The 72,089-nt window shown below is 46.6% G+C and overlaps 1 protein-coding gene across 22 annotated transcripts; it reads right to left on the bottom strand.

Moving 5' to 3' along the window:
• Positions 1-13,623: 13,623 nt before the first annotated feature.
• Positions 13,624-36,693, bottom strand: LOC120680566 (DNA polymerase epsilon catalytic subunit A-like). Of its 22 annotated transcripts, XM_039962066.1 has the most exons (25): positions 36,401-36,688; positions 35,222-36,061; positions 33,552-33,668; positions 32,967-33,448; positions 32,070-32,719; positions 31,765-31,982; positions 31,143-31,229; positions 30,915-31,049; positions 29,640-29,762; positions 28,889-28,972; positions 28,572-28,736; positions 27,998-28,174; positions 27,766-27,876; positions 27,312-27,416; positions 24,086-24,204; positions 22,834-22,883; positions 22,561-22,652; positions 22,395-22,487; positions 21,584-21,663; positions 21,319-21,495; positions 20,661-20,739; positions 20,487-20,567; positions 14,856-14,901; positions 14,224-14,366; positions 13,624-14,004 (listed from the first exon to the last, which is right to left on the bottom strand). In XM_039962066.1, exons 5-25 carry the CDS (start codon positions 32,164-32,166, stop codon positions 13,954-13,956), a joined length of 2,313 nt encoding a protein of 770 aa, XP_039818000.1. In that variant the 5' UTR covers positions 32,167-32,719; positions 32,967-33,448; positions 33,552-33,668; positions 35,222-36,061; positions 36,401-36,688; the 3' UTR covers positions 13,624-13,953. The 22 variants fall into 22 exon arrangements, 11 of the variants coding, with proteins under 11 accessions (XP_039818000.1, XP_039817998.1, XP_039817995.1 ...); XR_005677715.1 differs by lacking the exons at positions 32,967-33,448; positions 33,552-33,668; positions 35,222-36,061; positions 36,401-36,688 and adding an exon at positions 16,898-17,016 and having other exon boundaries at positions 13,624-14,008; positions 14,856-15,711; positions 20,520-20,567; positions 32,070-32,205; positions 32,328-32,556; XR_005677722.1 differs by lacking the exons at positions 32,967-33,448; positions 33,552-33,668; positions 35,222-36,061; positions 36,401-36,688 and having other exon boundaries at positions 13,624-14,008; positions 14,856-15,711; positions 20,528-20,588; positions 32,070-32,205; positions 32,328-32,556.
• Positions 36,694-72,089: the final 35,396 nt, after the last annotated feature.

The following is a 72,089-nucleotide window of genomic DNA, read 5'->3' as shown; positions in this document are numbered from 1 at the left end:
CTCCAAGTGCTTACGCTCAGTGTTGAGCGCACTGTCAACCAGATGGTTGAAGTCATCGAAGCGGAGGTTGAGCAGCGCGTACTGGAGGTAGTCCTCAAGACCCTCCATGAAGTGCTCCTGCTTCTTGCGGTCATCCGCAACCTCGGCAGGGGCGTAGCGTGCCAGCTGAAGAAAGCGATCACGATACTCCGTGACCGACATAGTCCCCTGAATTCACAAAGACAGATAGATATCGGAAAATTAACTCAAGATTCATAAGGATAGAACAAGGGGGCTTTAGCTCAAAAGAAACCGCTGAATGATTATACTTAAGATTACCTGCTTCAGTGCAAGGAACTCCTTCTGCTTCATCTTCATAACGCCCGCGGGGACGTTGTGGCTACGGAAACGCTCCCTGAACTGGAGCCAAGTGAGAGACTCGCGGTCATGAACTGGGTGGGACTCCCACCAGTCCAAAGCTGCCCCTCGCAGCTGTCCTGCTGCGTACAAGACGCGCTCACGATCATCGCACTGGGCGATGTCCAGCTGACGCTCCACTGCACGGAGCCAGTCGTCAGCCTGAAGAGGGTCGGACGTGTGAGAGAACGTCGGCGGGTGACCCCTCAGGAACTCAGCACGCCTGTCGCGAGGCTGCGGCGGTGGAGGAGGCGGAGGCTGAGTGTGAGCGTGCTGAAGAGCCTGAACGGTGTTGTTCAGGGTAGCCATCATCTGCATCTGGAGCTGGAAGTACTGCTCCGGAGTCAAGGGCGGAGGCATCGGGATCCCGGTACCCTGGTTGTTCTGACCCTGCTGCTGGCCAGAACCGGAACCGGTGCTCCTGGTGTTCACCATCTGATTTGAACAAAAGATTTCACGAGTAAGGATATTGCAGGAATAAACTCAGATGGATATGATAACTCTTTGCGGAAAAAGACTCAGCCATGATAAAGTAGACAGGATAGAGTTGACTGTTTTACCCCCAACGATCTAACTCATTTTATTAATTAGTTAACTTTAACATCAGAGTGATTTTCTTTAAACAAATTTAAACTACTAAGCTATGCAATCAGTCAAAAATCCAAATCAAACATGTAGCATAATAACAAGCAGACAATTTTCACGACTTAGCCGAGTTTAACAATAGACTCGGCTAACACAATGCGTCGCAGAACGTGCTATCGTTTTATTATAAAAAGGTCACCTAGCTAACTCATGGTGGTCAGATGACTGATTCAGGCCAAAATCTACGAAAACTATTCTTCAGAGAGAGAAATCAAGGCAAGAAGGGTAAAAAGTCAAAGAAGTCAAGGGGTATAATAGTAAAATAGTTTCAGCAGACAAGGATTGGAGAGAAGAAGTCCTAAAACACGACCAGTTCTATCTAGGCTTCGTCCTATAGTCGATACGGCTCTGATACCACTCTGTAACACCCGGTTTATAAAAGAACATAAACCGAGCAATCATATACGTGCCAGGATCAAGTCACACGTATATACAACAGAATGAACAGTATATCATAGCACATATCACGAAAAAAGATATAATAAAGCGAATACGAATGTTATTTATTACATTAATGACAGAAATGTCTGATACAGCGGAAGCGAAGTACAAAATACGAATAAAGCTCTCCGAAGCTGAAGCAGGGCGCCACAGGGACGTCGACTGGGAGACGAAGCACCTAGAAGTCCTCGTAGTCCTGGTAGCGCTGGACGAACTCCCTCGTGTCGGCAGGAACTGAGCAGCAGTAGCGTAGCCAAGAGGAAAAAGTAGAGAAGAGGCAAGGCTGAGTACACAACTTGTACTCAACAAGTATAACACAAACTATGAGGCTCTAGGCTGGCTGACTCAACTGCATTAGCTTTTAAGTGTTGGCAAAATTTTATTTAAGCTATTTACTACGACTTGATGAATTACCATTAACCCAGTTACATAGTAATTAATCAAGTTTAGTCATGATACTACTGAGAACCAAAACCAAGACCAAGCCACCAAGGTAAACCCCGAGAAGCACCTCCCTCGTCGGAAGGAGATAACTTCACTAATCAAAAGGAGGATCTGGGCCGCTCATAACCGTGAGCACGGCTAGTATACCAGTTTTACACTCTGCAGAGGTTGCACATCTTTACCCACAAGTCGTGAGCTACGCCAGTTGTTCATCACACTTCCTTAGGTGAGATGGCCAGCGACTCACTACGAGGCCTTTAAAAAGAATCTCGTTGGTAAGGCGTAACCGCGAGAGTTAGGTCGGCGACGATGGGGCCCACCTCCGGGGGTACAAGCACAGGAGCGCAATCCAAGCACAGACCAAGCCGGAGGAGCAGGGACCATTGAAGCTTACTACTCTTGCCCCGCAGGTAAGTTACTCCAAACCAAAAAGATCTAGTTATTACGCCAAGTCTATCCCATTCTAGCCTTGTGGTAGCGCTGTTGTCCCAGGTTGTCGCTCTATGAACCGGTCCTTATGGAGAGTGGCCAACCAGGCAGTAAGCACCGTGCTGGCCCCCTAAACCATGTTTCTAAAAAAAAACATCTTTTAACGAGAAGTGAGCCACTCAAGCCACACAGAGTGCCACTCTCAGAATTAAGTTCAAGTAAAACATTAATCAATTTAATTAAAAAGGACCAGAGTGTGTTATAGCGCAGCAACCTAGCACAACTAACCAAAATGCAACCCAAAGGTATATATAAAGGATATAAAGTGGCTAGGAAATCCTTATAGGCATACAGTATTAAAATGCAGTATGAAATTGTATTTAAAAGTGATGGGTTGTTCATGTTATACTTGCCTTCCTCGTACTGCTCTGGCTGCTGCTCAAAGTGCTCGGAAGACGGCTGCTCCGGGTACTGGTACTGGGGCTCCTCAGATGGATCAACGTCTACTCACGAACACATGGCCAAAACAATGCACAAAATAAGCATACAAGCAAATACTAACAAAAACTAAAGAACAGTACATCAACACATAAAAACAGCGCACTAAACTACTCTAATATTGTTCTACGCGTTACAACGATCGCGTGGATATAAAGAACGCTAAAAACGGAGCTAAAACACATTTTCTGGGCTAAAAACAAGTTCGAGGGGCTTATTTGTAAGAAAACTGAAGTTTCAGGGGGTTTTCTACAAAAACCAGGGACTGAACCGTAATTATTGGGTAGCTCTATGGTCTAACTCGCAAAAACTACCTGTCTGGACTGCGGGTACAAAAACCAGGAAAGCCAGGGGCCTAAAAGCTAAAAACTGGGCCTGGTTAGAAATATTCTTGAGCAGGCTAGGACGGCGGGTTTATTTCAAGCAAGCTGGGGGGCTCTTTAGCAAAAGAGCGGGCCGAACCGTTATCTACAGATCACGACCGCAGGATTCAGATCTGGCGGTTTGAATTTGATCAACCTATGATCTAATCTGGAGCGTCGGTTTCGGATCGGACGGCCAGAGTGCCTCGCGGGCGACGGCGGCGGCGGAACGCCACCGGAGCTCGGTTTTCCGCGGCGGCGGCTCGCCGGAGACGCCCAATCCGGCGCTCCGGGGGTCAAAACCGAGTGGGCTTGGGTCGGGGAGGATCTACGCGTTATGCGTGATCCACCCGTGGCCTTTACTGGGCTCGGGGAGGTCTGTGGCGGAGGGCGCACCGGCGATGGCGGGTCAGCGCGGCGGAGGCTCGCCGGCGCGAGCGCGCTGGGCGACGCCAAGGGCCACAGGCTACGGCAAAAGGCGCAAAAGAAGGAGGGGTTTGGAGTGTAGCTCACCGAGGGCTTGGGCGGTCGGATTACGTAGCGCAGATGACCGGCGGCGAGCTCGGGCGGAGGCGCACGGACGGAGTTCGCGGTCCGGTCGCTGCAGCGATCTTCCGAGCCTCGGATCCTCTCCAATCGACGCACCAGGGTGCTGCGGCGGCGGAACAGGGTCAGGAAGGCTAGAGCATCACCGGAGGCAAGCTATTGCTCGGAGGCGGGCTTACCTGCGGCGGCGGATCTTGGCGAGGCGAGGCAGAGGGATGCGGCGGCGCTGGTGGTTCGGGCGTGGAGCTGTGGGCGAGATAGGGTGCAGAGGGGGGGGGGTCCGGCTTGGACGTTTAAAGAGGCCGGGCGGAGATCGCGGCGGGGCGCAGCGGGATAAGGATCCCGGCGTCCTCGCCGGTGATCTCGGGCTCTGTTTCGCGGCGGGGAGGAAGGAAAGAGGGAGAGGGAGCCGCTGACGGGTGGGGTCCAGGCGTCGGTGAAAGGGGGTCTGACGAGCGGGGCCCAGCTGCAGGCGGTGAGGGCGGGCGAGCGCTGGGCTGGCGCGCGCGTTGGGCCCGCGGGGAGGCCGGCTGGGCCAGCGGAGCGAACTGGGCCGAGGGGGTGTGGGCCGCGCGGGAAGGGAGAGGGGGAAGTGGGCTTGGGCTGGGGTTTGCTGGGCTGGGTTTGAGGGTTTGGGTTTTCCTTTCTATTTCTCTTACTTTTCTAAATCTAATTCAAACAAAGTTTGAATTCAAATTTGAATTTGAATTCAAACCACACTCAAATAAAAGTATGCACCAGCATGAATGCAACAAAAATTTAAACCTATGATAAATTTTAATTAATTAAGGAACAAAAATTAGATTAAATGCCAACTAAACACAATCAACCTTAGAAATTTAAATAAAGCCAATTAAATTTATTAATAAATACTGAAATTTAAAATTAGGGTGTTACAAGGAGCCAAAGCAGCCATGTCATGTATCGTTAGCGTCATCCGAGACCAATAGCACAAGCAAGGTAGCCTTGGTGGACTTGGCCATTGAGACCATTACCACGAGGCAACACCGATTGGCTATAATGCCATCGCATCACACCCAAAGGGTGGACGCAACGAAGGCAACTTGTAGCGAATGCAACTTTCCAAGGAACGGGTAGTAGCACGCAAGCACTTTTTAAGGGTTGGGCATGATTCCCACAAGACTGAAGGGACACAGGCGCCGAGAGTCAGCCGCACAAGGACGGGGGGGGCCACCCGGCAGTCACAGGTCCAAGACATCTCATGCGCCAGCTGATACATGACGGCCAAGCCATCCAAAGCATCAATCCGTGCAATGCACAACGAGTCTACTTGTGAGGAGGGCAGCCAACGGACCACTGAGCGCGATAACGAACAATATCCATCCCACAGTTAACCAGATTCGGTCGAATAATGACCAGCCTTAGCCAACCAGTGCAAATTTCTGAAGCTCGAGGACTGAGTTCAAAGGCATGCAAACCGAAGCATCGGAATCCTCAAGCCCGAACACAGGAAACGAGAGCAAGCCATTGCCGAGGCCAGTCTGCGAGTCCCCCTTGCCCGATCTTGAGAAATGAGTTCAAAGCCAACATGCCCAAACAGTCGGAATCCCCGAGCAACCGAAATCCATTCCGGCTTAGCCTTAGCAAGCCCCTAAACCACCTTGTCCGTTGGTGCAGTACTGCGAGGCCTGGGAAATGAGTTCAAAGTCACATGACCACACATCGGAATCCCCAAGCCCGGACACAGGAAACGAGAGCAAGCCATTGCCGAGACCAGTCTGCGAGCTCCCTTTGCCCGTTCTTGAGAAATGAGTTCAAAGCCACATGACCAAACGGTCGAAATCCCCAAAAGCACACGAAGCCCACACCACCCTCCCGAAGTCAGCCTGGCCGAAAACCACGAAGTGGCCGGCCGTCACCAACCGCACTGTGGTTTGGGGGGTATGGCTAGGAGCACCCGAAACACATGGTCGGACATTGTTTCCCAAGTACCCATTCACCGCATCGACTCCCCCTACTATACCCGGGGGCATCCACCCCACCCAAAAGTTCTGGGAATTTTTCAGCCTTCTGGGCGCACAGTTTTGGAGGTTTGCCTGGAAGGCCTGTGATAGGGCGAGATAACATGGCTGGGCTCAAAAACTGGGCTGTTTTCAGTTTCGGGTCACATGAGAGTTCGGAAACTCAGCCCCCGTCACCTCCGGAGGCTGATTTTGTTCGTTCTTGAGCCGTTTTGTCTATAATGAACCTGATTCCATGTTCTATGACCGTTTTGGTCCGGTCCCAATTTTTTGCCAAGGGGTCATACCGAATGGCCTTTTGGCCTATGTTTTCGCATCCCGTGCCCTATGGCACATGTTTCTTGACCGTTTCCATTCCGACATGAACCGTTTGCACCGGGTGGAACGTGGTTCCATGTGTGGGTGCCGTGTATAACCTGTTCCACCGAATTTGGGTGTTTTGGTCCGATCCCACATTTTTGCCAAGGGGTCAAACCGAATGGCTGTTCGGCCTATGTTTTCGCCTCCCGTGACCTATGGCACACATTTCTCGACCGTTTCCACTCCGACATGAACCGTTTGCACCGGGTTGAATGTGGTTCCATGTGTGGGTGCTGTGTATAACCTTTTCCACCAAATTTGGGTGTTTTGGTCCGATCCCAATTTTTTACCAAGGGGTCATACCGAATGGCCGTTCGGCCTATGTTTTCGCCTCCAGTGACCTATGGCACACGTTTCTCGACCGTTTCCATTATGACATGAACCGTTTGCACCGGGTTGAACATGGTTACATGTAGAACCTTTTCCACCAAATTCGGCCATTTCCCTTCCAGACAGCCATTGGCCCGTATTTGGCCTCCGGTGAGCTATAGCACACGATTGCGGGCAGAATTTCACCCGAGGTCATTTTCATCCCTCCATGATCCGCTTGCACCTCTATGAAGATGGTACATGTGGGTGTTGTTCCTATCACTCTCCTCAAGAAACATCTGTTTTCATTTGTGGGCACCTGGCACAAATTTTTTGGTCTTCTTTGCCGTATTCAACTGTTATCACGTCATCCGTTCCTTTTTTCAGCCATACTTGGATGCTTGATCTGGTCATTGGCGTGTCTGCTTATGGACATGGTCACTTGTGCATGCGTCATAATGGCCTTAAACATGGGTAACATTATTCATCCAAGGCACTTAGCTAGGTGAATCCTTGTGTTGTTTTTTGCCTTGTATTCCCCTCCTCCTTCACTCTGGCTTGCTCGTAATATCTTTGACCATCGTAGCGAGTCCGAGCCTGAAGATGTGAATGGGGGTGGAGGGGGGAGGGACGAATCCATGCGACGCGGTGCTGGATCTCAGTGGATCGTGGCAGCAAGGCCACTCTGCCACTTACAATACCCCATCGCGTATTTAAGTCGTCTGCAAAGGATTCAGCCCGCCGCCCGTGTGGAAGAGAGCTTCGAGGCGGCCTACCACGGCTCATCGGCCGGGCAGGCTGAGCCAATGGCACGGGCCCTTGGGGCGCAAACGCCCTAATGTGGGTCGGGGCAAGCGGCGGGCACAGGCGCCGGTTGCTGGCTTGAATTCTGACTTAGAGGCGTTCAGTCATAATGCGACACACGGTAGCTTCGCGCCACTAGCTTTTCAACCAAGCGCGATGACTTATTGTGTGAATCAACGGTTCCTCTCATACTAGGTTGAATTACTATCGCGGCACGATCATCAGTAGGGTAAAACTAACCTGTCTCACGACGGTCTAAACCCAGCTCACGTTCCCTATTGGTGGGTGAACAATCCAACGCTTGGTGAATTCTGCTTCACAATGATAGGAAGAGCCGACATCGAAGGATCAAAAAGCAACGTCACTATGAACGCTTGGCTACCACAAGCCAGTTATCCCTGTGGTAACTTTTCTGACACCTCTAGCTTCAAACTGCCAAGGTCTAAAGGATCGATAGGCCACGCTTTCACAGTTCGTATTAGTACTGGAAATCAGAATCAAATGAGCTTTAACCCTTTTGTTCCACACGAGATTTCTATTCTCGTTGAGCTCATCTTAGGACACTTGCGTTATCTTTTAACATATGTGCCACCCCAGCCAATCTCCCCACATGACAATGTCTTCCACCCGGACCCAGCAGAGCTAGGCCTTGGAGCCAAAAGGAGGGGCAATGCCCCGCTTCCGACCCACGAAATAAGTAAAACAAGTCATAGTAAACCAAAGTCTAGTTGAAGCCAAGGGGAAAATATGGAACTTTGCACATGAAATGACAAGGGCTTAAACTCTAAATTTCAAAGTTTCAATTAGGAAAAATACTTTAATTGGGCTTAAAATCAAAATTCAAACTATTGCTCAAATGAACTTTTGCCCAAAACAAAAGTTGTTGAGTTCAGCTAGACAAATAATTTTTATGTTCAGAGATTTTCAAGTTGTTATACAAAAATTTAAGAAATTTTTTGAAAAACAATGTGTATAGGGTAGTTCCCGTTTGAATTGAAGTTTGAATTTATAACATTCAAACGGAGCCTCAAATGAAAAAGTGTCTGAAACAAAAGTTGTAGGTTTTGAAATTTTGAACAACTTTGGTTTTCAAAATTTTTTGAGCTTCCACTGAAAATCTGGAGAAAAATCAAAGTCAAAGGCGCTAACCAAAATTTGACTTCCTCTCTCACTCTCTCTCCTCCCTCCCTTTTTCTCCTCATTGTGCACGCCGGCGCCAGAGCGAGCAGAGCTCGCCGGCCGTGTGGCCAGCGAGCCTTGCGCTCGCGCTTGAGCACGCCAGCATGTCCCCGACCGGCCGCACCCCGTCCCCTCACCGTCATGTCGCTCGCCCCACGCACCCAGCATTCCCACGCGCGGCCGGCGGCCTCGCCGCGCCACGGTCGGCCACTCCCGCCGGCGCCGCGCCTTCTCCTCCCCCGCGCTACCCGGGCCCCGCTCTCCTCTCCATTCATTCCGCCCAGTCTCGCTCTCACTCTCCCCCTGCACTCCACCTCCGCCCAGCGCCGTGCCGAGCCTTCCCTGAGCTCAGATCCCACGCCGTCGTGCCATCCTTGCACCTCCTTCTCCCGCTCAGCACACCCCGGCCCTCACTCCTGCACCTACTCACGCGTGTACACACGCCTGCACCTCCTTCTCCCGCTCAGCACACCCGCAGCCCACGCAGAGCCTCGCCAATGCCGGCGAGCTCGCGCCACCACCTCCCTAAACGCCGAGCTGAGCCCCACTGCAGAGCACCCTCCTCCGGCCAACCCAGAGCCCATCCAACCCTCTAAGTCAACTTCTCACCCCTCCCTGCAGCTCCACAGCCCAAGAAACTTCCCCTTTCCACCGGAATCGAACCTCCAGTGCCGGACTTACAAGCCGCCGCCGTGAACTCCCTGGTACGCTCGCTGAGCTCCCACGCCCGACCCTATTCACCTCGATCCAACCCTGCCACGAGCTTCACCTCACCGCACTGTAGCTTTCAGGCCCTGCCGTCCCCGCCGAACGTCGCCGGAGCACCGCGCCACCGTAGCGACCTCGCTGCCATCCCTGTTCGTCGTCGACCCGCCACTACAGGCCACCCTAGCTTGAGCCCCGACCACCACAAGGTAGCTCTCGAGGCCCTGATGCCGATAGGCTAGACCCCGCCGCCGGCGAGCCTTCCCTCGCCGGGAATCGGCCGGAACGTCGCCGCCCTGTTCTGTCCACGGCGAAGGACCCGATCGTGGGCCTTTTACTTTGTCCAAGGGGTCCTCTGCAAGATTCTAGGGGCCCCTTCGTAAAGTTTTCTTTAAGTTTTGTTTTAAAAATAGTGAACGTGAATATTCGATATAAAATCATAGAAAAATCAAAAAAATGCAAATCCAAATGTTTTGAGTTCCTAGAGTGTAGATCTACAACTTTTGTTACATAAAGTTTTTTATTTGATCACTGGATCTTGATCTAGATTAAATACAAGTTTAATGGGTGTTTAATTAGATCTCTAGTACTGTCCTTTGGCCGGCATCCATAATTGGCCAGTAGGTTACACATCTAAAGATGAGCACTCTGTAAAAGTTTGAGGCCCAGAATTGCTTCCTACCTATAGGTTTTGTTTAACTCTTATTTTATACCTAGTTTAATGGATCTATTTATATCTCTGTTAATACTGCGCTTATGTACTTGAAATTTTTTACTGAATATCTATTGTGATGCATGTACGCTACAGAAAAAGTTTGGTAATTTTTGGTTAAGCAAATCTGGTCCAACCTATTTATAGCTTGGACAAACACACAAAATCAAAATATATTGTTAACGATCTTAGAAAAATCCAAGTTAATTCCTGTGACCTCTAGTTAGTGTTAGAAACCTGTTAGAAATGTTTGGACCCCTACAACTAATCAGAACTACTTGTATATTTTAGTTTTGCCATATGCTTAAAGGAATTGTGTAATTTTTCATGCCCAATAGGAAAATCCTTTAATGCTGAAATTTTTACTGTAGTCTGGGTACATATTTTCACACATACAATAAAATTTTCGAGGCCAGTAATTAAGTCAAACTCTCATTATGATTTTAGTTTGGTTTAATAGGCTACAATTTATTTTATTTTTCATAATTATTATACTGCACCAAATGGGTTGAAATTTTTACAGTAAATCCATGTTTAAGTAGGGCACCTTGTGTTAAGTTTTCATGACCAGAAAAGATGTAGAAGTCAAGTTGCACATTTAACCAAATTAATACAATTAAATTCAATAATAACCTCTATAATTAATTAAAGAGTTAAAGAAAACAAACCCAGCTCATTTTTGTGAGTTAAATCAGATTTAATTATACCCTATAAATGATTGCCCAGTAAGAAAAAGAAATGAGGTAACTCACTCTCAACTAAGGGTACGCTTCGTAACACGATAGGGAAGGGATAAATGCTAAGACAACGAAATGACACATTCTTCTGCATTCATGTAGACTCGATGACACTCGCTGACGGCAACTATGAGCTAGTGCCGGCCAGCGAAGAGGAGAACCGCGATGTTCACGTTGCGTGGACCGAGGCTACCGAAGATACGGGCCAACGTCCAGAAGTTTTCGCTCGCGAACTCGGAGCATCACCTACTAATTTTAACTTTATGCAGATTACCATTATATATATATATCTTTCTTGTGCATTTATGTTATAGGTTTTGTTTGGAACCCTAGTTGCATAATTCTAGGTACCGATGAGGTGAATCTAGTATGTGTCAGCCGCTAGTTGCTATGCTAATATTCCGGTAGAAGTCAAGTGATTTCCTGTCACTCGTGAGCTTATAGGAGTTGTATGCCTACTACATGCTGCAATCATAAGGTCTGCGGGCGGGGCGATGTTATTTGTAGATGCCCCGTCGGTATAGAGAAAATGGTTAAGGCCGCAGTGTGTGATAGTGGTTGTTAAGCGTTTGAACGTACTAGCCACATACCGAGAAATATGGTAATCGGTAAGCTTAAGTACTTGATCCGCCCGGCAAGTGGACACGCTACCACCATCTCTGAACTGGGTTCACATGCGCGCACATACGGGTGCAGAGTCTTCGTACTCTGTAGTCGCGGATGGTGGCCCTGATCCACGACCCGGAAAGAATGGGAAAATATTGCACGTGTGACTCTGGGAGTAACCACGTGATGTGTGCGCTAGGTTTGCCTTGCAAGGTTAAGAAACTCGATTTGAATCGTCCGCTTCTCGCGGCTAATGGGACTGCTGAACACTTCTGTCACATAGAGTAAGAAGTGGAAGATAATGATGATGAAAATGTTGGATGATGGAAATAATTATTTGTATCACTATGAATGCTTAGATAGGTGCTCATCTAGACTGGTTAAGCTATACTTGAGTCTGAAAGCTAAAAGTTGAAAGTAGGGTTTCACTATTAGTCGCTTTTCGGCAAAACCAACCCCACTCGCCAAAAGCCTTGCATGTCTAGTTAAGAGGGCTAAATATACCCATAGTCGGGTAAGCCTTGCTGAGTATTAGTATACTCAGGCTTACTTGTGGCTCAATTTGTGTTTCCAGGGGATATGTTTAGTGAGCAGATTGCGGGTGTGACTTGACCGCGCAAGCTACCGCCCGGATGGACCGTGGAGTGGAACCCATCTCCGGCCGATGAAGAAGATACAGAGTGATGTCATATGCGGGCTTCATCATGACATTTGTATCATCGTTAGTCGTAGTTGTTTACTTTTCTGCTGCACTAAAACTACTTTAAATTTGAACCTGATCTGTAATATTTGAACTTGGAGAATCTGTCATGCACTCATCCTTGTGAAATGGTGTACTCTCTGGACTCGCCTTCGTGTGAGTTTTATGTTGCTTTATTCGGTCCTGAATTACGTGGTTTTATCAGGAGTTTACCCGACTGGACTGCCTGGTCAAATCAGGCAGTTCTGCCACAGTTGGTACCAGAGCTATAAAGCATATACCAGAGTAGACGGCAACCCTTTCCTAAGGGATTTCACCACACAAAGCTTTTCCGAAGTAGGTTGGTGCGTTAAGGAATGTGCTAGATCGTAAAGCCCTAGGGTGAGTACGTAATTATGGGTAGTACATAATAGGTGGCTGTTTAAGTATGGTTATTATTAACTGACTTCCACCATATTCATTCAGTACTTTAGATTTCTGTAACGACGCACCTACGCCAAGGTAAGACGGTAAGGATCCTCAGTCAACTAAGATAGCTTGACCTTCTCGTCGGTGATGCGAACCGAACACTGTCCTCAAGCAGTGGCTTACTTGAGGTGCTGCCAGTATAACCACCATCAGTTGGTTATACTGGGAGTAAAATTATGCTCAGTCAACTGAGGGAGTTTGACCTTTCCGTTGGTGATGCGAACCGAACGCTGTCCTCAAGCAGTGGCTTACTTGAGGTGCTGCCAATGTACCAACTATTAGTTGGTTATATTGGGAGTAAAGTTACCGTGAATACGATTAGCGTATGAGCGCTGTCCATGCAGTGTTGAACGCATGGATGCCGCTTCTACAGTGAGCGGTAATGTATGGGGACGCTTTCATAAGTGCTGGCATGAAAGGTTCAATGAATATATATATATATATATATATATATATATGCTGTCAATCTTCTACAAGTACACTAACCGCGCTTACGTAGACTTAAAATCGGCTAGAAATCAACTAGATATATATAGGGAGAGCCGTACATTTGTGCCATGCCACTGGCGCTGCGCTTATGATAGGAGAAAAGGTTCGGCAGGAAGGAGGGGAGATAGTTGCCGGCTTGCTGGGAATGGATTGGAATGGACAGCCTAAACCCTATTGATGGACTACCCTCTCAAATCCAGCCTACTAAAACTGATGTGACCTTAAGCTATCTCCAACCATTCCTCCCATCCAACTCCCTCTACATGTACTTTTTAATATATTTTATTATCTCCCCCTAAAAGATTCCTCCCCTATAAATCCTCCTCTCCAACCATTCCCCCTATCCACTCCCCCTATACTAACTACCATCCATTTTTTATTTATTTTCACTCAAATTCCAACAGAACATATTTGAACGGTACGCGAACCGTATTTGTACAATGAACAGTGCATTTGCGATTCGTCCAGAATCAGTGGACGAATATATGGTTTGGCCGAACTAATAAATTTTTTAAAAATCGTTATGCAAGTTTAAATTTTGTTATATAACTCGGTGGACAATACGTGAACGGTATGCGCACGATAAGAAATGCTCAATGAGAAAAGCTAAGTATGGAAGAGTATTTACATTCCCAGTTACCCATGTCATACCTCATTCCAGAATTGTAGCAAAAAACAAAATTTTCAGATACAAGAGATTCAACAAAGTTCCATAGAAATGATCGTACATAGTTACAGACATGATAGATATCAACCAACGCTGCTCACAGCAACATTATACCACGATATATCATATCAAACAAGATAAAAATAAATGAAAGAGAGCAATATTGAGATGGTTAAGATACAATCCCATAAACCCAACGTATGGACAACAGAGGCATTATGTTTGTCGGCTGAAAAACAAACACTACATCCAATTCCATCCTTGCATCACCGTGCATCAACACTAAAATGGTTACGAGTTCAGCATCTGTACAAAGAATAACAGTGTAACGTCTGACAAATGCAAAGAACAAAGCCAACGATTTCTGGAACAGACTCCTACGTGCAGTATCTAGCATTTTTCATCTACTTTTTTTGAGCTATTGTTTTCTGGTAGCGACGTATACACAGATATGGAGGTAGTATTCAGGGTTCCTCAAGTTGTTGGCGACCCAGAGAACGGGATGTCCATGTCCAGTTCAATGCCCTGCCTAACAATAGATTAAATTGATCAGAGCCAGCAGGGTATATGGGCATATCTTAACATGGCATCTGTTAATTGCTATGTAATTTTGACATGTAGGTTGAAGCTATGAAAGTTACGTAAGCATGGATTATCATATCAATTCCTGGTCGGTGTGGGAATTTTCAAGTGGGAATTTTCAATCACAAATTCCAGTAGAAAGTGCAGAGCAAAAGAGCATACATGGTTTGCCAGATCCAGGAGATTCTGGCTCATCAGAACTTGTTGACGTTGACGCTCTGTGGAGGCTGTTCGTACTAATCCATCCTCCTCAAATGGTCCAAGCCTAAGCCTGGTGGAGATATTCTTATACCTATCTAAGTTACCTAATAACAAATCACACAATAGCAGTGAAAATGTGGCACTAAAGGCATTCTGAGCATTTGACCATTCAGAGATGGTAACGATATTACTTAGAAATAGGGGGCAATATGGAAAAGAAATGGTAACGATATTACTTAATAATATCTCTATTTTTGCTTCATGCTTCTTCACAGGTAGCTACACACTTAGAATAATTGCAGCAATGCTACTATAGCCATTATTTCATATCAGAATTCAGAGACAATGAAACTCGTATAGTGTCTACACTTTATATCTGTGACACAATGTTAATTAAGTATGCTTTAATGAAATTGTATCATACAGTAATTCTCCAGAGCTTACCACTGGAAATGCTTAAGTTAGACAAAAAAAAAATGCAAAACTAAAATCAATAATTGCCGGTTGATTTAGCATACGTTGCCTACAAGATGAAATATGCGCTCACCATGGCAACATATAGAAAAAACATAGAAAAGAGGTGGGGTTCTTACCCTTAGCTAAAGTAAAGTCCATACAATTAGTCCCTCTGAACAATAACTGAACATACACAAATATGAATCAAATAAATTTCCAAGTGGGTTGAACTCATATCAGATAAAAAAACGGAAGGTTACGTTAACCTAAACAATACAGCAAACATGTTAACCTAAACAATACAGCAAACATGGGAACAATACTGTGCCTGCTAAAATAAACAGAAGAATTGTACATTTCCTAACTAAAAATAATATTAAAGCATCTATAAATAATACAACTGCTTCGTTTGAGTCAAGAAAAACTCAGATCAGCAGAAAAAATAAAAATAGCTAGATTATTATTTAAATGTTTGGGCTGACCATATTGAAATTGCTTACCAAATATTATTAAATTACTACATCAATACTACTCAAATACCTATTCAACATTGTTAAACTACTTCTTTACTGCACAAGAATGTGACATGACTGCTAAAAATACCCTAAAAAGGGGTAATGCCAATGTGCACTATTAGCTGCAGTTTTACAGGGGGTGTGCCATGGATAAAAAAGGGACGAGTAGGCTGGCTATATGATTTGTATAGAAAAAGAAAATAATGTTGTATAGTCTAACAACCATACATTAGTTTTGTGTACAAATCAGGAAGCTCACGCTTAAAATAAAGGTAGGACGATTTGAATTAAATTAATCCATGCACTCATGATTCGTTTGCTAGAGAGCCTACTATCCCTTCATATAGGAAAAAGGAGGAACATGTCTATGAAAGGAGCAACATATGGGATCAAGTAGGAAAGCTCCTGTTTCTCTATGAACAATAGTTCTAAAGAACTTGCTTTTAGATCTAGTAGGAATGCTGCTTCTTTACAACACCTGCACGCGGTAAAAAAATAAACTAGAGTCAAGGCATAATTCCATCAAAATGAACAATACATTGTGTTAACAAGCCTGTGTCAAGATTAATTTGGCCGTAATCTATGGTGAAAACAATTTACTCCATTGCTGCTAACTAACACAAGACTCGTGATCTCACAAAAAACACCCACCCACGCACACATGGCGCATAGCTCGATAGCCAAATTCACTAATCCCTGACTACGACAACCTCCCTCAATCTCTCTCATCGCAAAAGGAAATGAGACAACACTCCTGCTAAGCAATTTCCTGTAGAACAATGAAACCCTTGGGGACCAGATATGAATTACACAAGCGTTCATGGAAAAACCAATAGATCCCGAGAAAAAATACACCACACTAACCATCAATTACTCAAACAATCGACCAACACACGAGGTCTCTTTAGACAACTAGGTCGGATGAGGGATGGGGAATATGGGGGAAGAAAATCCTAACCTAATCTTGAGCGCGTGGCTGAGGCAGTTGACGGCATCGATGAAGTTGCCTGCTGCTGGAACTCGAAGGGCAGCCACAGTACTCCTAGAGCTGCGAGATTCTCACCAGGACCCCCCGCTTCCTGGGTCCGACTCGTGAGGCCTCTGCCACCAGTGGTCCCTATTGGGTGCAAGATTCTGCCGGAGTTGCCGCATCCTCCTCGATGTTCCCGCCCATGAAGAGAAGCGGTCGTCTCCCATCGCGCCGCCTCGCTTCACGACGCGAGGCTGGGTTGAGGGCACGGACAGATCCGTGCAGAGCTTCGCCTCCCACCGTCGCCGCCGCCACGACGAGCTCTGTTGGCGATGGCTACAGGTACTAGCCGCCTCGCCGGTAACACGCGATGGGCGCGCTCCTGGATCTACCACCGCGCTGCCGACCACCCACGCCCGCAACCTCACCGGAACGCCCGCCGCCCCCACCAACAAGATCTACCGCCACCTCCTCACCCACCTCGCTCCCCGGCTCCAGCTTCGTCGATCCGGGCACCCGCGGGGCCGCCAAACGGCCTGCTCTCCCGCCTCCGGTTTCGCTCCTAGCGCATGAAAGCCCCCGCCTGCAACGACAAGCACATCCAGGGACGCCGAGCTCCCCCCACATATGGGGAGATGAACGCGCTCACCGGACGTAGGGGGGACGAAACGGGGGGCGCCGTTGGAGCGCTTACGGGGACTACTGTAGCCTCCACATGGGGTGGGGGGTCGTTTTCGGGGAACCGTTGGAGAACGCCTAAATAAGCTATATACAACACACGGTGAGTGCTCCATTGGATTTGAGGTCGATGGACCTTACAAGGTGAGTATTTTGATGTTATTACTGTTTCCCTTATTTCTTCATGAAATTATACATTCTCTTTTACATAAATGTTAAGTTTTCTACGGTTTAAAAAAATATTAATGGCTGAAGAGTTAATGATATTTACATATAAAGAAGAGGAAAATAAGTTTTTTCCTTTAGTTATATTTAATTTCAAAAGAAGTATAGAAAATCAGGAATTTTGTGGTCTTTAGAGGTAAGGAAATCACCATTTGTTTAATGACGCTATCGCCTTCACCACACATTACCATTATTATTTTTTATAAAATATTTATAAACAAGTAATAGAGTTAATTCAACAAACTACAAATAACATGATTAATTCAACAAACTCCTAATTACACATAGCGGTATAATTTGTGTCACACAGTTGATTTTGATTTAAAAAAATACCAGACCACATTAGACTTTCGGACACGTTAAATGAGCTAATGGTCTGATGGCCAGCACCAGACTAAATGTGACGTAGATGGATTCCTCGTTTCCTGTCTGATTCTGGCAGGCTGATGGCGTGCGGCTCAATGGTGAAGGACAGTCAACCAAATGCGCCATGGAAGGCTGAAAAGTCTCTCAACCACGCACCATGGTGCATGCGTGTTCCTGCTCCGACGTGGCAGGGTAAAGTACGCCACTGTTGATACTAGCTGAACCAGATGTGCTCCGGTCAAGGCAAGAATTTTTATTCGTATCCCCGTCTCTTCTCTTTTTCTTTTGCGCGGTCTGAACCAGATGCTACATTATAACTCACCCACTCCTCTCGCTCTCACTCTCGCTCCCCTCGCTCTCACCTCCCCGCGCTCTCATTCCTGCTCCTACGTTCTCACTCTTCTACTCCTGTAGGCTCTCACTCTTTTACTCTTCTCCCTATTCACTTCTCTCGTTCTCACTTTTGTAGACTGAATAGCATTGCTCTCCCTTTTGCTTATTATCATTGCTCTAGTTATAGAACACCAAAAAAGGAAAGCGCAGGTGAGTTCAGTTAAATATTCTTCTTACCTTCCACTCTTATTTTTCTTAGGGAAAATCTAAATTTTTAATGATGTTAGCGTCTTTCTTTATGTAAATCTATAATTTGCATATAATCAATTGGGTCGGATCACGTTTTGTAGCCCACACCACGCAATCATGTCTGGAGGTCACGCTGTAGCGAAGCTTTATTTCAACTGCGGTCAATGTGGAGCAGCCCTATCTGATGGGGCTTTTTCAGTTACAATTTATTTACTTCGCCAATCATTTTTCTCTTAGCATTCTAGTTCTGTCTTTCTATTGACATCGTTTTTTTTTCATTTTTATTTTTTATCAGTGCGGCAAAACATTTTCTGTGGAAGAAAGGTGTCAACGTCTACTTTGTTGTACATGCGGACCATATCACGAGAATCACTTCAAACAAGATGTTTATCGAGCACGTAATCTCGATAATATTATTTCAACTGGTACGTTTGTTTGCACTTTTGAGGAATGTGCCCAAGATATACCTGCACCATAGTATAGTGATCATCAGAGGATGTGCCCGTACAAAAGACTTGCGTGTCTAATATGTAATCAATGATTCGCTTCGATATCACTGAGGTCACATCTTCTGAGACAACATCAGTTCAACAATTACCAGCTTAATTATGGTTATCTCAAACACTGGTCTTAATATCTCCAATGATAGAAGGTGTACTGATGCAGCAGCTGATGCACCAAGCCAGACAAAATAAAGGGTTGCGCCTGTAATGAAGAACACAAAGTCTTCCTCTCTACCGCTAAAAACACACCTTCTATCATTGGAGATATTAAGACCAGTGTTTGAGATAACCATAATTAAGCTGGTAATAGTTGAACTGATGTTGTCTCAGAAGATGTGACCTCAGTGATATCGAGGTGAATCATTGATTACATATTAGACACGCAAGTCTTTTGTACGGGCACATCCTCTGATGATCACTATACTATGGTGCAGGTATATCTTGGGCACATTCCTCAAAAGTGCAAACAAACGTACCAGTTGAAATAATATTATCGAGATTACGTGCTCGATAAACATCTTGTTTGAAGTAATTCTCATGATATGGTGCGCATGTACAACAAAGTAGACGTTGACAGCTTTCTTCCACAGAAAATGTTTTGCCGCACTGATAAAAAATAAAAATAAAAAAAACGATGTTAATAGAAAGACAGAACTAGAATGCTAAGAGAAAAATGATTGGCGAAGTAAAAAAAATTGTAACTGAAAAAGCCCCATCAGATAGGGCTGCTCCACATTGACCGCAGTTGATATAAAGCTTCGCTACAGCGTGACCTCCAGACATAATTGCGTGGTGTGGCCTACAAAACGTGATCCGTCCCAATTGATTATATGCAAATTATAGATGTACATAAAGAAAGACGCTAACACCATTAAAAATTTAGATTTTACTTAAGAAAAATAAGAATAGAAGGTAAGATGAATATTTAGCAGAACTCACCTGCGCTTTCCTAGTTTGGTGTTCTATAACTAGAGCAATGAGAATAAGTAAGAGGGAAAGCAATGCTATTCAGTCTACAAAAGTGAGAACGAGAGAAGTGAATAGAGAGAGGAGTAAAAGAGTGAGAGCATACATGAGAAGAGTGAGAACGTAGGAGCAGGAGTGAGAGCGCGGGGAGGTGAGAGCGAGGGGAGCGGGAGTGAGAGCGAGGGGAGCGGGTGAGTTATAATGCTGCATCTGGTTTAGACCGCGCAAAAAAAAAAGAAGAGACGAGGATACGAACAAAAATTCTAGCCCTGACCGGAGCACATCTGGTTCAGCTAGTATCAATAGTGGCGTACTTTACCCTGCCACGTCGGAGTAGGAACACGCATGCACCATGGTGCATGGTTGGGAGACTTTTCAGCCTTCCATGGCGCATCAGGTTGACTGTCCTTCACCATTGAGCCGCACGCCATCAGACTGCCAGAATCAGACAGGAAACGAGGAATCCATCTGCTGCAACGTCACATCTGGTCTGGTGATGGCCATCAGACCATTAGCTCATTTAACGTGTCCGAAAGTCTAATGTGGTCTAGTATATTTTTAAATCAAAATCAACTGTGTGACACAAATTATACCGCTATGTGTAATTAGGAGTTTGTTAAATTAATCATGTTACTTGTAGTTTGTTGAATTAACTCTATTACTTGTTTATAAATATTTTATAAAAAAAATAATGGTAATGTGTTGTGAAGTCGATAGCGCCGTTAAACAAATGGTGATTTCCTTACCTCTAAGGACCACAAAATTCCTAATTTTCTATACTTCTTTTGAAATTAAATATAACTAAAGGAAAAAACTTATTTTCCTCTTCTTTATATGTAAATATCATTAACTCTTTAGCCATTAATATTTTTTTAAACCGTAGAAAACTTAACATTTATGTAAAAGAGAATGTGTAACTTCATGAAGAAAGAAGGGAAACAGTAATAAAATCAAAATACTCACCTTGTAAGGTCCATCGACCTCAAATTCAATGGAACACTCACCATGTGTTGTATATAACTTATTTACTGGGTCTTTCAGCGTCTAGTAGAACAAAGAAACCAACTAATTAATGACATTATCATAGTTGATGAGAAGAATACAGAACTTGCAGAAGAAAAGACATGTATTTCTTACTTGATATTGATCATTAGTGTTATTTCTCGCAACATCAAGCATGACACAGGGATAAGATATTGTTAGCTTCTTCCCAGCCCTGAAATATCACCAATAAGTGTTAAATTGATAACGAGTAGTCAAAGTTGTGCCTTGGAGAAAATCTGCACAGTAAACAAAGGCAACTACTTTGGGAAAGAGGTCATAATAATTGTTCAGTTTTAAGATGCAACAAATTCTTCTTCTGGAATTATGCTGATGTTATGCTTAAATCGCTTCCTGATAACCTAATGCCTCAACTCACTGATCAAATTACAAAAGAAGCAGCGCTTGGTCAAAGGTTAGAAACCACAAGGATGAAAAGGCAATCAAGAAAGCACTACACTCTCTGTTCTCAAGGCGGTAAGGCGGACGCCTAGCAAGGTGGGGCGGTTGGACGCCTAGGCGAGCAAGGCGGGCGCCTAGGCGAGCAAGGCGCAAATCGGTGGACGGCGCGTGGACGCCTAGGCGACGCCTTGAGAACAGAGACTACACTCAACTTAGGCAATCCGCAATCATAGAAATATCTGGGACATACTATACAGTCTTGAATTAGCTACAGAAGCTATATAAAAGTTTCATAATATTATGATAAAACAGCTTGATTTAAAATTAATTTTGATTGCTCTACTTTACTCACTTTGTCTTAAAAGTAAAGTTCTCTGGACAAAAACCAGGCAAAACACACCAAATGCCATCTGTATCCAGTTCCAATGGCCTTCCAATTTTTTCTACAAGTAACCGAGCATTTTGGATAATCTTCGCACCAGTATATGTAACTACCCCAGCCATTTCCATAGAGTACCATCTTGCTCCCCTAAATCACAACAGATACATCATTATTACATAGCTAATATACTACAAGAAGACAAATGAAAACCATGTTATAATTAAATTTTACGTACTTGTGCATGACATATCCATAAAAAGAATTCAATATGGACTTGTGAGCAAGTTGCAAAGAATCATATAGAACAACCATGTCCTGCAAAAGACAAGTGGGAGAAGGAAAACAGATAAGATGCCTGAAACATAAACAAGGTCTTATGATGTATAGTGCATAATTGAACCTGCGCTTCCTGAATTTTCATAGAATTTCCACTGGATTTAGCTTCTACCAATTTTCCTTTCCATGTTTTGTTGAGACCTTTGTATTCATATCTTCTATCACGAAAGCTGGAATTATCAAATTAAGGAATATTTTAGAGCATGCCATCTAAATCATCAGTAGCAAAATAGAAAATGCTATGCATAGTCAGGGAGAGAGAGAACTGCAGTTTGCTACATGAAAACCTAGAATGTAGACAGACTGAATGTAGAGCTCCCCACCTAGCCAACTCGACCATAAAACCCAAGTGTTATAGTGGGAGGGGTGGGGGCTTTTATCCATAGTCCATCATTCCCCCTACGGCGTGCGAGCCCGGCATAGCCCGCAGCAGGTTCTAGTGCCCGGCGTAGCCCGCAGCAGGTCTCAGCACACGAAAGAAGTGCAGGGGAAATCGTGCAGCGGAAATGCGTGGCCAGGGGGGTTCGAACCCGGGACCTTGGCTCTGGTACCGTGTTAGAGCTCCCCACCTAACCAACCCGACCATAAAACCCAGGTGTTATAGTGGGAGGGGTAGGGGCTTTTATCCATAGTCCATCACTGAAAACCAATGTTATCTCTATGCTATCAAAATTAAAAAGGAATGTGAATATAGTAAGCATTGGACTGACCTTCGTACTGTCTACATAGAATGAATTTTCACGCATGCATATTCCAGCTTCTCTAACTTCTGTAATTGGTTTATCAACTACTCTTTTGTGTGCCTGCATTATGACATAAGGAAATTCACCTAAGGCTCACCAAAAGAGAATTTATCCATGAGTTTAAAAACAGTGCCTTTTGGCAATATTTCTTTAAACGATCCTTTAGTTTAAGTAAATGTTCAGGTTTTGAGAGGTCAAGAAAAGGCTTTGAAGATGCGATACCACCAGCCTGGTTATTAAAACGACGTTTAAACGTCGTGAAAATGACGTTTTCACGAGAAAACGTTCTTGTGAAATCGACGTTTAAACATTAAAACGTCCGTTTAAACGATAAAACGTCCATCGTTTCGTTAAAATCTACCATCTATTCGTTTCGTCGTTTTATCGTTTTAATAACCCTGACCACCAGATTGAATCAGCTCTGACTCAATTTGCCTCTTTATGTGATAATAGTCACTACAAAACATAATAGACATTGGGTGGGCGCTGTGCTTGCGGTGGCTCTGGTTACAGAAAACAGACTTGTCTAGACCGTGGGCTGGGCTCCCAGTCCAGGTCCCCTGGAAAGCTCACGCTCTATTTCAGGCTGCAGTCGACACTTTTGTGGGGGATGGGACCTCCACTAGATTTTGGATTGACCGGTGGCTACAAGGCAAGACCCTAGCTGAATGGGCTCCTAATCTTGTCAGTGTGATCCCTGCAAAGATTGCAAAGACGCGTACAGTGAGTCAGGCACTCTCTAACAGGAGATGGGTGGAAGATATCCAAGAAGCGTTAACTGTACAGGTTATTACGGAATACCTGCTTGTCTGGGATTTGGTCGATGGAATAATGCTTCAACCCGACATTCCGGACCAACATCGCTGGAAGCTCTCCTCCTCCAGCTCATACAGCTGCAAGTCGGCCTATAACTCCATGTTTACTGGGATCATCGGTTTTGCCCCTTGGAAGCGGGTTTGGAAAAGTTGGGCACCTCCGAACTGCAGGTTCTTTGTCTGGTTGGCCATTAACAAGTGCTGGACGTCCGATCGATTGGCGAAGCGAGGCTTACCCCACCAGTCGGCCTGCCCCTTCTGCGACCAGGCCGGAGAGACCATTAATCACATTTTGTCCGCTTGTGTGTTTTCCATGGAGGTGTGGACAGTAGTGTTAACTAAACTCCGACTGAATGCTGCACCTCCTATCCCCTCGAGCCGCTTCTGTTCTTAGTGGAAGAAGGCTGCTGTTTCTATCGACAAAGGGCTGAGAAAGGGCTTCAATTCCCTGGTAATTCTAGTCACTTGGGAGTTGTGGAAACACAGGAACACGTGTTTTTGATGGATGCCGACCTTAGGTGCAAAAAGTGCTAGCCCAGGTGGCCGCTGAGGGGTACATGTGGCGTTTAGCTGGAGCCTCCAGTCTGCAAGAGCTCCTTCTAAGGAGTGCGCAGGGCCCGTAAACGCTAGGTGGCTGTTTCTGTTTGGTTGTTTGTCTGTTGTTAGAGGGTTGAGTTAGCGTTGGTTTGTGTTGGGGGGTGCTGGCTCTTCCCCTTGTTTCCGTTGTTTTTTTTCTATCTTAATGAAATGACACGCAGCTCTCCTGCGTAGTTCGAAAAAAAATAATAGCATTAGATCAGAAAATTCATTAAATTTCAGATTACATAAATTTGTAGAACGTACTTCTTTTTTGCCATGTAGGTCTCTCCGCGCCAGACCCATTCAAGCTTTCTGAGGCAATTTTTGCCAGGACGATTGAAATCACATGCTCTGCAGTTCACATCTGTAACTATAGATGGTGGCTGCAATCAAGAAGCAGAAAAAAGTTCATTTGATTGACATAAGATGTCAATGCATAATATGATGGTACAACTTAGAAGATAGAAGAAATTAAATCGCCTCATGGAATAAATTAATTGATTCAAAGAGGCCTTAGTTGTCCCTATAGCAGTTATCAACTTCCATCAATACTTGCACTGTTACACATGCAATCTACTGAGTTGCCTGTTGAAATATGACCACATGCCCAGCATTTCCTGACAGCTTAAGCTTTGGGCAAATTGGTTTGTGTGCAAAACTCAGTACAATTATTGGAGATGAAGGTATTGAGTAAAAGGCGCACAGATGTTTGTTTTATCCAATATTAAAAAAATTTGGCACAAGGTTAACTAGGCAAGGCATGCACTTGCGGCCCTGGCACCCCTTGCGCTGAAGCAACCTTGTCAACTTGTCGTTGACAGCAGTGTGTAATATCTAGATTAGATTAGATACTAATGTTACGATTAAGAATGGAGGCTGAAATATAGGATGGATTAACCAGCCCCAAATGGGGACATATATAGTACATGAGCACCCAAACCCTAGACAATAGGAAAAGACTAAACTACCCTTGACTCATATACTCTTAACACCCCCTCTCAAATGCAACGTGAATGCAATGTCGTTGCATTTGGAGAGTTGATACTAAGCACTAGACTAAACATAAGCACTAGACTCAAACATAAACATGAAATTGATACATCCAAAGTCCGAAATCAAAGATGTCATCAAAGCGTGCAACTCTTGAACTTGTCGATGTAGAAAATGCTCCTCCACAAGAGGGTATTGCCTTCACAACCGTACTTCAGCAAATACCACAAGTCTTCACAAACCAGTACGTCGACTCTTCAAACATGAATCTTGCTTTAGAGACTTTGAACTTGACAAGAATAGTGAGATGTGTCAAACCAGCCAAAGATAGAAAGCACCACTGCAAGATGGCAAGTGGTGAGACAGGAATGTGATGACGACAAATAGACGGCCATTGATCATGACGTGGAGCAAAACGGCTCTGAAAGGGACCAAGAGGGCATTGCCGCACCACAATGATGATGACGAGATTAGCTAAATCGATGGGACTCAGCTAACCATAAAAAAAAGATTGATTGATCTAACAATGAATTTGTGGACTCGCACGGCATTGACGAACTGGATGTATGCAATTGGACTTGGATAGACACTAGCATTGGTGGGCACACTGGAATTGGGACGACGGAGATGCTAGCTGGAAATGAGACAAAAGACTCTAATATAGCAGATACTAGCAGGCAGCAGCAAGCAACAGCGATATGGCAGCAGCAGGACAAAATATGGAGATGAACTAGAAGCAATTGGCCAACACAAGAATACAAGGTGATACAAAACAGAGACGTGCAGCACAGAGCCGCACAAACACCCCCTATCCGCACTGCAAAAGCCCCAATGGGAGGCAAGGAAGAAGACCCAAGCGGCAGCAGCAGCACACAAGAGACAGCCAGCAAGTTCCTCAGTCATAGCAGGAAGATGCAGCACGCAAGAGACGGGCGGGCAGCCGCGACGGGCGGACGCAGCAGAGGACGTGCTGCTGCCACGGGCGGCAGAACATGGCCGCAACGAGCTGATTCGCGATGGGCGGGCGGCCAGCAGCGGCACCGCGAATCCACGTCGGGACGAGCCGCAACGGGGAGAGGAAAACGAGCTGCGACGTGGAGCTCCCCCTCTCGCGGACAGAGCGGACGAGCAGGGACGGCACGGACGGCCGGACGGACGCGCGGGCGGCGCGGACAGCTCCGCGACGGCGGCGCAGGAGGCCGCGACGGCCGACAAGCAGCAGCAGAGGAGGCCATGATAGGCCGCGACGGGCGGCTGCAACGCTAAGGGCCGCGCGCACGGCGACGGGCCGCGCAAGAACGGCCGCGACGGGCCGAGTGTACGGCGGACGGCGGCAGCAACGGGCTGCGCCGACCGCGAGGATGAAGACGGCCGGATCCGCCCGACGGGCTGACGACGATGCGGAGTAGAGGAGCGGACGGACGGCTCCGCGGGAAGATGTGCTGCTGCTGCTGCTATGCCACGGGGGAGGGCCGGCGACGACTGGGCACCCTCGATCTGCGGCCGGGAAAGCCAAATCAAGGCCCGGCGGCGCTCGATTTGCGCCCGGGGATGACGAATCGAGGTCCGGCGGCAGCCGGAGGTTGAGGATGGACGGCGACATCTCCGCGACAGGCAGACAGTAGCTGCTGCGACTCAACTACTAAAAAAATAGAGAAATGGGTTTGGGGCTGGAGGAAGATGCCGCCCCCAGGAGCAAGACGAAGCTCCCAGGGGCAGCGCAGCAGGATGACGAAGGGCGGCGGCGCCGGATCTACACAACCTGGAGCTCTGATTCCATGTTACGATTAAGAATGGAGGCTGAAATATAGGATGGATTAACCAGCCCCAAATGGGGATATATATAGTACATGAGCACCCAAACCCTAGACAATAGGAAAAGACTAAACTACCCTTGACTCATATACACTAACAGCTAAGAGTTAGTGCGTGATTTTTTTTACAGAAGTTAGTGCATGAAAATTAATAGTGCTTGATGAATTTTTGGCAATGCAGCAGTTTAAACACTCCCTCACTTCTTTGTATTGTCCATATAACCCAGAATGACGCCTCAGTAAAACAACACTCAATGGACCATGGACATGAAGCATACAATCCTTTCAAACAGCTAAATAGCCAGAAACTACGGCGAGGAAAGCTAGGTCATGTATCTCACCAGATCACGCTCCTTTTAACTTCTTATATGACCACATCTGATATAAATCACTCAGAGGATACCAGGGAACTCACCACAACAGGAATGAATGTGTTTAGATTAATGTCTGTGTCTGGTGGAACTTTAAATGTTCAGTAGCTGTTTTGATAATAATGTCACTTTATGTTAGTTTATGCGTAGTAAATAGGAGCATCTTTGTAATCGTTCCTTTGTATATGCTCTCGGCAACCTCAAAAACAAAAATCTATTGACCTACTGGTTCTACAAACTAGGTTATACTTACACAGAATCAGAACGCATACAAATATAACATTAGACATATTATACTAAAGTACAAGGGAATACCTGGAGTCTATTTGTTAAAATGATATTTGGATACATTGCAGCAACATCAAGATGATAAATAAGAGGGCGCTCTTCACGTATTGGGTGATCTCGCAATGAAACAAGCTGTGAATTTGACAAAACAAAAAAGGTCACACAAGCTTCATTCTTAAAAGATGCAAGATTTGATTAATGCAACTGATGCAACTACAACAGGGACATCCTTATATAACAAAATTAGAAAATAACAGCTATTCTTTGTATGTTGGCCAAGTACTCAAGTTACAAGGTTAAATAAATGTCTTAGTTAAATTGTCAAAACACAACAATTTGAAGCTGGAATATATTAGCCTCATTTTAGATAGATATTTTCATTTTGTTGGTCCATTATGGTATTATATTTCCTTTACTTTGACATTTGATAGGCTGGACTTAAGAGTGAAGATCAAACTGTCTTGCTGGAAGCATCTAATACCTTTTGCTTTATGGCATCCTTGACATCATAATTTGTGACAGAACCAATATCCAATTTTCCTTCTACAGAAATGGCATATTGCAGATCACGATCAAGATTTCCAATGAGTTGCTGAAAGAAGAATGTGGATCGTTAACATACTGGAGGTGCAACTAAAATTTCCCGTGTCAAATCCCATCAGTGCGCACAGATTCATACCCTAACCAACTCCAGAAAATGAATAATGAGTTACCTCATATGCTGATGGTTCAAGTTGGAACTTTGTGGGAAGATCAGATCTAAATACACCAGTTTCAAGACACTCAACATGACCACCAATATAGGTTTCACTTTCTAATAAACGGTTGTTGTAGAATTTTTCGAGATCAGCTTGGTGCTTGTTAGGACAAATGACATTACCCTTGAATGCCTGTACATTAAAACAAACTCAATTTAGCAAGCATCAGAATAATCAAAGGTAGACTGAAATAACTAGAGTATTCATAGTCGTGCACATTTGAAGTTCAAGCACTTCCCATGTGTCCAAATCCTAGCCAAACAATAGTAAAATCGCGCGCGCGTGCGTGTGTTTGAAAATAAGTATGTGTTCATAACCTTGCATCCTGTTAATTAACAAAAAAAAAGCTTTATGTAATACATAAAACCATCTAATGGCCCAACTTAAAGTAAAAGATAAAACCATCTAATGGCCCAACTTAAAGTAAAAGATACAAAAGCTCACGAAATATGAAAAACTTGAGCATGAAGAAAAGTAATGCTTGAAAACAAATATGTTACTGAATGGCAGCAAAGTTTCCTTAACACACCTGGACCATTAGCAGCATTTCACAAAGTGTCCCACTTCCTTTCCGCAATACCTCATCAGGTGACATAGGTATTATGGTTGCAAGAGAAAAGATGAAAGGATGGACATAAGTCATGTATAGGTAGTATGTCGCAACAGCATCTGATACGGAATAAGAAGCCATTGTCTGAAAAAGAAACAATGGAATGGAAAATTAACATAGGAAAATATTTGAAATTGATACGAGTGCAATCAATACAACTAAACAGAGTCACATAGCCATATTTGCACAAACTCCCTTTGTGACTGTAATTTCAGAATCAAGACAGACATACTTGCCTGTGGCTGCTCCATTGCAAAGCAAACCATATCTTCTGGATTAACCTCCAGAGGATCGTAACCTAGCTTGGCTTTTGTAACAGCCTGCAGGTGTGAAAATGTAAGAGAAACAAAAAAGTTAAAGAGGCAAAAAAGATTAGCATAAGCAACATAATATGCAGATAATGCAAAAAAAAAGAAAATATTTGGACTGTCTCGCAATCAGTTAAAGTCAGATGAGTAACCTTATAGTGCTAGTGAGTAGCAAATGTTAAAATTAGGCATATTAATTGTTTATTCAAATATTGCACACTCTACATCACTAAAATTTGTACTATTTTGTGATTTCAATCTATGTTTTCAACACGTCACCTAGGCGACAAGGCGGTGGCGGCTCGCCTTGCTTAAGGTGTCGCCTTAGTCCGCCTTAGCCCGCCTAGGCGATAAGGCGGTGGTGGGTTGCCTCGCCTCGCCTTACCGATTTAAAAACATTGATTTCAATAAGACACCTATTACTGAAACCAAGCACATGCATAGAAATGATTAGAGACAGTTAGTTTTTTGGTCCAGTCCTCGTCTAGTCTAGTTTTTTCTTCGAAAGACAAGTCAGTGTAGATGTATTTTTTTTGGGGAGTGGGGTGGGGTTACAGCCCCTTTTCATCTGTAACATTTTTTTTGGGGGGGGGGGGGGGGGGATAAAACCCCTCCCTTTTCTTCTTAATATAATGATGCGCAGTTCTCCTGCACGTTCGAGAAAAAAGTGATGTGTCACCTTTAGACCTTGGCGTCCTTGTGGAAGGTAACTGTCTCTCTTCACCCAAGCAAAACAGTCAAGATGGCAAGAAAACTTAGCCCGACACTCCCCCTGATTATTGTCACATTGGAAACCAATCTCCTGCAACAACAAAAAGAAAAAATGAACAAGAAATGAAACACTTATCGACTTAGGCGCTTCCAAGTTTTTCTAATCTGCTCTAGGCCACAAACAAATTGATAAAAGAAAATGTGTGCATGGTATCATAGAGAACGATACTAGAGTACCCAGTCTTATTTCCTTTTCCTTCAGCTGCAGATTGCTTTTTCTTACATCACATTGTTTTGCAATAACTGGTTGGAAGATATTTTGGACATCTTATAAAATAGTTGCCACAGCCCGAGATAATGGGCAACGCCCATTTTATTTCCTTTAAGTATCATCTTTGTCTACTTGATTCCTCCAAACTACTCTTTCTTCAGTCAAAGCCCCTAAACTTCTAAAGCCGGATCAATTCACCCCAACCCCATGATGCAAGATTTTGAAATGGTTATGGCACTGGGCTACCGCATAACCTGGTTTGGCCACCATGGCAACCCGCATCACCATTACTCTCATTGCACACGCATGTATATACCATCTGGCCAGAAAAGACCTATTAAACCAGCACCATATCATGGCATGATTCCACATGTGGTCTGCCCCCTCTCAACCTCCGCTACTATCTGTTGTACTCAATTTGGTCCCTGAACTCCTATGCATGGCATATCCTACCATCTTCCACCATGCCTGACACCATTACTGCCACTGTCATTGCATCCACCCCTTTTGCCATCAGCTCATCATCACACGGATGAGGGAGCTGTAAGACAAAGATGATGACGACGATGACGACGATGATATCATCCACATGTACTGCAAAATGGCAAAACTAGGTGCCACAGAAGCTATGCGACAATATCACTGACCACCGTTCAATCCATCAAAACTAGGTTAAGCAGATCAAATCATTCATTGAGATAAGCAGGCAAACGTGCTACTTCAAGGGAGTGTAGAAGGATAACTTTTTCTAACAAAAAGCCATAGCCACCACAACCAAGGATCAGGCAGCTGCTGACCTGTGCACTACATTTATTTTTAGGATAGTTCAATAAAATCTTTTCTTGCAACTTAGCTTAGAAGAAAAGCGGTTAACGAAACACAAAAAATTCTAAAAGCAATTCCACAAAACAAGATTATAATAATCCACACAATGCCAAACCAAGCCCAAATTAAAACAAAAAGAAATCGCACCTCATTCATTTTTATCCCATGGTGAGCAGCCCTCTTTTCTAAAACTGGCCAGTCAAAAAAGTCACCATTGTATGTGACATAAATGCCAGGTTTAACCTCTTGCATATGAGCAAACCATGCTTTAAGCAGATCCAACTATAAACATAAAAAACAAAGGGAGTTAGCAAAATAGCTAGGATGCATACAATTCATATTATGCTGAACAAAATAAGTGAAAGATGTCCATACCTCAGTTGGAACATTCTTAACTCTAAAATTCCCCTCAAATTCTGGTTTAGGTGTGTACTCCAAATCTTCAATGTCTTCCCCAATACACTACAAGGAGCAAATAAAAATAGTGATTTGTATAAACTTGATTGAGAAACATCTGCATCTTTGCAAATGCAATCAACAAAAGTGAATAAGCTAAAATAATGATTTCGTCAGATATATAAATATAATCTGCTTAAGCTGTGTATTTTTTCCATCAATTCCTGCATGTTACCACACCTGCCAATGCCATAATGAGCACAAGTTCTATCTGTAACAGATTTGGATTGTTGCATTTTTGCAGATGCTGATCTTGAAGTATGTATCCAGTGAACAGCACACAAGGTAACTGTTTTTAAAGCATTTTCTAACACACAAATCATATGTTTTTTAAAAAACTCCTTTTGCAAAAGAAATGAAAATATGTTAATCTGTAAGAAGTGAGACAATGGACGAACATCAGGATGGTGTTTAAGGTGATTAATGCTGCCCAAGGCGCAGTATGCCCAGGAAATAAAGAGAAGGATCTTTTAAGCCATAGATGGATATAATAAACCAGAAGGTGATAACAAGCGTTGGGCAAAGAATTGTAAGTCAAAACCTCTCTGTTGATTATCAGGTAACCTTGCCCATCAATCATGTATGAAATCATCATTACAGTGTCGTATTCAGCATCTGGAAACTTCAGGGGCAGCTTTGTGGTCTCAATATCAAACGCACATACATGCACTTCTGCACGCTGAAGAAGGTCTTCCCTTCTCTGAAGTAAAACATCAGAACCAGATACGCTAACATTATACCATTGTCCACATCTCACATCTGCGAACATTTTGATTTTGGAGTACCAAAGCGTCAGTGACAAATCAGCATGTGAGAAAATAAAGGATTTGCAGGTATAGTGCTCACCATTATCTATAGCAAAACGAACATGATACGGAACATCATATTCACGTAAATCAGCGGGAGGATATGCAACATAAACTGGATACCGAACCATGTTCATCCAGCAATGGATGTTTAATAAGGAAATATAAAACTGAACCTAATGTAAACAACAGTTGCAGTTATAGCAAGACAGGCATCAAATCAAATTCACACATTGAAGGTGAGAATTTCAACAAAAGCGATGAGTTCTGATCACTCATCACCGGTACACTGGCGCACCAGAGAAGGAATAGAGTGATGAAACCGGGACACCGGGTCCACTGACCCTTGTAGAGACAGGCCTTGTGCTTGGTTCAGCATAAGCAGGGTGAGTCTCGTAAGCAGCTGTATGATAGGTTGAACGAGGCAGAGGGTCCACAGCACGGATAACAAGTCTGTCAGAATGGTAGAGGTCCTCCAAAATATCAGCGCGAGTGGTGATCCCCACCCGGTCAGCACGAGAAGCAGTCTCCCCTGGAGGATACAGCTCCTCCACATGTGCACCACGGGCAGCAATTCCCCCAGTCCGGTAGAGATCCTCCAAGCGGTCTGCCCGAGCAGATATCTCACCTGGCAGTCTTGTGTGATCCCTAGGAATGATTGGATCCCTGGCGGTTATGTCAGCCACAGTCCTGTCAGCATATTTAAGAATTTCAATTAGTCAGAGCATATCATATGGTTCTAGAATTATAATAGACAGATGCAAGGTGTTGTGAAAACCATAACACCACGTAACCAAATTCTTTGAATTAGCATTTACAGCCAACACAATCACTGTACACGAATCACATGATATGGATGATAAATTGACAAAAACTGAGAACAATATGGTGCTTGTAAACTTGTAACTATAAGAGAACAAAAATGTTCATAACTTACCGCTCAGGTGCCAGATTCTCTACAGACCGATAGTATGAATCACTGGGTGGAACCAAAGTGTGATAATAAGCAGCTGGGACATGTCGAAGCTCTGGCACAGAAGGCGCATGGTGATGCTCTAAGGATAGCGGAACATGTCGAGGCTCTAGAGCAAGAGGAATGTGTCGAGGCTCAGCTGGTTGATAATATCTGTGGTTATCACCCCAACCACCAGCCAAAGAATGGCCAAGCTGAGACTCAACAGGAAGTGGAGCAAAGCATGGTTCCCTATATGGATCTTCAAGAGGAACATGTACAACCGCAGGGCGCCTTTCCTCATCAAACCGTGGTTGACGCACTTCTTCGATAGGCAATGAAGGCCGCCTTTCTTCATAATGATATGGCTGCCTTCGTTCTTCATAGTGGCGCCTTTCTCCACGGTGATTATTTGGAGCAGACTGAGGTACATTGACAGGCTTAAACAGCGCAAGTAGCCTATGGACCTGCATAGTATCACATATCCATAGTATTAAAAATATATTAGCATTTATGTATGAAAATTCCGGAACAGTAATAAAATTTGTAGCACGATTCCAAGACACTCACTTGTTTTGAAGTGAGCTCTGGGTCAAACTTGCTCCTTGCACTGTAATTTTCCTTAATAGCATGCTTGATACTACTCTCAGAGAGAGGCAGACAATCTTTTTCAATCTTAAACTTAACCTGCATTACACATATACCATAGTTTATAATACAAGAATAACAAATATTCAACACCTCCTACTATAGCATGTGTTCTTGTAAGGTTTATAATACTAGGTCAGGCCAAGTGCTAAGATTATTCGTCAACTTATGGGGAAGCAGAGTTTGGATTGAACTGAGAAAGCAGAGGCAACATCGTTCTCGAGAATTAATGTTTGACCACGGAAATTCTGAAAGGGAAAAATTGGAGATTCCGCTACAAATCATCCAAAATCCAAAAAGGTTTATAGGGTCATGTTCATGAAGTCAACTAAATATACCAATACAAATCAGAAAATTGCAGGAAAAAAAAAACACTAGCAAGTTGGGCGTATTTTCAAAAACTCACTAACGCCTCAATTCCTTACAATCTAGCAGTTGCATGTTTTATTCGTTACTGAATTTCCCCTAATAACCATTGACCAAACACGGTTGCATCTGCAGCCTTTGCCTCATTGCTTTGGCTTGCCAAGACAAGCTAGACAACAAGTTTTCCATGTCTGGTGCGAGCACCACCGAAATCCTCTTATCTTCTCCAAATCCAACCGCTTCACGGTTTGTGATTCTCCAATCATGTGGGCTCCGGTACAATTATTAAAACTAATGAGTAATGAGTATCTCTTACGCCTCCCAATACTACGAGGGATGAGCTGAGCTATGACGAACATCACATAATCAAAAGCAGTTAAGTTCACGATGAAGTTGTCAATGCCAAGTAGTTAATACAAACTCAATGAAGAATGAAGTGGGCTTGCTCATCTTGGGTTTAGTAATCCAAAAGCTGCCAAAATTGCCCAATGTATCATAAAGAGAGGGGGAGAGGGAGAGGGAGAGACTTCCATGACCTTTGATGAGGCAAAAAAAAAACACACAGCCTAAAACATCTCTAAAAACTACAAACTAAAGAGTATCGATCCAATGCAGAACAGTCCAGCGTAAAAGATACAGAAATTCACCAGTTGGAAACAGCGAAGAAACAATAGACTTAGCTCAGTTCTCAATACAACAATCAGACAGCATAAAGTGATGTACTAGGGATACTAAGTTGAAACTAAAAACGCAGGGAATTTTTCTCTACAGCCATATATTGCTATCAGGTTTGTAGGATAAACTTTTATTTGATAATGGCCAGCCTGAACCATAGTTAACCCCTGTCAACAGCAAAAAGCACACAACGAATTCTCTCTAGTGCATAGTGACAAACTATTTGTAACGGATACAAAAATTCATCTATTACATCTAAAAAACACTTGCTTTTCTAATAAAGGCGCACACCTATCATTACTACTATTTTCTAAAGCTTAACAGCACAGATTGGGAACTAAATTTACCAACATCTAAAATCCATAAATGCCATAGCTAGTATGACCAAACGGAACATATCTACTCATGTCCACTATTCTTAGCATACTGAAACCACAGGCCAACCCTATTCCCATGCATCCTTCTGAACTATCATAGACTGATCAACATGAAGCAGATCACTTGACTACATTCGCTGCAAACAAATCTACGAAATGGAAAAGCCGAATTACCTGTGCAGGGAACTTCCCATTAAATGCTTCTTGGACAAGGTTCATCCCTCCATTTGATGCTGCCTTGTACACACCATACAGAAGCTTCAAATCAAAATCATACAGGAACAGCTTTGCCCCTGGCCTGATCTTCTTGACCATTCCAATCTTCCCACTGGGTAGCCCGAACAAACGGTTCTTGTAGCACTCCTGCTTAGTCTTTGCATTGCACATGAATATAAACCCTGCACCCTTCTTGTCACCCCTTTCTTCTTTCTTGCCCACAGCAGCTTTCTTCCCTTTTCCGTTACTTCCTCCATCCTCCTCAACCTCCTTCCCCTTGCCATTCCTAGTCCTCATTTTTCTGCTCTTCATCCTTCCATCACCACTTCTATTATCAGCACCCACACCCTTGCCCTTGCTTGCGGCAGGTGCAGCCGCAGCATCAGCATCAGCATCAGCATCAGCGGGTTTTGGCTTTGGCTTTGCCGCCGAAGCTGATGCTTCTGCAGTGGCTAGCTTAGGCGTCTGTGTCACAGGTGATGCCTCAGCAGTAGTGGCTGACTCTGGCATTTGTGCCACAGGTTCAGCAACATGGGATGGCTGCGGTAAGACCGCCGATGCAGATGCATCGCCACCAGCAGTGACTGCGCCCACCGATGCGACTTGGTCAACGGTTGCAGCGGCAGCCGCTGCCTTCTCGCGGTTGGCCTTGACCTTACGCTTCTTAAACTTCGAGGTCTTAATCGACCCAGGGGTGGACGGATTCGCCTTTGATGGCCCGGCCGCCGCGCCGGCAGAGGCCGCAGTGGCCTTGGCAACGCCGTTGGGCTTCTTCACCATGGCCACGGCTCGGTGCAGCTTTGGGAAAGAAACGAGAAAGATTACCACAACAGCATAATCCGATCCGCCAAAATCGATAGACTATCTCCGAGAATAGGGCGCACGGGATAATTTATCGTACGGCTAAAACAAAATATCAGATTCGAGAAAAAAAATTGGGGGGAATCAATCGTACTCCTAAACAAGAGATTTGGGGGGGGCGGGGGGGGGGGGGGATCTACGGTTCTACCAGATTCGAGAGAAAATTTGGGGAGAATGAATCGTACGATCTGAACAAAAAAAATGATTATTTCTAGAGAAAATTTCGGGGTGGATTGAAACGGAACCTGCGGCGAGGAGGGGATTGCGGCGGCGTACCTGGAGGGACGGCGTTTGGCATCGGGAGGAGCGGATTGGAACTTGCAGCTGCGAGCCGGAGGCGACGGGATATATAAAGAAGAAATTTTTTTCCAGTTTTTCCCTGATCGGGATTGGACGGTCGTGATGAAGCCAGTAGATAAGACTGCAAGTTGGGGGAATCCGATTCCCAACCGAGTTTGTATGTGTCCATTACTGATTCTTTCCCCAAAACCGATCCATGTCTGAATTCGTGTTCTTTCGGCTAGGTCTTAAAACTTGTGAAGGAAAACTTCTTAACAGTGAAGGGGTTTTTCTCACATGATGGTTACACGAATTCTATCTAATTTCATAGATTACATGGTACTGCCACAATATAGACGGGTTAGGTGATGGTAACATACTAAAAGTGTTTAGTTTTTTTGGTGTAAAGTTTTTGAAGTATACGGACACACATTTAAAGTATTAACCGTAGACTAATAATAAAATAAATTACAGATTCTGCCTGTAAACTACGAGACAAATTCATTAAGTCTAATTAATCCGTCATTAGCAAATATTTATTGTAGCACCACGTTGTCAAATCATAGCGCAATTAGGCTCAAAAGATTCGTCTCGCAATTTACACGCGAACTGTGCAATTAATTTTTTTTCTTTTATCTATATTTAATACTCCATGCATGTGTCCAAATATTCGATGTGATTTTTTAGCCAGAAAATTTTAGGATCTAAACAAGACCTAACATATATAGTGTGATGAGAATGACACTAGCAACTGGTGATGGAGAACATTGATTCAGAAAAAGTGTGATTATACTAATTGTGTCAAAAAGTCTTTACCCAGTTCTGCAACTACTAGCACTTCAATAGACATCAATTCTAAGGCAGGAATGTTAGTTGTGAAATCCTTTTTGTTCTTTTTAAGGCAGCCAACGATGAAACTAGTTAACACAATGATAGGTGATGGCGAGATCTAGTAGGTGGATGGCCTTCGAGATAAAAAGAGTTGAATGGCATAAAAATCCATAATAGTTGAACTCATCGATACGGAGCAAGAAGACTAAGATAGAAAGAAGTTGTAATTTTGTCATAAAAAAGAAAGAAGATGTGAAATAAAATATATACATTGATCATTATATCTCAGACGAGGAAGACATACTTCGATGCTAGAAACAAAAGAGTAATAAAGATTATCAAATAATTGACGGCCTAGATGGTCTTGAACCCAAGTAGGGGTGGTTCTTAGCGGTTGAGGTTTTGATCTTCTCACCACTAAGTGTGCCGTCAACTAGATCCACTCCATCCTTCATGTCCCATGCCATTTTTGTGCTTTGGAAACCTCACCCCTCCTCTCAAGGCTCTGAAATAAGAAATGGAAAAGGGGCGCTGAATGAAAGAAGAGGCAAGAGAAAAATAATGAGATGATTTTTGTCATTAGGGTTAAGATTTGACACCGGTGAGCCTTATGGGTTGTGCCCAATTTACAAATTGGCACATGCAGTTTTTATCCTCTTTTCATATCACTTGTATCCTTCCTTTTTATACTTCGATCCACTGCAATAGAGATTTACCAATATTCTTTCGACTAGATCTTATTCGAAATACTGATGAAGGAGAACTTCTTATTAGGAAGGCTAGTGAAGGTGTTTTTCTCCAGCAAGATAGTGTTTACAAGAATCCATCAAATTTGTCAGGACCATATGTGGAGGTCAAATGTAGATCGGCAGTGGTAACCATATATGGAATGATGACGATGCTAGTTATAGGTGGTGGAGAGCAACCGATTCAAAAAAGATCAGGCAAGAGTGTCACAGCAAGCGTCTGATGAAACTAGTTAACACGAGGTTGGTGCTACAGTAAAGATGTAATAAAGATTACCATGTAATCAATGCTGACGGTCTTGAATACACAGATGCGGCTTTGATTTGGCACGCCTAGGTGTGTCATCAACTAGATCCACGCTGCCCTTCATGTCCCATGCCATCTTTTCCCTTCTGCAAGCCTAGCCACTCCTCTTCGGACTCCGGAACTACAAGTGAAAAAAGAAGAATGGTGGCACCGAATGGAAGAAGAGGTAGGAAAAGGAAGATGATTGTGGAATAAATAGAAATATGCTTCCGTTACTAGGGTTAGGGTCTCACACAAGTGGGCTTTATGGGCCGGGCCTATTTTACAGGTTGGTCCAGATGGTATCGCCCGCTTTTTATCTTTTTGCTCTCTTCTTTCTTTTGATACTTTCCAACCCCCGTTATCTTCATTTACCAATACCCTAGAATCTAGGTTTGTCACACGAGACATGTATAGAATAACAAATAATGATTTCTACGATCCGCAACTACAAACCTTAAGACCACTTGTTGCTGGAGGAAATAATGCTAACTTTTAGTGGCAACATCAGTAACTAAGGATGGAAGTGGAATAACGCTGGAAAGTGCCAATGGTGAAGGGAGTTGGAAGTCGAGAGTAAGGTAAACATGGTAGGAAAGATTGGAGTAATAGTGGAATAGGTGGATACGAAGTTAGGTTCAAGGTGCCTTGAATGAGTGAGGGGGGAGGAGAGAATGTGGATGGTAGCAGGTAGGGATGTAAACGGATAAAAAACGGACGGATATTATTGATATCATATTTGTTTTTATATTTTTATTCGAATACAGAGTCGGATACAGATAGTGTTAGTTTTTGCCGGATAAAATTGTAATGGATATCAACATCATAAAGATATAACTTTTTAGTATTCAGATATGGATCGATTACTGATATTGGATACTCAGAATAAGATACTGATGGATAAAACCCTCCCAGACCAAATCACATTCGAATATGGTTGAAAAATATCCATTCCATTTATATCCCTAGTAGCAGGAGTGATTAAATGGTCGTGGAGTGTGAAAACAAATTGAGCAATTTTTATTAGAGGGTAATGTTCCTCGCCAATAAATTGTCTTTCCACCATCCACAACTAATGGTTGCTTGCTCTGCCAGTTCACCTCCTACCCCTGATCTTTCCTCTTTTCCTCTAAGCCGTCAATGAGAGCACCTCATGGCCAACCCTAGAATGACAGCACCTCATGGCCAACCCCAGAACAAGCAGGTGTGCACACTACTAGTAACGAGAATCTTTTATAATGAACTAAATAGAAAAATGCCACGTGTTGGCGCCCCGAGAGACCCGTTACGGACATATATATCAGTACTTATAAAGTTTTTTGCGGGCTCGGTCAAATTTGATTTGGGCTATTAAATGTATGTGTGTGAGGTGTGGAGCGTTGAAATATATATATGGATCATCCATGCATTCGTAGCGAGAAAGCATGTATGTGGCAGTCATCATAGGTGTCGATACTGTAGTGTCGTGGTGTGTAAACCCACGGCCGGGTGGCGGAATGCACCCGCCCAACCCTGAGGATGTATGAACTCGGGGGCAGTTAGAGGATTGCCTGATCTAGAGTAAGAACGCAAGAACATGGAAGGATTTAGAGTGGTTCGGGCCGCCGGAGCATAATACCCTACGTCCACTGTGTGTTGTATTGCTTAAGACCTTGAGAGCTCAAGGAAAAGAGTGAGAGAGCTTGAGCCTTTGCTCTACGTGTGCTCTCCCCTTAATAGTCTAAGGGAGGCACATACAAGGATACTGGGTCCCAACAGGTGGCCCCAGTGAGGTAGTATGGAATAGTATTCCACCTAGTCCCAATGCACTACGGTCGACGGAGATCTTATCCCGAGATTTCTTGTCTTGCCCGCGTGGGTCTTCAGACCGGCTTCAATGTTCCGCTCGTTGTCTGATCGCACCGTCTTGTCGGAGCGGCATCCTGTAAGATAGGTTGCGGCGTAGATGGCAGAGCCTGTTACGTAGACTGTGCGCCGACGGCGTAGGCGTGATGATGGAGTGGCGAGCTGTCGCCTTTGGTTAACGTGGAGTCATGGGCGGCGCCTGCAACTCCACTGTTTTACCTCGGTAACTCGCGACCTACAGTGCGGTCACTGAGCCACCTCGGTAATTCGCGACCTACAGTGCGGTCTGCCAAAGGTTGTCGTGCCTCTGCGGCGGCAGAGCATGCCTCCACTACCCGCATTAAATGCGGGTGGGTGAGGGAGCTTCCATCCGAAGGCTTGTGCCCACGCCCGCGTCTATGAGACACGTGGCGGGATGCTTCCAGCGGAAGGCTTGCGCCCGCACCCAAGCTTGTGGGACACGTGGCGGCTCCGGACCCCTCTCGAGTGGAGTGCTGAGCCGTGGCTCGCGGGGGTCTGGATAGACACGTGGCGGTCCCGGACCCGGCTGGGGGTCCGGACGTGCACATGGGGGTCCCGGACTCGGCTGGGGGTCCGGATGGGCACGTGGTGGTCCCGGACCCGGCTGGGGGTCTGGATCCATGGCTCGAAGGCCCCGAGCATCTCCACCTCTGGGACACGTGGCGTCACCGGATCCATCCTCGCGCGGTGGAGTGGTTCCGAGGCCGTTGGCCCGGTGAGGCGGAGTCAGACTGCAGGGATCTGGCTACTCAGGTTCTTGGGGCGTAGTTACGGATAACTACGCGCGTGATAGCCTTGACACAGTAGGAGTGGGTACCCCAGTCATGGGGTACCGACAGAGGCCCCCGGGCCCACCTCGGGTGAGGCTACGAACCCGCAGGTGGGGCCACTACTGTGATCTCGCTCCGAGCAACTTGGTTGCTTCCAGCGCTCTGCAGTGTGCACTGCAGGAGTTCATCGTTTGGGTTACCGGCTCCCGCCGCATCTAGCACAGCACCTCCGGCTCCCGAAGAGGTACCGGAGAGGAGCCCGGCGATAGAGGCCATGGCGACAGCGGCAGATGCGGCGGCGACGAACGCAGCGGCGTCTGGTGCAGAGGCCCCCGAGAGTTCGGCGGCGACCACTCGCTTCGCTGGGGGCATGTCTAGCGCCATGGACATTCTCGGAGGCCCGTCTCCTGTGGTCCCAGCCCCAGGCATGGGTGCTTCCATCTCCGGCCCCCAGTCTGCTGCGGAGGAGGAGCCGGAGATGGCGCAGGTGGTGGTAGATACCCGAGCGCAGGAGGCGGTGGAGAGGCTGCAGGCAGAGCAGCGCGCGGGAGTCCAGCGGATCGCCGACTGGCCGGCGAGGAGAGCTCGGCTCTGGTGCCACTCGGGATGAGCCCGTCCAAGTGGCGGAGTCTCCGACTTCGATTGCTGAAGCCCTTCCCGTGCTGGACTCCGCTGCAGAGCGACTCCAGCGCCTGGACCAGGCCCTTGGGGCCCACCTCGAAGCCGAGGGCCGTGAGCTGTGCCGGATGGTGGCGGAGCATATCATGACTTGCTTCCGCAGCCATGACCCGGCCAGCTCCTTGGCTCCTATTGTCGAGGGTCCGGTAGCAGAGGTAGAGATCTCCGCCCGGGAGAGCGTGCAAGAGGTCGTCGAGATCATTGCCGCTCTCTTCCAGCGGATGGACGCCGATGCTGAAGTGGTGAACCTGCAAGAAGACAGGGAACCTTTCCGGCCATCGCGGCAGTAGACTTTTGTTTTGTTTTTATGTAAAAAACAATGTACTTAATGAAGTTGAGGAATGGAACTTAGACATAGCTGTTTCATTTGTTCCGGTCCTAGCGTATGCAGCGTCGTCCCCTGGCAAGGTAGGCTCAAGTTGTTGAGGCTGGCTACCACCAAGCTTACTCTGAATACAACTCAATTGCAAGGCAAACCTAACTCACACGTATGGGGAACCAAGTCACCCACACAACATTTTCCCTTTCTTTCCGGATCGTGGATCGGGGTCACTCTCCTCGACTACAGGGTACGGCTACACTGCACCCGCATGTTGGCCGCATGAGAACGTTGTGTAATGTTCGGGCCGATCGAGTACTCTGCTTACCGATTACCGTATTTCTCGGCATGTGGCTAGTACTTTCAAACGCTTAACAGAGCTACCACACATTTCGACCTTAGCATCTTTTGTAATACACCGGTGGGGTCTCATCCACATTAACAGCCCATGACCCCGCCCGTCATCATTATAGTTGCAGTGTGTGGTAACCAAGCAATTCCTATATCGCGCGAGTAGCAGGAAACTACTCGACTTTTACCGGTCCTAATTAGCAGAGCATCTAGTCGAGCTTTGATTGAAGGTAAACCATACAAAGGTACCTAGGATAATGCAACTATGGTAGCAATCAACTCCTAGGAAATAGAAATGCGCATACAAATATAATACAACATAGGTTACATAAATAAGTGCGAAATTAGCAGGATTTAAATGCTTCGGGGCTTGTCTTGAGTGGCACTGTCAGTGATTAGCTCTTCCAAACTTTGGCTCGGGTCTTGGAAAAGTTCACTGGTGTTCAGCTGTGACTCCGTGGAGTCGTTTGTCGGTACCAATTCGTAAGTTCCGTCCACTAATGAGGTGGTTTCTATATGAATGCAAAAGATTCGTATTATTATTTGGTTTGAGTATAGCTTTCCTTCACTATAGAGTTGTAATTTAAACTTAGAGTTTAATTGGTGAGTTTCTTTTATCTTTAATCTACTGGGCAATCATTTAAAGAGTAGTTTTTATTTAACTTATTTCCATAAAAGAGCTGGGTTGGGTGTTTCTTTTAACTTCCTTATTCATAATGAAAGCTTATTATTTTTGTTCAATGAGTTATGTTTACTTTCTGGTGCTGAAAATTTTAAGGAGTGTTCTACTCTTGATTAACAGTGTACCATAAATGTTTCAGATTTTTCCTACAGATAAAACAATGGTAATAATTTTGACAAGATTTAAATATAAAATAATTGGTTAAATTTTTCAGAGAGTTCCAAAAGGTTTCTGGTTCTCAAAATTTCTCTATAACCTATTCTTTGCATTATAGTGCTTCAGTAAAAAGATTAGCATTTTTCTTCCAGAGAATATTTAGTTTTGGATTTACTTCATTTTAATCATGCATAAATTTTCAGTGTAGATTTTGTTAATAAAATCTGTTCAAACTTTTTGTGTAGCATCTGTGTAATACTAACAGTGATGTAGTGATTTTCAGAGATAAATACACTTCATACATATCAGGACAAATTAATCAAATAAAACATGAGATTTCATGGTTAAATCATATCTTCTATTCCAATCAAGATCTGGTTCCCAAACTTTGCATGCAGTGTTGGTTATTCAAAAAATGCTTCAGTAAAAGTTTCACAGTTTTCCAGCAACTATAACTATATTCCATGATTTATGGTTGTTTAAAGAGGATTAAAACATATATATAGCTAAACAGGTCCATAAATCTCCAATCTCGTGGATTGAGCTTTATTTACTAAGTTCAACTCCTAGAAAAAGTTTCATGTCCAGTACTATAGTAAAACATCCTGAACTTAAAAGTGAAGTTCTATACTAGATTTAGCAATGTTAATAATTTCACCTAGTTAGAGATGTGAACTGGGGCTCAAATGTTTACACAAGACTAGACATAGCACTAGGTAGCACATATCCAAAAATAAGACAAAGTTACTAAGTAGAACTCCTTGAAACATTATAACCCATTTATTCTATTCTTTTTGGTATATTAAAAAGTATGCAGAAACTGAAAATGTTTATGTAACAAAACTTGTAGATTTTATTCCAAGGATTCTAGAACAATTGGATTTGCATTTTTACGATTTTTCTACGAATTTCTACACATTTTTAAAATTCACAGACTTCAGCAATGTGAGGCCGGATTGGTGGCGCCACGGCGGGCTAGGGTCGCCGGCGGCAATGGCAGGCGGAGAAGGGGGAGATCGAGCTCGCGCGCAATGCTGCGGCCTTGGGGGTCTACTTATAGTGTCAGTCGCTTAGTGGCGAACCAAGACTCATCCGGGGGAGGGTGATTTGGCCCTGCACAACTCGACAGTGAGGTGGCGACCGGCGGAGCGGCGCTGCAGCTGGCGGGGCGCTTGGCGTGCGTGCGGGGCTCCTTGGGCGCGTGGCAATCGAATGTGTAGACACCTGGGGTGCCAGGGGGCGTGTCACGGAGCGAGAGCGTGGCCCAGATGGCCGTGGACGTGTTCCACCGGACGCCGACGGCGTACGGCGCGGCGCCCGCGGAGGAGAGAAGCTCAGTGGAGGGAGAGAGATGGAGTCAGGGGCGTTTTCGTGATTTCTGAATTTCCAGGGACTAAACTGAAAACTACAATTTACTCCCTCTTCCCCGGACTCAAATGAAAAAGTTTTGAATACCAACTTTGTTCAGTTTTTCAAGATCTACAACTTTTGTTTAAGGCACTTTTTCATTTGAGCTTTAGTTTTTAAACTAATTTTAAATTTCAAACTTGCCCTAAAGAGGTTGGTTTTCTTTCTATTTTGGGCTGAAATACAAAGTCCCACTATCAATTGAGCACATGTCACTAATGTTTCCCCTTTTCAGCTCAAATTATTTTTGTGTCTTGTTTTTGAAACAAAATTAAACTTCTAACTTGTTTTACTTAATTTTGTGCATTTTTAGCTATATTTTGAATTCAATTAATTCTTTATTTCTTTTTTGACCTTTATAAAATTTTCCCTTAACCCTAATGATTTGATTTTTGTTTTCCAAAATTACTTAATTGAACTTTTGACACCTAGGGTGTCACAATATGCCTGTTCTCAGGTTTGAAACACAAGCAAAGGAAGGTTAAGCCAAGAGACAGACAGAGATAAACAGGTTGCAACCAACATTCTGGCACCCAGATTCTGTCCATGAACGTCAAGACAAATTTTGTATTACTCACAAGCTTCCAAGATGAGTATTGTATATGGATACAAATCTTGTCATGTCTACTTTCAAATGCAATAGATGGGCACTCACTTGGAACTGTATAGAAAGAATTATGCATATTTTTGTGTAAGCTGTAACAGACCGATGAAATTCGGACTGGGTGAAGTAAACCCAACCAACCGAACTAGGAGGGATGCTCTTCAAAAACCTAACCAGGAACCTAATTTAGAAAAACAGAGAAGCCAAGTGCTCTTCTTCTTTGCCACAGTTGTCCCCTTAAGAATTGGGAGTTATTATCTACCTCTTGTGTTCTTTTGCATTCTTGTGATTGCAGCAGCTCATCTACCTTGACTAGTTCAGTGTGAACCAAGTGTGTACTTGGGCGAATTCCTTTATCACAGGTGGTGTTCGTGAGGCTATTAGTGGGCTGGCCCTTGGGCCATGGCGCCCAGCCTAAGCGGCTAGGGTTGCCCTTTGGGTTTATGGTAATTGATCTAGATTAGACAAGAATCTTCGTTGATTGGGTGTATTCTTATAAACCCTAGATGACCCTTGCCTATATAATGTACTTGTACTCTCATTAATCAATCACCAATTTCCCGAACCATATCTGCTTTCATGGTATCATGAGTCTAGGTCTTCCCTCGGATTCACCTTCCGCTGCCCTAGCACACCGGCTCGCGCGCCGGCACCTCGCCGCTGCGCCCTGCTCCTCTTCCCGCGCGCCGGTCTCCCCTGTGCTGCGCCATGGCCGGCTCTCCACCGACCTCTCCACGCGGCTCTATGCCCGCTCAGCCCGCTGACCCCGCCACCGCTCCCAAGGCAAAGGCAGCGGCTGCCGCCAAGGCCAAAGCAAACGCCCTCACCCTCACCCTCACCCTCGCCAAGGCTGCGGAAGCGGAGGCCCTGCAGGCGATGGCGGAACGCCACACCGCTGCTGTGCGCATCCAAGCGGCTCTGGATCGTGCCGCCGCCGAGCGCGCAACTGTTGGCGCCTCGCCGCCGCTAATTGATCCCAGCGGCATGGACGATGGCGACCCCAAGGTCGAGGACGACCCGTTGAACCATGACCTTCACCACGCCATGCTGCTGCACGAGGCCACCGCCATGCTCAACCTCCGCGCTCAGGCTGTTTCCATCCAGAACATCCGGTGCTTGATCCCGACCACCCTTGAAATCAACTCCGATAACTATGCTCGTTGGCGTGATCAGTTTCTCTGCTCACCGCCGGCATGTTTTCCCTCCAAGTTCCCTGGACTGGGCTCGCATGGACTGTGTTGTCCAGTCTTAGATCACCGGCGCCCTCTCCGACGACCTCACCGAGGCCATCTCCAGCCGCAGCTCCACTGCACGCGATCTCTGGGTCGCTGAGGAGACGCAGTTCCTGGCGAACCGCGAGATGCGCACGCTCCTCCTCGAAGTTGAGTTCCATGGCTTCTCCTAGGGCGACCTCTCCATCGCCGACTATTGTCGGTGCTTCAAGAAGATGGCGGATTAGCTCGCCGATCTTGGCTCCCTCGTTCCGGACTGCATGCTCGTCCTCAACGTCCTTCACGGCCTGAACGAGCGCTTCACCAACATCAGCATCCATCAAGGAGGTCCAAGCCGAGCTCCTGCTCGAGGAGATGAACATGGCACATCACTCTCCCTCCACGCCATCCATGGCATTCATCGCTTCATCTGCTTTGGCGGTCCCCCTATGGCCTCCAACTCCAAGCCCAAGAACCAGCGTTCCAAGTGCGGTGGCGGCGGCAGCGCCAAGGCATCTGATGCCGCTGCCTCCTCTAGCGGATAGGCATCCGGCGCCAAACCATGGCCATCCTTCTAGAATCCGTGGACCGGGTCCATCCAGATGTGGCCCGGTCCACGGCCTCCCCTGGCGCCCCTTCCTCCACAGCCGCAGCATCAAGCCACGCTGGCCCAGCAGCAGCAGCAGCAGGCTGCACTAGCCCAGCAGCACCAGCAGACGTAGTACTAGCAGCAGGCCGCCGCACCAGCCCAGGACACTACTGGTCAGTGGGTCGCCCCCCGGGGTTCTATCACCCCTTGGTCGGGACACCTTCCTGGGATCAGCAGTCCCTCGTCTCCACCTTCAGCACCATGATGCTGAATCAACCACAGCCCAACAACGAGTGGTACTTCGACTTAGGTGCTACCTCTCACATAACATCTCATTCCGATATCCTTTCACATACTTCTCCCATGCGGTATCCTACTCCTTCATCTATTGTTGTCGGTAATGGTTCCTTGTTACCTGTCACTGCTACTGGCGCTACTGTTATTCATCCATCCTTGCATCTTAATAACGTTCTGGTTTCTCCGCAACTTATTAAGAATCATATTTCCGTTCGCCAGTTCACTACCTATAACAACTGTTTTGTCGAGTTTGACCCGTTCGGTTGTTCTGTGAAGGATCTTCAGACTCGGAACGTGATCATCAGGTGCAATAGCTCCGGACCGATGTATCCCCTTCATCTTCCAACTGCACACTCCTTGGTCGTCGCCTCTGGGTCATCACTTTGGCATCATCACCTTGGTCATCCTGGACACGAGGCCTTATCCAAGCTAGCATCGTCCGGCCTCCCTGCCTACCGTTATGACAGCAGCTCCTCGCTTTGTCACGCGTGTCAGCTAGGTCGCCATATGCGTCTTCCTTTCCGCACATCAGTGTCTAGAGCGTCCAGTAATTTTGAGCTTATTCATTATGACCTATGGATATTTGTTCTTAGTGTCTCCGGTTACAAATATTATCTTGTTATACTCGACGATTGCTCTCATTATACTTGGACGTTCCCTTCAAAACTGAAATATGATGCTTTCTCTATGCTAGCTCACTTTTTTGCCTATGTGACTACTCAGCTCGGCTCCACCGTGAAGGCAGTCCACTGCGACAATGGCAAGGAGTTCGACAACTGCAGCTCCCGCACATTCTTCCTCACCCGCGGCATGCACCTCTGCATGTCCTGTCCTTATACCTCGCCTCAAAACGGTAAGGCTGAGCGCCTCATTCGCCCTGTCAACAATGTTGTGCTCTGCCTTCTATTTCAGACCTCTCTTCCACCCTCCTACTGGGTCGAAGCCCTCTAGACAGCCACCTACCTCCTAAACATTCTACCCACCAAGACGCTTCGGTCTTCCACACCCCACGCTGCCCTCTTCGGCACTGCGCCCTCCTATGACCACCTTCGCGTCTTTGGGTGCAAATGTTATCCCAACCTGTCTGCCACTGCCACCCACAAACTCTCTCCCCGATCCACCCTGTGTGTCTTCCTGGGATACTCCACTCACCACAAAGGATACTCTGCCTAGATCTCTCTTCCAACAGAGTGATCATCTCCCGTCATGTCATTTTCGACGAGTCAGCCTTTCCCTTTGCTGAACGCGGCTCCTCTCCCTCACCAGTGGATCTTGAGTTTTTTGATGCTACTAACTCCATGCCTTATCGGACCTGTGCACCGACTTCTTCCTGCAGGACTCAGAGACCTCCCCGCACAGCCACGTGCGGCTGCGCCCTCGGTGCCGCTTGACGACACCCCGGCTGATTCGGTAATGCTTCCCGTGCTCCCAGCCGAGGCCTCGTTCACTACGCCCCTGGATGCGCCTGCACTACCACGTGTGGCCCCCTCCGTCACTACACAGCCACGTGCGGCCCCAGCTTCCTCACTGGTGCACGGAACCCCGCCCGGCTTTGCGCCGCGCGCGACCGGCTCTGCGCCGACCACCCCAGCCTTGGCCTCCCTGGCACCTTGTGGCTCCCCTCCCGGACCGCCACAGGTGCCCTCCACCCCAGTGTTCATCCCTCCCCAGCGTGTGATCACCATGATGTACACGCGCCGGCCTCGACCACTGGCTCCTCCCGATAAACCGCAACTGCCTGCAGGCACTGTTGCGGTACCTCGGCCCTCCAACCAGCACGCCATGAACACGAGAGCCAAGAGTGGCTTTCAGGTGCCATCGCTATACCACGCCGTGCCCCTCTCCGCCGTCTCGAAGACCTACCGTAGTGCTCTAGCCAATCCCAAATGGCGAGCCGCTATGGTAGAAGAACATGATGCTTTACTGAAGAACAACACCTGGGACCTTGTGCCTCGCCCCCCGCGGGTCAACATCGTTGCCGGCAAATGGACCTTAAAGCACAAGTTCCACGCCTACGAGACTCTGGAGCGCTACAAAGCGCGTTGGGTGCTCCAGGGCTTCACTCAGCGCCCCGGTGTGGACTTCGCAGAGACCTTCAGTCCGATGGTCAAGCCCGCCACCGTCCGGACTATTCTCTCTCTGGCACTCTCCCGTCATTGGCCTATTCATCAGTTGGATGTGAAGAATGCCTTCCTGCACGGCACCTAGCCATCTGGCTTCGAGGATCCCAACCATTAGGACTTTGTTTGCCGCCTCAACAAGTCCCTGTATGGGTTGAAGCACGCTCCCCGTGCTTGGTACAGTCGGTTCGCCGCCTTCCTCCTGTCTTTGAGTTTTGTTGAAGCCAAGACCGACACGTCGCTCTTCGTCTACCAGTGAGGTCCTGACACTGCATACTTACTGTTGTACGTTGATGATATTGTCCTCACCACTTCCTCTCAGGCTCTCCTTCGGCGGATCATTTTAGCCCTCCAACAGGAATTCTCCATGAAGGATCTTGGCGAATTGCATCACTTCCTCGGTATGCATGTTCAGCGATGTGGTGATGGTTTACTACTCTCTCAGTGGCAGTATATGATGGATATTCTGGATCAGTGTCAGTGCGTTACTACGGGTAATATAAATTTTATCCATACCTACGTGGGGCACAAATTTTTTTATGGAAACTCCATGTACAACCTGTGCTGTGACAGCGCATGTATTAATTGTCCGGTTTTCGATTGAGATTCAGATTGATTTGTTCTAGTTCTAATTAGGATTCTGATTGATTTATTTGGATTCCGATTAGGATTCTGATTGACGAACCGTGGAATTATTGCTTTATTATACATATTTCTAAAGCGAGTAAGGTTTCCACCTCAAATTTTGGGTTGGTCCTTCTTGTGTCATTGACACGTGGACCTTAGTCTATCCCATATTGTAACACCCGGTTTATAAAAGGACATAAACCGAGCAATCATATACGTGCCAGGATCAAGTCACACATATATACAATAGAATGAATAGTATATCACAGCACATATCACATAAAAAGATGTAATAAAGAGAAATACGAATGTTATTTATTACATTAATGACAAAATGTCTGGTACAAATATGCGGAAGCGTAAAACAGGTACGAAACTCTCGGAAGCTGGGCGCCACAGGGACGTCGACTGGGAGACGACCGCCTAGAAGTCCTCGTACTCTTGGTAGCTCTGCGTGAACTCCTCCGCGTCACCGGGAACTGAGCAGCAGTAGGGTATCCCCAAAAGAGAACAAGAGGAAAAGAGTAGAGGAGGCAAGAGTGAGTACACAACTTGTACTCAACAAGTATAACACAAACTATGAGGCTCTAAGGTTGGCTGACTCAACTGCATTAGCTTTTAATCTTGACAAAATTTTATTAAAGCTAATTACTACAAGTTGGTGAATTACCATAACCCAGTTACATAGTAATTAATCAAAATTAATTATGAACTACTGAGAACCAAACCACCCCACCTGGGGAACCACCCTAATCAAAAGGAGATAACCCCACTAATCAAAAGGAGGATCTGGGCCGCTCATGACCTTGAGCACGGCTAGTATACTAGTTTTACACTCTGCAGAGGTTGCACATCTTTACCCACAAGTCGTGGGCTACGCTAGTTGTTCATCACACTTCCTTAGGTGAGATGGCTAGCAAGCACACTACGAGGCCGTTACAAAGAGTCTCGTTGGTAAGGGGTAACTGCTAAGAGTTGGATCAGCGACGATGGGGCCCACCTCGAGGGGGTACAAGCACACAGCATAGACCAAGCCTCGCACCGCAGGGACCATTGAAGCTTACCACCTTTGCGCCGCAGGTAAGTTACTCCAAACCAAAAAGACCTAATTAGTAAGCCAAGACCGTCCCATTCCAGTCTTGTGGTAGCGCTGTTGTCCCAGGTTGTCGCTCTATGAACGGGTCCTTAGGGAGAGTGGCCAACCAAGCACTAAGCACCGTGCTGGCCCCCTAAACCATGTTTCTAGAAAACCAATTTTAAGGAGACGTAAACCACTCAATCACACAGCACAGAGGGTAACACTCAGAATTAAGTTGCATAAGACCATTAGCAAAATTAATTAAAATGGACCATTATTTTTGAGAGCGCAGCACCTAGCACAACTAACCACAATGCAACCCAAGGTATATATAAAGATAAAAGTGGCTAGGAAAGTCCTTATAGGCATACAGTATTAAAATGCAGTATGAAAATGTAATTAAAGGTGATAGGAAATGTTCATATTATACTTGCCTTCCTCAAAAGTGCTCCTGCTGCTCAAAGTGTCCCGCGGAAGGTGGCTCCTGGTACTCCTCCGACAGATCAACGTCTACTCACGATCGCAACGCCAAACAAGTCCAGCATATAAATATACATGCAAACAAAAGCAAAAGCTAAGAAACAGTACAACAATACATAAAAACAGCAAACAAAACTAGTCTAAAACTCTTCTACGCGTTACAACGATCGCGTGGACGCAAAAACCACCTAAAACGGAGCTAGAACGTGAGAACTAGAGCTAAAACTAGGTCTAGGGACAAATCTGCGAGAAAACTAAGGTTCCAGGGGCTTCTGCGCAAAAACCAGGGACTAAAACATAATTAACGTAAAGACTCAGGGGCTAACACGCAAAAAGACAGGGGCTGGATGGTGGGTTCTATTTTTAAAAAGTTTAGGGGCTTAAACGTTAAAAACTGGGCTGATCTAGAATTACTTTTGAACTAACGTGGACGGCGGGTTGATTCAGATAAAGCTCAGGGTCTCTTTAGCAAAACAGCCAGGCCGAAGGGGTATCTTCTAATCTGGGCCATCGGAAATGGATCTGACGAACCGGACCCGGTCTGGATCTAGATCTAATCTGGGTCGTTGATTGCAGATCGGGCGGCTCAGACCTAAACACAGCGCAAAACTGTATCTTCTAATCTAGACCGTCCACTCTGGATCTAGCGGTCCGGGTTTGAGTGGAGCTGGATCTAATCTGATCCATTGACCACGGATCGGACGGCTCTGGTCTTTCACGTCCGCCGACGACGGCGAAACCTGCCGGAGAGGCGTTTTCTACGGCGGCGTGTCGCCAGAGTAACACTGTTATCACCATAAATTAACAGGGTTAATTTATGGGCCGAAATCAAGATGGGCTCAAAGCAGAAGACTGAAGAAGATTTGTAAATCGGCTCCTGCGTGAGCATCTGGGCTACATGGGCCATGTATCCTTAGATTTAGTTTATAATTAGAGATAGAGTCCGATCGGGACAAGATTAGTTTAGATTGTTTCCCAAGTCTCTGGACTATAAATATGTATCCTTTGTTAGTCGTAAGGAGAGCGTCATCACGACTCGCAAACAACAACTCTTGGCGCATCGCCACGCCTAACCCTAGGGTTTCATCCAAGTAAGCGCCATGCTGCCCTGATCGCTTTTTGCGATCAGGGCAGTATTGTTCTTGCTTTTACCTTGGTATTACTCGTACTGAAGCGTTTTTTATGGCGAGTAGTACTAGTTATCATGATGTTCGTAGCATGGCTTTTAGTAGATCTGTTGTGCTTCGTTGCTTATCATCTGCGAATATCACGTTGTCTCTGTGCAGTCACGTTTCAATCTCATGCTAGTTCTTGTCGCATAGAACTAGTCGCACAAAGGCAACGCCCTGCTTCTTTTATGTCTAGTAGATCTGATCTGTTATGGTTTGCTCTTATCTTAAGAGTTGGCATAATATCTGCTAGGTTAGGCCTTGCAAACGGATTGGATGATCCGGTGGTGTAATAGATGCTTTATCTTAGCCTTGATAGGGATTGTTCCGGGAATCGGCTCTTGCTAGTTCTTAGGCCTCTGTTTTGGGTTGTGGTTTAGTTATCTGTTATGTTCATTAGGCCTAGTAACGTGTAGGATGTTCCGATCTAGCAGTGAAGCTGTTACCATCGTGGATTAGATCAATTATATTTATTTGAAGCAGTTTTATAGTTATTTGCTTTATTTATTATATCTGGATACAATCAGATCCCATCTAACACTGGGACTCGATCGGCTCTTTAAAGCCGATGTAAGAGTCGTCCCGGGGAGCCGACCACGGCTCGGACTTACGTTTACACGTGTCTTTGTATGCAGGAAACTGTTCGGAGCACGTCTGCACCCTCCTGATCGGGTATAGGTCAGGTGGTACGCCCGGTTTTCACACATCCTCCGGGCGCGTGACGGAATTGCGGGCCGTCGACGAGGGAGCAGTGCCTGCCAGCGCCCCAGCAACCTCCCGGCTCTTCGTGTTGCCCGTCGCTGCTCGCCGGTGGGTTTCGACTGACAACACATTCTGGCACGCCCAGTGGGACCCTTCTCGGCAACAACGTCCACTGCAACAATGACTGGAGCTTAAGATCAAGAACCCACTCCCAAGCCCGTCATGTATGAAGAGCTTCCTCCTGAACACAAGAAGAAGTATGATGAGATCAAAGCTCTGCTGGAAACCGATCTCATCGGCTCTTTTGAGAAGACTCGCAACCATGGCATCAGGTGGAAGGGGTTCTCACCAGAAGGCGCTCTTGACAATGTAGATCTGTCTGTACCATCTGAAGAGCGCACCAGAGCCCTGCGTCAGGAGATGAACTACATGGTGGCCCATGCGCTTCATCGGCACTCTCAGAGCCTGATGAACGAACTCGAGCGCATGGCACATCGCATCATCCAGGAGATAATCAAGAACCAGTACTCTCCATCGGGGCCAATCCTGGGGAGTCACACAGAGGAAGCTGCACTTCATTCTAGGCCGCAACTGCCATTCTCATTTGCAGCTCCCAGACCACAGAGCTCGCCGATCTACGTCGTCCACAAGATCGGTGGTGATCCTGGAGAAGGCCAGTTCCTCACCGAGCCACCCAAGGAGATTCCGCACGGCTACACGTGCGCCTACATCCCTGACAGCGTCAGTCCAGCACGCTCGGTGCAGATGGTGAACCCAGGAGCTTCTGGAGCAGACGCGGAGAAACAAGCGTGGCTGGCAAAGTACGCTACTGGGCCGAGTGCTGAGCCATCGGCCCCAGGAGTTCTTAGTGTGGAGCAGGTCAGTGCAATACTGAGAGACCAGTTCGGCATCCTTCCCAAGAGGAAAACAATCGGCTATTCCAAGCCGTACCCAAGCGACTATGACTTGATCCCACTGCTGCCCAAGTATCGGCTCCCTGAGTTCACCAAGTTCAACGGGTCAGAGGGAGCCAGCTCCATCGAGCATGTGAGCCGATACTTAACGCAGCTTGGGATGATCTCAGTGTCAGATCCATTGAGGGTCCGGTTCTTCGGCCAATCCCTTACAGGCCCAGCTTTTGGATGGTATGCATCACTGGCTCCGGATTCGATTCGGACTTGGAGGCAGCTTGAAGGTCAATTCCATACCCAGTACCATTCGGAGGCTGCTGAAGCTGGAATTGCCAACCTCGCCCAAGTCAGGCAGAAGCGAGGAGAAACTATATCAAAACACATACAGTGCTTCAGAGAGGTCAAGAACCGATGCTACTCGTCGCGCATCACAGAGAAGGAGGCAGTCGATCTAGCTGTCCTGGGACTCGCTAAGCCGATCAAGGGTGCGGCTTTTCAGTTGGAGTTCACATCTCTGGCGCACCTGGTGCAGAAGCTTACAGCATACGAGCATTACCATCCTGAGCTGTACCAGGACAAGTTCAAGCGCCATGTAAACATGGCCCAGGCGGATGAATCTGATGACTCTGGTGAAGAGCAAGAAGTAGCAATGGCAGAGTGGACCCGGGGGGCAAACCCTGTCCCGTGCAAGTGGGTCAAACAGCAGGGACTTGTGAAGGGCTTCGACTTTGACGTGACCAAGGCGGAGCAAATATTTGATCTGCTTCTCAACGAGAAACAGCTGAAGCTCCCAGAAAATCACAAGCTACCAACACCCCAAGAGCTGCAGGGAAGACTGTACTACAAATGGCATCACTCGTTCACTCATTCCACGGGTGAGTGCAAGGAGCTACGTCGTCAGATACAATCGGCTATCGAGCAAGGCCGATTAATCCTGGCTCAACACACGATGAAGGTTGACACCAAGCCCTTCCCGCAAGCTAATATGGTGGAGCTGTCAGCTTTCGGATCCGAGGGCCAGGACTTGACATTCCAGATCAACATGGTGGGACCCATGCGCTGCCATGATAAGCAGAGGAGAGAGGCCGCTTCTGGCAAACGGCCGCGAGATGAGCGTGAGCTGGAACAGCGGCATGTGACCTAAGAGTAGGTGCGCCAGATCCGCAATCAGCTTTCAGCTTCTAATCGGCTTCTGGAAAAATACCAGTACCAGTACCAGCTACACCGCCGATATGAATCGGAAGAAGACGAGTACGAGCACCGCTCAGGAAGGACATTGGGGAGACGCCAGGCTATACGCGACCACTGGCATTGCCCGTTCTTCAGGTACTGTTGGAATTCCGGCATGAGCCGATTACCTACTATAGATGATTGCTTGGAGTGCAGGCCTCGAGGACACCAGCAGGACAAGACATCAGTGTTCCGGCGCTTGGGGCCCGGAACGCGTCAGGATGACCACGTGAGGCGCCTATCCAGGGGTGATTCCGGGCCAGAGGAAGAAGACAGGTACCATCGCCCACGGTGGTGTCCTGACGGGCTTAATCGGTCGCAGAAGCGCAGAGTACAACGCTTGCGCAATCTGGAAGAGGCAGAAGCAAAGTACCTTGACGTGCTAAGGAAGGCACGTCCAGATCTCGTAGAGCAAGTCAGGCGACCACGAAGGGAGGAAAGGCGCCCTCCAAGAAAAGAGTGGCGCCCCAAGCAGACAAAAGCCGATGAGAAGCCATCGGCTGATGTGAATATGGTGTTCGTGCTCCCGTCAGAGTTTCGAGCACCCCAACCGGAAGAATCGGCCATCGCACAGTTGGATCTGGGCCCACAGCCAGTCATCTTCGAGAAGCCCAAGGAGAAAAGCTACAAGCACCTGAAGGGGTTATATCTCAAGGGTTTCATCAATGGCAAGCCTGTGAATAGGATGTTGGTCGACACTGGTGCTGCAGTCAACCTGATGCCATACTCTATGCTGCGCCGATTGGGTCGTTCTTCTACCGATCTGATCAAGACCAATGTGATGCTTAATGACTTCAATGGACAGCCATCAGAGGCGATGGGGGTCCTGAACGTGGAGCTGAAAGTGGGCCGCAAGACCGTACCAACATCGTTCTTCATCGTTAACAGCAAGAGTACATACACAGTGCTGCTTGGAAGGGACTGGATTCATGCCAACTGTTGTATCCCCTCCACAATTCATCAGCACCTCATCCAATGGGATGGCGATGAAGTAGAAGTGGTCCCTGTAGACGATTCCAGCGAGGTCTCTGTTGCAGATATGAACGCCTGGGATGCGGAAGGACAAGAGCCGATCTCAGGGATCGCCCTGGAAGACTGTGATCGGATCGAGGCGACAAAAAACGGACTGAGGCTGGTCTTATCCACTGGCCTCACAGAATAGATGCATCCTGGCTAGCCACGGAGTGTAATGGAAATAGAGAGGCCGGTCCCAGCGATCGGCCCCAAAAAATAGAAGAATTCTGTTTGTGGTCGGAATTGTTACACCATGTACACATGATGGCCTGCTCTGGCAGTTGGCCACTTATCGACTATTGGGTTTCAAATGATAATGGAAGTGTAGAAGCGGCCAGCCCACGCGGTTGGCCAAATAATTTTTCTTGTCATCTCCCTGTGTTTGCCGCTGATCTCGTGGATAATGAAGACTCGCTTGCGTTCGCAGCTGATTTTTCAGACGATGGCAAACTCGGATACGGGTTCACATCAGCTGATGATTTGGAAGAGATTGACATCGGTCCTGGGGATAAGCCACGGCCGACATTTATCAGCAAGAAGTTGGATCCGGCTTTGCGAGGGGAGATGATTGCACTGCTAAAAGAATACCGGGATTGCTTCGCATGGGACTACACCGAGATGCCCGGACTGGATAGGAGAATAGTCGAGCATTGGCTCCCGCTCAAGAAAGGGTTTCGGCCGTTTCAGCAACGAGCGCGTCAGATGAAGGCCGAAATCCTAGAAGAAGTCAAGAAAGAGGTGGAGAAGATGCTGGATGCTGGGTTCATCAGGCCGGGCCGATATGCAGAATGGATCTCTAGCGTGGTACCGGTACAAAAGAAGGATGGCCGATGGCGAGTTTGCGTCGATTTTAGAGATCTCAACAGAGCAACACCAAAGGACGAATACCCGATGCCTGTTGCAGAAACATTGATCAACACAGCTGCTGGCCACAAAATGATGAGTTTTATGGATGCCAATGCTGGTTACAACCAGATCTTCATGGCCCCAGATGACGTGAACAAGACCGCGTTCAGAGTACCAGGTGCAGTTGGTTTGTTTGAGTACTTGGTTATGACCTTCGGGCTGAAAAATGCCGGTGCAACGTATCAACGTGCTATGAATTACATTTTCCATGATCTCATCGGCAAGCTGGTAGAGATTTATATTGATGATGTCGTGGTTAAGTCCAAATCAGCTGGGGGGCATTTAGAAGATCTGCGTCAAGTTTTGGAGCGGACTCGGAGGTTTGGGCTCAAAATGAACCCAAAGAAGTGAGCTTTCGGTATGTCGGCCGGTCAGTTTCTGTGATTCCTGGTGCTTGAACGGGGGATTGAGATCGGCCTAAAGAGTCAAGAAGCTGTAAAGACGATGAAGCCACCTGCTACAAAGAAGGAGTTGCAGAAACTCATCGGTAAAATTAATTTTGTCAGGCGATTTATTTCTAATATGTCCGGACGCATTGAGCCATTTATGGGATTAGTGAAGATCAAATCCGATGATGAGTTTCGCTGGGGGCAGAACAGCAACAAGCTTTCGATGAAATCAAGGAATATTTGTCAAAGCCTCCAGTATTGGTTCCTCCTCAGCAAGATAGGCCGTTCTATGTGTACCTATCCGTGGGTGACACTTCCCTTGCTTCGGTGCTAGTACAGAAGCATGAAGGCCAAGAGAGGGTGGTTTTCTACCTCAGCAGACACATGTTAGACGCCGAGACCAGGTATCCTGAAATCGAGAAGCTTTGTCTTTGCTTATACTTTACATGTACGAAGCTTCGCCATATTTTGCTCTCGGCAGAAACAATTGTTATATGCAAATCGGATGTCATAAAACATATGCTGTCGGCCCCTGTCCTTAAAGGCCGACTTGGAAAATGGATGTTTGCATTGTCCGAATTCGATATCCGGTATCAACCTGCAAAAGCAGTCAAAGGACAAGCACTGGCGGATCTTGTTGCGGACAGGATCAGCACTGATATTGCTGCATTGTTTATTCGTGCTTGGGCTATGTTCTTTGACAGATCGGCTTGTGATGATGGATGCGGTGTGGGAATTCTGTTGGTGTCACCTCGTGGGGTGACTTACTCCTTCTGCATCAGAATGACTGCCCCGTGCACAAATAATTTGGTGGAATATGAAGCCGTTCGCAAAGGGATGGAATTGCTTCTCGAAGCCGGTGCAGAAGCGGTGGAAATTTTTGGAGATTCGAAGCTGGTGATTTCTCAGCTCATGGAGGAATATGGGTGTGAGAGCGAGGCTCTTTTCCCGATATGGATGCAGTGCCGTGAGTTGATGTCACGATTCAGGTACATCAATTTCCACTGGATACACAGGACTCTGAACAATGAAGCCAATGATTTGGCACAGATGGCTTCTAGCTACAAGGAGACAGCCGATGGAGTCGAAGTGGAGGTTTAGTTTCTAGAACCCAGAGACTGGAGAGCCGATATCTTCAATTACTTGAAGGATTCGGCTCGGGGGGGCACCCAGAAGGATAAGACTCAAGGCCATGAAGTATGTTCTGATAGGGGATGACATGTTCTACAGGACCTTGGAAGGACTGCTACTTAAATGTCTGGGACCTTCAGAGTCAAATTGGCTCTTGCATGAGGTTCATGAAGGAGCCTGCGGTACTCACCAATCGGCTCATAAGATGAAGTGGCTGATTAGCCGATCGGGTTATTACTGGCCCAGTATGCTGGAAGATTGTTTTAAATATTACAAGGGATGTCAAGCATGTCAGAGGTTTGGCAAAGTTCAGATAGTGCCAGCATCAGTGATGAATCCTATCATCAAACCCTGGCAATTCAGAGGTTGGGGCATGGACATGATTGGACAGATCAACCCGTCGTCTAGCAAGGGTCACCAATGGGTCTTATCTGCCACAGATTATTTCACAAAGTGGGTAGAGGCAGTGCCCATGAGGTCGGTAGCATCGAGAGATGTGATCAGCTTTGTCAAAGAGCACATCATTCACAGATTTGGGATCCCTCAGACCATTACGACCGATGGAGGATCGGTTTTTATATCAGAGGAATTCAGAAAGTTTGCCGATGACATGGGGATTAAGCTGATCAGATCATCTCCATATTATGCCCAAGCTAATGGACAGGCTGAAGCATCCAACCAGAGCCTCATCAAGCTCATAAAAAGAAAGATCGATGAATATCCTAGGCGTTGGCATGAGGTGTTATCAGAAGCTTTGTGGGCATATCGTATTTCGTGTCATGGGTCCACCAAGACGTCACCGTACCATCTAGTCTACGGCCAGGATGCTGTGCTACCGTGGGAGGTCACGGCCGGATCAAGGCGTGTTGAGTTTCAGAATGATCTATCTGCTGAACAGTATGCAGCCTTGATGAATGACAACATGGAGGATCTAATGGAACTAAGACTTTGGTCGTTGGAAAAGATCAAAGAAAATAAGGCTAAAGTCGCCCGTGCATACAACAAGAAGGTCAAGCCTATGGATTTCCAGGTAGGAGACTTGGTTTGGGAGGCAGTGTTGCCGTTGGGAACTAAAGATAAAAAGTTCGGTAAATGGTCTCCAACTTGGCATGGGCCGTACAAGGTTGATCAGGTTTTGCCTGGGAATGCGTACATGCTCGAGGAATTGGACGGCGTCAAGTTTCCTGTTGCTGTCAATGGACAGCATCTGAAGAAGTATTTCCCGAGCATGTGGAAAGGCGAGTAACGAAAAGCCGATGAGATCCATCTGGCTGCAGTGTAATAGGCCAACACGTTGAGTTGGCCGCAAAAAAAATGATGATGACGGGCCAACACGTTGAGTTGGCCGGTAAAAAAAAAGAAGAAAAAAAATGATGATGATAGGCCAACACGTTGAGTTGGCTAGTAAAGAAGGATAGCCGATGTATAACCATCGACTTAAGATGTTTTTAAACAAGTACAAGTTTCAGGTTAACAGGCAGTACTGATTGTTTCTTGAGCCTATCTACTGGTTCAGGAATTCTTCTATGACATGGATGGCTTCTATACGGACGGCGTCTGCTCGTGCTATGATTGCTTCGTCATCCTTGTCATCGCCTGTTACTATCTGCCGACTCAAGGTGCTTATTTCTGCAAACTCTGCTTGTATCTGCTCAGTTATTTCCTGGGTCTCTTGTTCGGAGTTTGCAATGGAAGTTTCTTCAGCCTGGATGAGCTTCTTGGTGGTACAAACCTTTTCTTCGAGTTCTGCCAGTTCTTTCTTCAGGAGGTCGAGTTGCTTCTTGTTGGTAGACACGTCAGCTTTGGTATCTAGAGTTGCCTTCTTCTGGTTGAGGGCCTTGCACTTTAGGGTAATTTCAGCTTTCAGAAAAGCTTGAGAGCGACGTGCTTCCATTCGTTGTTGTGCTTTATTCACTTCTATCCGAAAGAAGGGAAGGTTGCTGGCTGGCCAGAGCTTGATTTGCAGCGGCTCCGGAAGTTGGGTTTCTATTTGCTCGAAGATGTTCTTTATCTTGCTGGAATCATAAACCAGAGCAGTGATCGGAGCAGATAGTAGATCCTTGATGAGTTGAAGCTGATGTGCCAAGCTAGCCGATTGCTGTAAAGATGATGTTTCTACTCCAGGGAGAGTCAGACCCATTGATGCCGGGTCAAAAGAAAGTAAACCTGAAATGTCAAAATCCTATGGACATATCTGGAGTTAGAGCAAGATGCATTTATGGGGCTATCGGCTGATTCAGAATTGGTTTTGTAATGTTACCTGTTCTGGAGAAGTGTTGGGCGATTCAGGAGCAATCGTCTTGTTAGAGCTGGTGTTGACGTCAAGAGCATCTACTGCATTGGCTTGTTCCTCGCTTGCATCCGACAGTGCATCATGAGTTGCAGCCATCTCATGTTGATCCGGATTGGGAATTTCTTCAGCTGCATCCTGAACATAGAACTACAGTCAACCAGAGTACACATGTATGAGATAAATAAGAAGTTTCAAAGAAATAAGTTACCTGGTTGGTATTAGACTCTGATGGACTCGAAGAAGCTGGTGCTGGCTTCTTGATCACTCGCCTCGTGATCATCTTCCTTTTCTTGGTCAAGACTCGGGGGGCAACGCTTGCAGAAGTTTGTCTTCGCTTGGAAGCCGACTGAAGTAAGTCTGGCTGAACAGACATTATCACTTTCTTCATTGGTGGTGATCCTTTGCAGAAGAGTACATCAGGAGCAGTTGGAAGAAAGTGGAATGGCTTCCCAGTGCTGGTCGTAGGTTCTGGACCATCTTGTTGCTGCTAACAGGATGAGCAGGATTAGCCAAGAGAAAGGGATGGAGGACTCAGGAGGAATAAAGTACATAAATTCAGTACCTCTTCCTCGAGGATTACATATTCAGGATCGATTTGCTGCAGTCGAGGACCTAGAACTTTTCTGAAGACATGAGTTTTCCACATGTTCCACCAAGTATCAAAGCCGATTGATGAAGAGGTAAAGGACAGATCGGCTGGTATTGGGATGTGGAGGTCATCAAACATGCTGTAGCATCTTGAACTGGTAAGACCGTCAGGCAGATCGGCTCTGCTCTCCACCAAGTGGTGAGTATGGAAGTGGGGAGGGACTTGTCCTAGGCCAAATTGCCGAGCTGCTATGACTGGTTGGTAAGATTCATAACCTGGCTTGATAATTCTATTGGAGGTGCTGATGCCAACGGGGAGGAAGCCAGGTCGAATCATCAGAGAATATAGATGCCGAGTGCTATCGTCATCAGCAAAGTTATCTAATCTGAAGGCAGTTGGGTTCTCAAAGGATTCAGATTCAGTAAATGGGAAGTAGAGAGGATTGTCTAGTCCTTTGTAGAAGACTCTAAACCAGTTTGCTGCATCTGTTGAATTCAGTTTACTGCCAGGGAGACTGAACAAAGATTGGCCGTAACTAGTACATCTGATTGGTTTGCCACTCTCATCAGGGAAAGAGTTCTTGGTCAGGCCTTGGAAGTTGGGAATATGATGCTGAAAGTACAGTTGTGCCCACAACTGAATGAACCACCAAGGGCCTCCAGTTCTCAGTTTCTTTTTATTGAGCAAGTTAGATGTCATCAAATGGAGATATCTATAGGTTTCTCCAAGGAAGAGTTTACCTAGGCCGGTGCGATTGCCATGGGCCAGATGATAGGCCAAGGGAAGATAGTTCTTGGTTGGAGCTAAAGAAGGACCACAGAAAATGAAATGCTCTAGCCAAAGATTTAAGAAGGCTGTGTGTTCCTTCTCAGTCACTGGACCTTTTGTTTTCATGTGCTGACTCATGTAAGTACCCCAATTTGTGCAATTGACTTTGGAAGAAAGTTTAAAGGGGACTTCTGCCATTTTGTGAGCAGCAGGATTAGGAGAGCTAATGTCTAGTCCAGTGATCATGACAACATCTAGTAGAGTAGGGGTCATGGGTCCATGACCAAAGAGGAAACAATTCAGAGTATCAGACCAGAAATAGCCGATGGTTTTCAGAAGATTTTCATCTTTGTCAAGGGGTGACAGTGATAGGCTAAGTGCATCGGCTATGTTCAAATCTTGCCACAAGGGCATGTGAGCTTTTGCTACTCTATTGTACCATGTAGTCCAGCTCTCAGGTGGATTAGGCCAGGCTCTTAAGCAGTCGGCCCAGAGGTTCAGGTCGATGTTTTGACTCACAAAAGGGATCCTATTTGCTTCACAAGAGATCAAATCTGTGGGATTTTCATGAGTTTGTGGGCCAAGACAGAAAGATTTTGGGTTGAAGGGATGCGGCAGAAGGATGTCTGACACCTGAAGTTCAGAAGTATGCGTGTGGTGTCAAGTTTAAAGTTTTAGTTTCAGAAGCTTGGTAAGCTGAAGAAAACTAAAAGATTAGGCCGAATATTACCTTCAGGCCATGGATTGCCGCATCGTGGATTGCGGAGCTTGTTGTTTGAGCAGTAGAATCTGCCATGGTCAGATCTGTTGACTTAGGGTTTGATTGCTGGAGATTCTGATTCGAATTCCGGCTACTTGGGGAGTTATTGCTCGGATTTGTAGAGCTTGGTTTTCGAATTGTGCTCGGATTCAAGGGTTCATTTCAAGTTGGAGGTGTTACTCTATTCCTGTGCGGGTTGCTTCTGGTTTGAATTCCGTCGGCTCTTGGATATTTATAGAAGCCTGATGCGTTGCCATCGGCTTTTTTGGAAGGTAATCGAACACACAAAATTTAAAGGAACTCGATTTCATTAAAGGAAGGTTCATTACAAGGAAAGGCGATTTTTACAAAGGAATCAATCCTTCGACTTTGAGGTCCTATTCCTACGATGCTACCTACTACTACTGCTCGTAGGTACCTAGTACCTACGGCGTTTGGGGCTTCGGGCCGGCACATCCCCGCTGCTGCCGTCGCTACTACCATTGTCGCTGTCGTCGTCGCTGCTGAAGGCGCTGCTGCCGCCTTCGGACCCGAAGTCGCTCCAGCCCTCATCGTCGTCTCCACTTTTCTCTTCCTCGCTGTCCTCCTCGGAGGACCCGAGGAACCGGAAGGGCTTTCCGCCCATTGGCTCGTCGTCATCGGAGGGGGAGTCGATCTCCTCTTCCGAAGAGGAGTCAACTCCTTCCGAAGAAGGAGAGTCTTCCCCCTCGCTGTTCTCCGACTCCTCCTGGAACAGGAGCCGGAGGTCTTCTCCTTCAGTCATGGGCTCGTCCTCCTCGGAGGCGACCCCGAAGTCAAACTCCTCCGCATCCCAGTGCAGAGGAGCCAGCGCCTCATAGGCTGCTGTCGGGTCCCACTCGGGGGTCGGCTCTCGGCTCTCTGGGATAGAGTCGATGGAGGAAGCCGAGAGGGAGGAAGAAGAAGGAGGAGAGGAGGAGGAAGAAGAGGAATCTCCAAAAGAGTTGGAGCCAGAGGAAGAAGTGATGGCCATGGCTGGTGGAGGATTGGGATTTCTGCGTTACTGGCTCTAGGAGGAAGAAGGAGTTTGCTGTGGAAAAGAGCCAATTCGGGTGAGATTAAATAGTGAAAATGGAAGACGGATCGTCAGTTTTCACGTTCTACGAGGAGCCAGTTGCAGAGACGTTGTGTCTTCCTTGGTGGTTACAGTGTGTTTAATGAGCATTAACGGGAAGATGAAGCAACAGATTGGTTTTGGAACTATCATTGCCAAAACCAGGGGGCATGTGTTATCACTATAAATTAACAGGGTTAATTTATGGGCCGAAATCAAGATGGGCTCAAAGCAGAAGACTGAAGAAAATTTGTAAATCGGCTCCTGCGTGAACATCTGGGCTACATGGGCCATGTATCCTTAGATTTAGTTTAAAATTAGAGATAGAGTCCGATCGGGACAAGATTAGTTTAGATTGTTTTCCAAGTCTCCGGACTATAAATATGTATCCTTTGTTATTCGTAAGGAGAGCGTCATCACGACTCGCAAACAACAACTCTCGGCGCATCGCCACCCCTAACCCTAGGGTTTCATCCAAGTAAGCGCCATGCTACCCTGATCGCTTTTTGCGATCAGGGCAGTATTGTTCTTGCTTTTACCTTGGTATTACTCGTACTGAAGCGTTTTTTATGGCGAGTAGTACTAGTTATCATGATGTTCGTAGCATGGCTTTTAGTAGATCTGTTGTGCTTCGTTGCTTATCATCTGCGAATATCACGTTGTCTCTGTGCAGTCACGTTTCAATCTCATGCTAGTTCTTGTCGCATAGAACTAGTCGCACAAAGGCAACGCCCTGCTTCTTTTATGTCTAGTAGATCTGATCTGTTATGGTTTGCTCTTATCTTAAGAGTTGGCATAATATCTGCTAGGTTAGGCCTTGCAAACGGATTGGATGATCCGGTGGTGTAATAAATGCTTTATCTTAGCCTTGATAGGGATTGTTCCGGAAATCGGCTCTTGCTAGTTCTTAGGCCTCTATTTTGGGTTGTGGTTTAGTTATCTGTTATGTTCATTAGGCCTAGTAATGTGTAGGATGTTCCGATCTAGCAGTGAAGCTGTTACCATTGTGGATTAGATCAATTAGATTTATTTGAAGCAGTTTTATAGTTATTTGCTTTATTTATTATATCTGGATACAATCAGATCCCATCTGACACCGGGACTCGATCGGCTCTTTAAAGCCGATGCAAGAGTCGTCCCGGGGAGCCGACCATGGCTCGGACTTACGTTTACATGTGTCTTTGTATGCAGGAAACTGTTCGGAGCACGTCTGCACCCTCCTGATCGGGTATAGGTCAGGTGGCACGCCCAGTTTTCACACATCCTCCGGGCGCGTGAAGGAATTGCGGGCCGTCGACGAGGGAGCAGTGCCTGCCAGCGCCCCAGCAACCTCCCGGCTCTTCGTGTTGCCCGTCGCTGCTCAGCGCGAAACGATATCTTCTAATCTAGACCGTCCACTCTGGATCTAGCGGTCCGGATTTGAGTGGAGCTGGATCTAATCTGATCCATTGACCACGGATCGGACAGCTCTGGTCTTTCGCGTCCGCCGGCGACGGTGAAACCCGCCGGAGAGGCGTTTTCTACGGCGGTGCGTCGCCAGAGTAACACGCAAACGCATTCTCGGCCATGGTTTGGGCTCGGGTTTGGTCTGGGAGATAACCCGCGACATGGCTGATCCATCTGAGCACTCAGGTCTGAGGATTAGGGCTCGGTCGGGGCTCGCCACGGCGAGGGGCGGCACTTACTCGCCGGTGAACCGCGAACTCGCGGTTCTGGCCTCGGTTTGGCTTGAGTTATGGCACTGGAGGTTACGCGCGATGCTACGAAGCTACTCAAGTGCTCGGGTCGGGCTATAGCACAGCGGAGGGCAAGGCGGCGGGGTTGCGGCGGAGCTGAGCGGCTCTGGGTTGCCGGCGTGCCGCGATGACGCGGTACCGACCCCAATTAGGGCTGGGATCTGCACTGGAAGCATCAGCGCGGCAAGGGGAAACTATTCGTGGGCTCTGATCGGGAGAACGGCGAGTGGAACAGGGCCTCCGCTATGGCGCGGTGGCGCTGCCAAAAAATGGCGAGGAAACCTCGCACGCGCAGAGAGAGAAGAAAAGTGGAAAGGGGCACGGCGTGATTGTTACCCCCTCGTGAAGCTGTAGCCGTGCGCAGATGACGAAGATCGGTGGCGCCGAGATGGAATCGTGGCGGCGTAGGGGCAGCTCGATGGAGCTCCTCCACGGGAATTCCCGTGCACAGCGGGGCTGAGGTCAGAGAAGGAGAGCTTGGCGATGTTCCTGACCCCGAGGCGAAACTCCAGCGTCGGCTTGCGGTGGCTGGGGTGCGGCGGAGCAGCGGGTCCACGGCGGTGCGGCGGAGCTCCGAGCTGCAGAGCGTGGCGAGGGCGGCGCTAGGGTTCTGGGCGTGTGTGGTACAGCGGCTTAGGGTTCAGGGGAGCCACGGCGGTACTTATAGGGCGACTGCGGTCAACTTGGGTGGGCGTGCCAGGCGGATCGAGGCACGGAAATCACGGCAGAGCCGTTCAGCACGGGCGTCGCGGCGGGGACGACGGGCCTGACTGGGGGGGTCCAGGCTATCAGCGAATGGAGGAGGGCGAGCGGCTAACGGGCGCGCGCGTGCGGGAGAGCGGCTAATGTGCGAGGCCCGCCTGTCAGTGGCTGAGCGCGGGACGCGGGCTGGAGAGCGAGCGGGTGAGCGCTGGGCCGGGAGGGGAGGAGGGGCGCGCACTGGGAGCTGGGTAGGGGAGGAGGGTCGGGCCCCGGTAGGAGGAAAAAGGAAGAGGGCGCGGGCTGGGAGCTGGGCCAAAACGGGCCAGCTGGGCTGGTTTGGTTTTCTATTTCTTTCTCTTTTCTATTTCCTTTTCTTTTTCAAACTAACTCAAATATAATAATTTGAATTCAAACCCTAAGCACTCAACCAAATAAAACTTTGCACCAGCATGTATGCACAAACATGTTACCTTAAAATAAATTTTAATTACTTGTGAAAGAAAATTTATTTAAATGCAAGGCTAAGCATATAAAATCCTAGGAAATTAAATAAAACCAATTAAATTTATTATTAAATACGGAAATTTAAATTAGGGTGTTACACATATGCAAGTTGGACAAGGCTCCGTCCACGACTTGATCACGTAAATCCTTGTACATTAATGTACAGACAACTGTATGTATCCGATACCTATACCAACTTTGTCTGTAGCACGCACGGGCATATTTGCAATAGGAATCCTAATCAGAACCCGAATAAATCAATCCGAATCCCAATTGAAAACTGGACAATCAATATCTCACGCGGTCACGACAGTTTGTACACGTAGTGAAAGAACAAAAAAATTGACAGTCTAATTTATATTTCCCGTAGCTACGCACGGAGCATTATGCTAGTTTAGAAATAAGCAGAGATAAACACATCTTCGTCGCTTGAACAATTGTCAATCTTAGAGCAGGGCTCTTTGTGTGACAACCCAGGTCTTTAAAGCACAAATTAAGAATTAATCCTCCGTAGATGCAATTTGATTTGGGTTTAATTTGGACACCTACACTGTATATGCGCGTGTTAACAAAATTTAAATCTTAATTCAGGAACCATTCGTAACTTTTAAACCACTGAGAGAATACGCACGAATTTTGGATGACATCTTACCCATGCTATGATAAATCAAAACCTAGTTGAAGCTAAGAGAGAAAATAAATTTTCACACATGAAATGGCAAGTCGTTCGGATTTCAAATTCGAACTCCTTTTATTTCACTGAAAGGAAAATCCCCCAAAAAGGAAAAATTTAAACCGTAGCTCAAATGAACTTTTGCCCAAAACAAAAGTTGTAGAGTTTAATATGGCAAACAATGTTCCTGTTCAAAGTTTTTCAAAGCGTATAGGGTGAATTCAAAATATACGCTAGTTTGAATTTCTAACTTTCAAACGAAGCTTCAAATAAAAATGTGCCTGAAACAAAGGTTGTAGAGTTTTGAATTTGGAACAACTTTTGTATTCAAAACTTTTCGAGTTTGAATTCAAAATTTGGAGAAAAATTGAGTCAAACACCATTGACCGCGTCATCCTCTCTCTCTTCTCTCTCTTCCCCCTTCCTTCTCCCTCCCAACGCGCCACGGCGTCGCCGCCGCAGGGCGCCCGATTCCCGGCCATGCCAGTGCCCGAGCGCGTGCGCCCGCACGCCAGCCTCCGCGCCCGACCGCGCGCTCGCCCCGTCCCATCATCCTCGCCACGTGCCTAGCATGACCGCGCCACCCCAGCGGCCTCGCCGCACCGCGGTCGGCCACCGGCGTCGCGCGGCGTTCCTCGCCTCGTGCAGCGTGCCCCGCCCTCGCTCTCCCCGCCATAACTTCGCCCGGCCGCGCCCTCACTCACCCTACCCTCATTTCTCCCCTCAGCCCGAGCTGCGCCTCTCCTCCTCACGTCCAGCTCCGCCGCACGCCATCGCCGCCGTGTGCTCGCCCTCCGCGCGCACGCACCCGCTGCACCCCGCACTCACCCTTGCGCATGCACGCACACGCGTACCCCGCCCTCCCGAGTGCACCCCGCAGCCCAGTTCCCTGCCCGAACTCCGGCGAGCTCGCCCCGTAGCTCCACCACGACTAGAGCCCAGCGCCGCCGTGGACCGCTTCCTCCGGCCATCTCCAAGCTATCCCAACCCTCCCAATCCCTTCCCCGTCCTCCACTGCAGCTCCAAAGCTTGCGAAGCCAACTCTGTTTGCCGGCCTAGCCCTGCATTGCTGAACTTCCTCCCCGCCGCCACAGTCCGCCGCCGTGCGCACGCTGAGCTCCACGCTACGCCCTTCTCCACCCAAATCGTCTACGCCCGCAGCTCCACCACGTCCCAGGGCATCTTCCCAACCCGACCCTTCCACCGGAGACCCGTCGAGCACCGTTGCCGCCGTCAGCCACCACCGCCGTGCCCTTGCGCACCGTCGACCTGCCGCTACAGGCCATCCCAGCCCACGCCGCGATTACCCAAAGGTAGAGCTCGATCCCACGAGTCTCCCCAGCCCCTTCCCCCACGCCGCCGGCGAGCGAGCTCGCCGGAATTGGTCGTGCGCCGCCGCCCTGTTTAGAATCCCGGTCAGGGACCCAATTGCAAAGATTTAAATCTTTCCAGGAGGGTCCGGGCAAGTTTCCAGGGGCCTCTGTAAATCTTCCTTTAACTTTTGTTTTAAATCTAGTGAAATTTAAAAATAGTTAGAAATTCATAAAAAAATCATAAAAATGCTAATCCAAATGTTTTCAGTTCTTTACGAGTAGATCTACAACTTTGGTTACAAAAAGTTTTTCGTTTGACCTCTGTTTTTAGCTCTAGATTAAAAGCAAGAAAAATAGGAGGTTAATTAGATCTCTAGCTAGGAGCTTTGGCCGACCTTCATTTTTGGGCAGCCACTTGTACATGCAAAGGGTAGGTCTCTGTTAAAATTTGAGATCCAGTAATGCCATCAAGCTAAGGTTTTTATTTAGCTCTTGTTTTATGCCTATTAAGGTAGATCTATTTATATCTTTGTCACTACTCCATGCATGCACTGGAAACTTGTACAGAATTTTAGTTTTGCGGCATGTAAGCTTTAGAAAAAGTTTGATAATTTTTGGTGGATCCAAACTGGTTAAACTAATTAATGGCCTAAGTAAATGAACCAAATCAAGAAAAATAGTTTTTATGCTAAGAAAAATCTCATGTTTTTGCCAGAGCCTCTAAACAACTAACTAAGCATGCTGGAAGAATTTGAACTCTTGAAGTGCCGTATAACTGTTTATAAAAATGAGCTTTGCTTTATGCCTTGATAACTTGTGTTATTTTTCATGCCTTGTAAAGTCATCCAATAAATCTGGAAATTTTACAGAACACTCATAATATGCTGAGGAGCACTCAGTAAAATTTTCAACCCTAGTTCTTGTGTTTTTGTCTCTGTATAAAAATGATCTTGTTCTATATTTAAAAGTTTGCTGAATTTTCATTTATTCCCAATGCAGTAAACTGTGCTGAAAATTTTACAGTAAATTGGTGAGCACGGTTTGCACTTAAGATAAAATTTTGATGGACAGAAACTGAAAGGAACTATATTTAACAAATACAAGTCAAAACAAGGGAAAAACGGAATTAAAATACTTAAGTTTATTAATAAGTTTTTTCTGAATAAACCACTTCCATTTATAAACCAGATCAGATTAATTACTACCCTATAAATGATTGCCCAAGAAATTATAAAAGAAACATATCACCTAATGAGGGGTAAACCAAATATTTAAGGTTAACTTAAAGCTAAATAATTAAACAGTAGGTCACCTGTTAATTCACGCTTACTCTGCATTTCATTTAGACTCGACCACCCTCGCCAACGGAGACTACGAGTTGGTGCCCGCATCCGAGGGAGAGCAGCGTGAAGAAGATAGGGTTCACCTGACCGCCGCAGTCGAAGCCCTGGACCAACGTTCGGACGAACCAAACTCTCACCCGGCCCAAGAAGGCAAGCCCCGGAGCATAACCGCTATCTCTAACTTATGCAACTATTTGTTATTGCTTGTGCATTAAGTTATAGGTTTGTTTGAAACTATAGTTGCATGATCCTAGGTATCCATGTTTGAATACTAGATTCAAGGATCATTAGAAATGCTAAGCTTATAGGACACCGGTAAAAGTCGAGTGATTTCCTGTCACTCGCGAGAATTATAGGAGTTGTCTGTTTACTACACGCTACAATCATAAGGTCTACGGACGGGGCCTGATATTTATTGCCCTGTCTGTTTAGCGAAATTGCTAAGGCCGCAGTGTGTGGTAGTGGTGGTTAAGTGTTTGAACGTACTAGCCGCATGCCGAGAAATATGGTAATCGGTAAGTGTAACACCCTAATTTAAATTCCAGCATTTATTAATAAATTTAATTGGCTTTATTTAATTTTCTAAGGTTTATTGTGTTTAGTTGGCATTTAATCTAATTTTTGTTCCTTAAGTAATTAAAATTTTATCATAGGTTTAAATTTTGTTGTGCATACATGCTGGTGCATACTTTTAATTGAGTGTGGTTTGAATTCAAATTTGCATTTGAATTCAAACTTGTTTGAATTAGAAATAGAAGAAAAAAAAGTTTTGGAAAAGGAAAAAAACCAGCCAAAACCCAAAACCCGGCCCAAGTCAACCCAGCACCGGCCCACTCCTCCCTCTCCTTTCCCCGGCCGGCCCAGCTCGCCACCCCCGCTCCTCTCCCCGCGGCCCAAGTCCCCGCTCGGCCCGCTCGCGACTGCGACGCCCCGCTCCCAGCGCAGCCCAGCACCCCGCGCTCCCCCTCTCCCACACTCGGCCGCGTCCCTGGACCCACCTGCCAGCCGCCCGGTCACGCGCTCCCGCCTCAGAGCCGCTGACGCCGTGGCCCCACCCGCAGGTCCATCTCCCCCGCAGCGCAACTGCCGCCCGAACCTCTCGCCGGGGATCACGCCGGCCTCTCCCTGGGCGCGCCTCCCCAAGATGCCCGGGGCCCCCTTAAATTGGCCCCGCAGCCCTGTGCCTCCCTCAACCTCCCATCCTCACCTCCAGCCGCAACCCTAGCCGCCGCCTTCCCTCGCTCCGCAGCGCAGAGCACCTGCGCCGCCGTGACCAAGCCACTCCGCCGCGCCGGAGCTCCGGCCAAGCCGCCCAGGAGCTTCGCCTCGACGTCCAGAACCCCTCCGGGCCACCTGATCGAAGGTTAGGCCCGAGCAGCGGCC

This window comes from Panicum virgatum, chromosome 7N, assembly GCF_016808335.1.
Source record: "Panicum virgatum strain AP13 chromosome 7N, P.virgatum_v5, whole genome shotgun sequence".
In the NCBI taxonomy this organism is placed as follows: domain Eukaryota; kingdom Viridiplantae; phylum Streptophyta; class Magnoliopsida; order Poales; family Poaceae; genus Panicum; species Panicum virgatum.
The sequence above is the reverse complement of the archived record's forward strand: the minus strand, read 5'-3'. Positions and strand labels throughout refer to the sequence as shown.

Coding starts and splice junctions, on each gene's coding strand:
- LOC120680566 (XM_039962061.1), bottom strand. CDS start 32,408: ATGCTGAACCAAGCACAAGGCCTGTCTCTACAAGGGTCAGTGGACCCG. Junction 28,973..29,639: donor AAGGACGCCAAGGTCTAAAG/GTGACACATCAC, acceptor TCACACCTGCAG/GCTGTTACAAAAGCCAAGCT. Junction 20,740..21,318: donor AACTTTACTTTTAAGACAAA/GTGAGTAAAGTA, acceptor GTGATATTTCAG/GGCTGGGAAGAAGCTAACAA.